The sequence below is a fragment of the Piliocolobus tephrosceles genome, chromosome 10 (genome assembly GCF_002776525.5).
Source record: "Piliocolobus tephrosceles isolate RC106 chromosome 10, ASM277652v3, whole genome shotgun sequence".
Taxonomy (NCBI): domain Eukaryota; kingdom Metazoa; phylum Chordata; class Mammalia; order Primates; family Cercopithecidae; genus Piliocolobus; species Piliocolobus tephrosceles.
The window spans coordinates 103909815-103971043 of NC_045443.1; the positions used below are offsets into that span (position 1 = coordinate 103909815).

Consider the following 61229-nt stretch of genomic DNA (forward strand, 5'->3'; position numbering starts at 1 on the left):
AGCCACCTTGGCATGCCTTCCTTAAGAGCAGTCTTTGTCATCCAGTCGTCCCATCTGTTCCCTTGGCAAGGAAAAATAATTACAAGGAGATGCCAGAGTCTTCGTTTTCATTTGAGGGTTTTCCTGAGAGCCTCTGATGACACTATATTCTTTGTCACATACCAGTCAATTATTTCCACTCCAGCTAATCTCCTTCTCATTGTCAAGCATGAGAGTCAGAAAGCTGCACCTCAAAGTGTACCCCCAGGATGGGATTCAAGAGGATCAACATGCAACTGCTGTTCAAGGGCATGCTCTGTCCACAGGGACAAGGCCACCTGCACAACCCCAGCTCAACCACCCTCATCTCCAGCCTGAATCGCTGCCACATCTTTCCAACTGGTCTCCTCACAGCAGCCAAGGTGATTCTTTTAAAAGAGTTATCACATTCTGTCATTTCCCTCCAATAATTTCCCGTCACTTACAGACACCGCATGATCTGACCCTGGGTTAGCTCCAGCTTCTCCTGCCAAACTTCTTCCTTACTCGCCATGCTTCAGTGACACTTGCCCGTGCTGGTTCCTTTAGGATGCCAGCTTCTTCCATTCCAGCCTTTGCCCCTGCCATTCCTGCTACCTAGAACATTCTTTCACCAGACATCTGCAGGCTAACGCCCTCGCTTTGTTTAGATTTCTGCCCAAATGTAACTTCAGCGTTGCAGCCTTACCTGACCAAGCTACCTAAAATAGGCCCCCAAGCCCCTCTCTGTTGTCATAGCATTTGTCATATATGAAATTATCACGTGGATCAATTTCTTGGTTTCTCTGCCGCCTGCCTCCCCTACTAAAATGTGAGCTCCCTGAGGACAAGGACTTTTCCTGTGTTGATCACTCTTGGGTTCTCCAGATTTAAGCACTGCTTGGCACCTAATAGGTGCTCAATAAATATTTTCTGAATGAATTGATGATAACCTGACAGACTCCACCTCACTCCATGGCCTAGCGAGGACATTCACACACAGACACACACCCTTTTAAAGCCTCTTCTTCCTTTTCTCCGCTCCTCTAATTCTCATATCTTTGGGAAAGCCTTGCTTCCATCTAACCTTTTCAGTCCCCTGATTTAAATATGTGTGTGTGTGTATATATATGTTTATATATTTTTTATATTTTTTTATTTTATTTTATATATTATATATATATATATTTTTTGGAGACGGAGTCTCGCTCTGTCGCCCAGGCTGGAGTGCAGTGGCACAATCTCAGCTCACTGCAAGCTCCGCCTCCTGGGTTCACGCCATTCTCCTGCCTCAGTCTCCCGAGTAGCTGGGAGTACAGGTGCCCGCCAACACACCCGGCTAATTTTTTTTTTTTATATTTTTAGTAGAGACGGGGTTTCACTGTATTAGCCAGGATGGTCTCAATCTCCTGACCTCGTGATCCTCCCGCCTCGGCCTCCCAAAGTGCTGGGATTACAGGCGTGAGCCACCGTGCCCGGCCTATAATATATATTTTATAGTATATTTTTATATATAATATATATACACACAATATATACACACACACATATATATATAATTTTTCACAAAGCCATATCTGATTAATAATCTGATAACTGCCACAGTTCTTGGGCTAGGCACTAACAGTGCTGTCTCCAGGAGGCTAAACTATGTTAGAACTGATTAAGGAAGACATCACGACGCTCCAAGCATAAGCAAATAGGAGTGCATACAGGGTCAGGGGGAGGACTGGCTTCCCACTTCTGCACTGAGCCCAGCACAAGTTTTGGAAGCTATGGAAGTATCCAGAGATTGTCTGCCATAAGTCTTGGCTGTCCTGTTGCTCATAGCGGCAGAGGTGTCTAAGCATCTCTATGCACAGCAAACCTGTACATGTGAGAATCCAAGTAAGAGAGGACAAACAAGGTTAATGGCATGCAGTGTTTGTAAACTCAGAGGCATGCATGAGTGCTCAGAACTAACTGCGGGATGCTTTAAAGAAGACTAATTTCCAGCAATACAGCTAGTACGCACTCATGCCATCATAATTTGAATACAAAAAGGCAGTATGACCTCATTTTATACTCACAAGGTTGTGTGGACTGAGACCAGGAGTAAAACATGAGTTGAAAATCTGAGTTAGATGTAAAAATGAACCAGGTAAATTAACTATCAAAATCATGGATGGGATCAAAGAGTCTTTAGTAAATGTACCTCCAAATTCTCCAACTATGTTCTTATTTTTCTTTTCTTCAGTTTGCTTTCCCCCCAAACATCAACATGCTGAAGTTCTTTCAAAAAACTATACTCACTGTTTTTCAGGTTTGTTTAATTACTGGCATTGCATCATTTTTTTTTTCATTGAAACTATTTGGTATTTCTTTTTTTGTTTTGTTTTGAGATGGAGTCTCACTCTGTCGCTCAGGTTGAAGTGCAGTGGTGCTATCTCAGCTCACTGCAACCTCCACCTCCCAGGTTCAAGCAATTCTCTTGCCTCAGCCTCCTGAGCAGCTGGGATTATAGGCACACACCACCATGCCCGGATAATTTTTGTATTTTTCGTAGAGATGGGGTTTCACTATGTTTGGCAGGCTGGTCTTGAACTCCTGACCTCATGATTCACCTGCCTCAGCCTCCAAAGTGCTGGGATTACAGGTGTGAGCCACCACGCCCAGCTTAACTATTTGGTATTTCAAAGACATTGTTGCTTGAATCGTGTTTTATGAGCCACCTAAGGAACTAAGTTTCCTATGTGTAACCAGGTATTCTTGCCAAGAATCCCTGAAAATGACTGGGATATCGTTTGTTTACAAATCATAAATTGGGCCGGGCATGATGGCTCATGCCTGTGATCTCAACATTTTGGGAGGTTGAGGTGGGCGGATCACTTGAGGCCAGGAGTTCAAAACCAGCCCAGCCAACATGGTAAAACCCTGTCTCTACTAAAAATACAAAAATTAGCCAGGCATGGTGGCAGGCACCTGTAATTCCAGCTACTCAGGAGGCTGAGGCAGGAGCATCACTTGAACCCGGGGGGCAGAGGTTGTAGTAAGCCAAGATGGTGCCACTATACTCCAACCTGGGCAACAAAGGGAGATGCCATCTAAAAAAAAAAAATAAATTTCTCAACAGTGGGTTGCTTTATTTAGTGCTGATATTGACTATACACAAAATGATCTTGATTCATCTGCTTGCTGTGGCCCCGAAATTTCTGCTTTTGCAGAAGAGAAAATAAGATGGATAGGGGCTAGGAAGGGTGGCTGAGAATGAGGCTACAACCTGTAATCCTTCACGGGTCTGTTTAGAACAATAGCATCAATCTTCTCCAGAAAAGTGGCTGTTGGTGGGAAGGCAGCCACGATAAAGACTATTAATTCTGACCTGTGGCTTCTTGTGGTTTAAGAGCATTTGGAGATCATCTCTTCGAACTGTTCCAACCTGCCTTGAACCAAATATTACCTGGTTAATAAAGAAATAGCAAATTAGTCAAATGTGCATTGCGGGGCGTGTATGTTGGGAGGTAGGTTTCTTCCTTTAACTGACTTTCTTTGAAGACCTACAAGGCCAAATCACTGCTGGAAGAACTAAAGGTTGAGCTGAGGGGTGATTACAGAGGTGAGTGAAATTTGGTCCCTGCCTTCCAGACACTAAAAATCTAAAGGAGGAACAGACATGAATAGAAATAAAAAAACTCAAAAAGGATGTTCTCGGTAGCGCTTAAGGTCACTTTCACACCTGAGATTTTATTATCCTATTCTATTTATCCATTCAACAAACATGTATTCAGGTCACCCAGAGGAAATTGAAACGGAGGTCTGTGGGGAATACAGAGAGGGGCATAATTACTTCCAAAGGTGGAGCTGTGGAATGTTATGATGCAGGTAGCGTGGTAGCATCTGAGCTGAATCTTAAATGGCAAGTAGAAATTTGGGAGATAGATGGATTTATGGGGTGAAAGATACTGCAAGAAAAGGGTAGTGTGTAAGTAAAACCAGGACCCCAAATTTAGGAATCCATGAGTGTTTTAGCATTCCTAAAGTATGCCAAATATGGTGGGGTTTTGTGGTACATAGTCCTTCCTAATCTGTGGTGGATACATTCCAAGATCCCTAATGGATGCCTGAAACCGTGGATAGCACCAAACCCTGTACAGACTATGTTTTTTCCTGTACATACATACCTATGATAAAGTTTAATTTATAAATTAGGCACAGTAAAAGATTGACAATAATAACTAGTAATCAAATAGAATAATTATAACAATATGTGAGGATCACTACTCTTGTGCTTTGGGGCCATTACTAAATAAAAGAAAGGTCACTTGAACACAAGCACTGCAATACTGTCACAGTCAATCTAATGGGTTACTGAGTGACTCACGGGTTGTATATACAGTATGGATATGCTAGACAAAGGGATGATTCATGTTCTGGTCAGGTCGGAGCAAGATGCGGCAAGATTTCATCATGCTTCTCAGAACGGCACACAATTTAAAACTTATGAATTGCTTATTTCTGGAATTTTCCATGTAAATAGTTTCAGACTGCAGTTGGCAGTAAGTAACTGAAACCTTGTAAAGCGAAACCACACATAAGGGGGAACTGCTGTATTTAAAGCATGTCTGCAAATTCTTTGACACTTCCTACAAAAGGTAGAGAGTCTAATGCCCCTCCCTTCGAATATGAGCCGACTCTAATGACGGGCTTCTAACTAAGAGAATGTAATGGAAATGCCACTTCACGGCTTCTGAAGCCAGGCTAGGAAAGGTGATAGAACTTCTACCTGGCATGCTCTCTCATGACATGTGCTTTGGGAACCCATGTGTGAGAATTCCCGCTACCCTGAAGCTACCTGGCTGGAGAGACCATGTGGAAAGGCCACATAGCAAGATGCAGAGAGGCCCCAGAGGCCCAGCTACTGGAGTCTTCCCAGCATCAACCACCACACACAAGTGTGGAGATTTTCCAGTGACTCTTACTCTCCACTTTCAAGTCTTCTAGTTTAGGTGCCAGACATTGTGGAGCAGAGATAAGCCTTCCCTGCCGAATCCTGTTCAAATTCCTGATACACAAGAATCCGTGAGCATAATGAAAGGTTGTTTTGTGCCACTAAGTTTTGGGACTAATTTGTTACACAATCATAATAACTAGAGAAAGCTTGCTGGGAGATAAGGTAGAAAGAATTGGTTGCTTCCCCATCAATGAAGGCCTTGAAGTTTAGGTTTTACTTGGGAGTAATGGGGAGCCACTGATGATTTTTGAGTAGGTGTGTGACATGACGACACACGATGAGAGGAGGAAGAGAGCAAGATATGGAGTCCATGATCCAGGGAAGTGGTATGGACGCAGAAGCATTGGTCTCTGTGGCTTTCTCTCATCTCCTTGGGAAATCCTGGGAAATATGAAAACAGAAGCATGGTGGGCAGGAATATCTAAGATCTACCAAGGTATAAGACCACTGCTTCAGGACCTGAATATTAGACCAAAAGCTAGTTTTCTCTTTTCTTCCTCTCTTTTTTTTCTTTTTTGAAATAGAGTCTTGCTCTATCACGCAGGCTGAAGTGCAGTGGCATGATCTTGGCTCACTGCAGCCTCCACCTCCTGGATGCAAGTGATTCTCCTGCCTCAGCTTCCCGAGTATCTGGGGTTACAGGCATGAGCCACCATGCCCAGCTAATTTTTTTTGTAGTTTTATTAGTGACAGGGTTTCACTATGTGAAGTCTCAAACTCACATTTTGGCCAGGCTGGTCTCAAACTCCTGACCTCAAGTGATCTGCCTGCCTCGGTCTCCCAAAGTGTTGGGATTACAGGCGTGAGCCACTGCACCTGGCCTTTTTTCCCCTCGTTTTCAATGGGATTAAGAAAAAAAATTGATTGGTGAGACTTATACAAAAAGAAATCAACTAAATAATGTGAAATGTATTATCACTCTTGCTCTTTAAGTCTGGCTTTTCCCTGCTAGGTACACACTGCCATTTCTCACCTCTTTGAGTTTTGTCATTCTGTCCCCTTACCTAGAACACTCTGACTCCCTTTCTTCTTCTAGCTAACTCACCCCTCAAGACTCAGCTTTGGGGTAGCTCATTCGTTTGTTTATTTACAAAATATTTATGAAGAACCAAATTTTGTACCAGACACCACACTGGGCACTAGAAAGGCAGTCATGAAGAAGATTCCCTATCTGCACAGGGTCCAGTGGGATGAACAGATGTAACCAGATATATAAAGGAAACAGTGATGGTATCGATTTTATTGGTACAATTTTATCCAGGGCGCCCAGGTACAGTGGCTCACCTCTGTAATCCCAGCACTTTGAAAGGCTTGAGGCAGAAGAATCACTTGAGCTCAGTAGTTCGAGACCAGCCTGGGCAACAAAGCAAGACCCGGTCTCTACAAAACTAAACTAAACAAAAATAAAATAAATTAGCTGGACACACTGGCATGTACCTGTAGTCCCGGCTTCTCAAGAGGCCAAGGCAGGAGGATATCTTGAGCCCAGGAGTTCAAGATTGCAGTGAGCTATGATCGTGCCACTGCACTGCAGCCTGGGTGACAGAACGAGACCCTGTCACACACAAAACAATGAATCTGGAGTCCCAAGAAAGTGAGTGAAAATCCATCCATCACTTCCCTCCTATTTCACTGGCCAGAATCCAGTCAATCCGGTAGTATGTCAATATCTAACCATAAGGGAGGCTATGTGACCAGCAGGTAAAGGAAGTAGATAAGTCACTCTCTGGCTTATAGCCTATATATGTTCGTTTCATTTTACTTTCACAGGATTCCCAATTACTTAGGCCTGATCATTCTCATTTTATAGATGAGATAATTCAGACTTTGAAAGGTTAAGCAGCTTGCCTAAAATCCTTCAGTATTTAGGAAGGTTGATTTTTTTAAAATAAATCTACCCTCTTTCCACTGCCTGTATGCTATTTTTCCCAACCCTGCTACTATTCCCCAAAAGAAATGTTTATATTGTTATGAGTCTTTGTAAATAATTATACAGTCATGCACCTCATAACTATTTCAGTCAATGGTGGACTGTATATAGGATGGTGGCCCCATGAGATTACAGTGCAGCTGCCCTAAATACATGTACCATAATTTATCTTTTACACCATATTTTTTCTGTACTTTTTCCATGTTTAGATACATTTAGACACAGAAATACTTGCCATAGTGTTACTACGATTCCCTGCAATATTCAGCATGGTAACACGCTGTACAGGTTTGTAACCTAGAAGCAATAGATTAGACCATCCTGCCTAGGTGTGCAGGCTATGCCACCTGAGTTTGTGTAAGTACACTCTATGATGTTTGCACAAGGACCTAACGATGCCTTTCTCGGAGTGTATCCTGATCATGAAGCAACCGTTACTGTAATTGTTTGAAACACTGCTTAATCACCGTACTTTGCAAAATTCTGGGTAGTCCTAAATGATTCTTCATCTTTCTTGGTTTGCCGGGGTTTGTTTCAGCTTATCGCGTCTCCAGAAAAACTATCTAGATTTTCCTCAAGAGCCTCTGCGGTCATATAACTTTTGATTTTCTTTAAAGGGACAGAAAGATCCCTTTGTAATTTAAGCAGAGATAAGGGAATATATTTGCTTCTTAATTTTCACGATTAGCTCTCTGACTGCTCTACCTTGTCTATTTCCTGGTTTTCAGGAGAAGCAGAAAGAAAGAAAAAAGGAAAAAGAAAGTTATAGTCAAAGTTCGTCAGAGTTAATTTCCCTCCTAATCAGTGATTGTCCCTGCCGACTAACTTCCTGCACTCCCAGCCAGTATTTAGAAGTGTGCCTTTAATGTCCTCTTACCAACCAGTATATACAGCACTGAGAAACTACTATATCACAGGCACTGTGCAAAAGAACATAGATTAATTTAAAGATGGATATAGGCCTGGCACCGTGGCTCCCACCTGTAATCCCAGCACTTTGGGAGGCCACGGTGGGCGGATCACCTGAGGTTGGGAGTTCGAGACCAACCTGGCCAATATGGTGAAACCCCATCTGTACTAAAAATACAAAACATTAGGCAGGTGTGGTTGTGGGTGCCTGTAATCACAGCTACTCTGGAGGCTGAGGCAGGAGAATCGCTTGAACCTGGGAGGTAGAGGTTGCAGTGAGCCAAGATCATGCCATTGCACTCCAGCCTGGGCACAACAGAGTGAGACTCTGTCTCAAATTTTAAAAAAATAATAAATGAATAAATAAAAAATAAAGAAACAAAGATGGATATAAAGAGTTATCGTCTGAAAAAGGGTTTGGGGCAAACACAAGCAAGCGTTGCTCACTGTAGGATCCAATGCACAGGCAGAAGTATCTCCTATTCTCATCACCCACGATCAAGAGGTGCATTTGGGTTAGGGCATAGCTGCACGTGCCTCAGAGCTGTGCTCCCATGCCTGTATTTTCCCCTTTTATGGAGCAAGTATGAGAATGACCTTGCCCAAAAGAGACATCGTGGTCTCAGCCATCAGGTAGCCTGAGAATAAGAGGCAGCTATTGAGGGGAGTGTTGGTAAACACTACCTGCCCAGCATCTGGAGACTTTAGGTGCTCAGGAGAAGTTTAATTTTTCACAACCCCTCCTGCTAAAAGGAAAAAACAAAAAAAACAAAAAAACCTGAAACCCTTGTTAGTCCAAAGTCAGGCAATTTGAGCCTCTGAGTTCAGCCTTTAAACAGTTAAGTTGCTTGTGTTCATGAGTAGAAGACATTCCTTGTACCCAAGGAACTATCTAGATTTTCCTCACAGTCTAAAGTGAGTGACTTTCATGTCCTCCAATAATCGCAGGACATGTGTGACACACGCTGCACATTTAAAAGCTTTCCTGAGGTCTGTTTTTTTGTATCTAGTCATGCATAGCAGATTTCATGGGTGAAAACAGTGCTAAGGGCCCTACTTTTCTTCATGGAGATGGCAAAGATGCTTAAAGAACTAGGTGATTCATGTATGAAGTAGGCTACATATAAGAGAGATGGGCTTGTGGCATTCAAATTCCAAGTCCACCTGTGGGCTGAAGGCCACTCATTGCAATGCCCTCTACACCAAGCTTATGGTTGAGCTCTGGGCTCCTGAAGAAATTGCACAGAACCGTCTATGTAGATTTACAAAGTGAATTGAGTTCCTCACCTCATTTGGCAAGAATGGTGAATTTCTCACAGTTAGCATGTACCTGTCGTTCCAAAGTGAACTATCTGCTGCCATTTTTGAAAATTATAAAAGCAACACTGAAGCAGTTTAAATCAATCCAGATTTTTAGCTAAGCAGTTCCAATTTTCTTCCTTATCAGTTAAGCTCATATCAGCCTTATTTTTCAACCATGAATTTTACCTAAATACTGATTTAGGGGCCTGAGTCTGCTTTATTGAGATCACTTGAGAACTTCTTGTACATGTCTCTGCTTGGCTACTCCTTTCTCTAAGAAGCCTACCTGGGGGTTGTCAGTTCTGGATTACATGCTCCTTCTACGTGGCCCCCTGGATTGACTTCTATTTGTCAAAATATAATTTTCAACAAGTTAAAAACATGACTTATATGAAATAGATCAAACACAGGCTTAAAAAATATTTATTTCATCAATTAAAGAATTAGCCAGTAAAATGGTAAAGTTGACTTAAGGAGCATTTGAGAAATAGGGGTTTATACATCCCATCAAGAAATGCATTTTTAAAAATCTTACAATAAGATTTGTATGTTACTAGGTTAGATACAAAATTGGTTAATTTCTTACAAGGTAATAAATAGTAAGATTTTATCTTTTCTATAGAACGGAAATGATTTTACTTGTATTAGAAATGGACAAGAATAATTGGCACTGCTATCAATTTTTTGGTGTTTTGTTTTGTTTTGGGTTTTGGGTTTTGGTTTTTTGACCCACCGTCTCTGTCACCCAGGCTAAAGTGAGGTGCCATGATGATAGCTCACCGTAGCCTCGAACTCCTGGGCTCAAGGGACCCTCCCGCTCTAGCCTCCTAATTAGCTGGGACTACAGCCACATGCCACCATGCCCAGCTAATTTTGTATTTTTTTTGTAGATACAGGATCTCTCTATGTTACCCAGGCTGGTTGCCAACTCCTAGCCTCAAGCAATCTGCCCATCTTGGCATCTCAAACTGCTGGGATGACAGGCATGAGCCACTACACGGGGCCTTTGTTATCAGTTTTTAATAAAGTAACATTTGCCTTTACAAAGTTCTGAAATATCCGAACCAATAATGAGTAGTAAGTCCAACAAAGGTACACAGTTCTAGATAATGCATGAATCCTTGCACGAGTCTGCTACTACACAGCACTACACAGCACCCTACTAAAAGGACATCCATCTGTCCCTTTTGCCTATTTCCAAGCCTTCGGATAACGTTTGGATAATTATCCAAGTTTTTGGATCATTGTTCTTAACACTATATAATGTTATATTATTTTCCTGAATGGATCCTGACTTACTGGCCTAATGAGTGGAGAATAGTAATCCTCATATTGATATATAAATACTGGGTGATGTGTTAGGCTCACTTGTTAGCTAAATAAATGACTCTCGTACCACTAACTTATTGGATTCAAATTTGCTCCTTGGCAGAATTTTAAATTATCACGTCACAGACCTTTAAGTTGCCTAGAACCTGTCGAAGCTGTAAATATTAAATCATTAAAATAACTAGTATAATAACAGTAGTTACAGTTTACTGATCCATACAATGTCCCTGGCACTCTGCTCAACTCTTCATATACATTATTCCTTTTAATTCTCCCACGGGTTATGGGGTATTCGTTCTAGGCAAGGTTCTTAGTGGCAAATAATACACCCTAGTCTGACTAGACCAGAAGGGTCTTCATAGCTCATGGAACTGAGACCAGAGGGTCTTGGTAGCTCATGGAAGTAGCTAGTGAGTGACTCTAACATATTTTAGACTGAAGAACCAAGCTTGGGAAAGAACTAAAGGAAGCCAAGTATACCTAAGACCATGCTAAGGATGCCATAGCTGGTGTCATCAGCATTGGGCACCACCACTGTAGCTCTGTGAATCACTCTTACCTACCTGTGGTGGTCAGCATCTGATAGAACATGCGTAGGTCCCATGCCCATGCTACAGCTGTCGGGGTCTGGGAAGACAGAACGCCTTTCCAGCTCCAGCAGTAAAGTATGAATGAGATTAGCATATCATCCCCTCTCTGGCTTCTATAATAAATAACAATTTACCATTTGGGAAGCTGGATCACCAAAATGACAAATGGCCCCCACAACATTATTATCCCCGTTTTATACCTGTAGGGATGAGGACATATGTATAATGAGTAGTGAAACTCGGTTGTCAACCCTCTGGTCTGTCTGAACCCAAAGCCCACCCTCTTTCCACCATACCACATGTCCTCATTATATACAATTATTTTGTACCTCAGTTGATTCTTTGAAAATTTTGATCTATGTAATGCTTGTAACTTTTAAAAAGCCATTTTTTTAAATGTCCATGTATAATTACAGAAGTTTTCCTTTAAATAAAGAATTCAGCTTGAGCATTCAAATTTATTTGTATAATTATACCGAGCTTTTTTTTTTTTTTTTTTTTTTTGAGACTGAGTTTCACTCTGTCGCCCAGGCCAAAGTGTAGTGGTGCAATCTTGGCTCACTGCAGCCTCTGCCTCTCGGGTTCAACTGATTCTCCTGCCTCAACCTCCCGAGTAGCTGGGACTACAGGAGTGTGCCACCATGCCTGGCTAATTTTTTGTATTTTTAATAGAGATGGGGTTTCACCATGTTGACCAGGCTGGTCTTAAACTCCTGACCTCAGGTGATCCGCCCACCTTGGCCTCCCAAAACGCTGGGAGTGTAGGAATGAGCCACTGCTCCTGGCCTATACTGAGCTTTTCAGGAACTTACTGATAATGTACATGCAGATGTACATGTACCATAAATAATGGCATGGCCTGGGATCCCTCTGAGGGAATTGGCCAGAAACGTTTCGTGTGTGTGTGTATGTGTGTGTGAGTGTGTGTGGTGAATATATATCTATGTAAACAGCTTCATACTTTTGTATAAAGCAGCATTCCATTCTTGCTTTCTGGAAGGCACAGCCACCCCAGTATCTGATCCAGGCACCCTTCAAGAGTAATGGAATGTGATTATAAATACTTTGGGCACTTAGTTGGTACAGAGCTGGTATGCTTGTTGACATGTTGTTATGGAAATTAGATAATTATACCAATGGGTAATACTTTGCATGTGACACTGCACGTGTGTATGTGTGTATTTGCGGAGAGAATCCATGAAGTGAGTTCTTCTGGTTTCTATTCTTGACCTGCCAACTGAGTGAGTCACTGCTGAGTGTCTCTTTAGTCAACATAAACCCTTAGTGCCCCAGTATACGACCTTCCTGTAGAATGCCCAGGAACTCAGGTAAAAGCTACTGTACAGGCATCTGAATGTTCAGAGCTCTCAATTTTTTATCTTCAAAAGGTATGGCTGGATGTGGTGGCTCATGCCTGTAATCCCAGCACTTTGGGAGGCCAAGGGGCAGATCACTTGAGGTCAGGAGTTCGAGACCAGCCTGGCCAACATGGTGAAACCCCATCTCTACTAAAAATACAAAATGTTAGCCAGGTGTGATGGCACACATCTGTGATTCCAGCCACTCAGGAGGCTGAGGCAAGAGAATCACTTGAGCTCGGGAGGCAGAGATTGCAGTGAGCTGAGATCATGCCACTGAACTCCAACCTGGCTGACCGAGTGAGATTCTGCCAAAAAAAAAAAGAAAAGAAAAGAAAAGAAAAGGTAGTGTAATTATTTAAGTCCCATATCACTTTGAGAAAGGACATTTGTCCAGTTTATCATCAAAGAAAGGGAAGGTTTTATAAGTCAGAGTTTGGGGCAAAAACATGTTTAAAATGAAAGCAAACTGCATACACTTTGGCTATTGAAGAATAGGGCTTGAGGAAAAGAACTTAAAAAGTAAGGATCAATATTCCCCCACCCAGCATTAATAATTTTGATATATCATAGTGAGGGACTTTTTGCAAATCTGTTCTTTTATACACTTTATATGAAAAGCTTCATTCGTTGTCATGGCTTTCTTAAATATGAATAAAAAAGAGATGGGAAATTTGCTTATTGTGCAGTATCATAGCCTATCTTCACTAAGGTATATTTAGGAGGACATACAATGATAAGAGTAGTTGCATTGTATGGCAGTGTGAAATAGACCAGTAATATATGAATGACATTCTCATTGCAAAAGAAATAAGCTGTTTGAATGAATATGGAATAAACGAGGAACTAACTTGTCTAAGTAGCCTCCTAAACAGTTCAGTTTCTTTTTAGTCCATTTCTATGTATTTCATATATGCAGAATGCATATGTGCTGTCTCCAGTGTAAGCTCTCGCTAGCATAAATCGTGTCACTCCATAATCAGTGTTCTGCAACTCATATTTTCATGTTGAATCATGTATCTAAAGAGTCACATTTCTTAATCCTTCCTTTATGTCTTCTGGAGATTGCATCTTATTTTAGTAGCTCTTTCTCATGCCCATTTGGCTATTTCATTTTATTTTAAAACTGAGGGCCTAAGTGTTCATTCATGAACACTTTAGCAAAGCAATCATTTAGAAAATGGTTGATTGCCTGCTGGCCTGGAGGTGGGCTAAAGAGAGTGACTGGCTTGGTCAGAGGTCTGAGCCATCACCTGTTTGGCCTCCCACAGGTGCTCCTTTGAGCTTCAACTCTCTTTGGCCCCTCCCACTTCCTGCCCCAGAGTTGTCTTCACTGCTTGTTCTCATTCTCTTTCTGCTTCCCAGGGGACAACAGTGGTGCCCAGGTAAGAGGAAGGGGCCCAGGGAGGGGTGTAGGGATTACTAAGAATATTTGTCTTTTTAGTATGTGACAGCGTCAGGGACTGGGCAGTGCCTAAATGTGAAGGTACAGGCAATTGAAATGAGAAATAACTGCTAATTTTTTACTAATTCGGTTCAGTGGAGTCAAAAGAAAACTGGTTTTGGTGCTTTGGAAAATTGTTCAAGCATCAGTTAATAGTCAAAACTGGTCGATTGCCTAGATCTACCTTATCTTCCAAATAAAAGTATATAGAACAAAAAAATTTGCCTAAAAGGTGTGGTTATTTTTTTTTAATAGACCTTATTTTTAGAGCTCACAGTAGAACTGAACTGAGTAGGAGGTATGCAGTTAATTTTTGAACATTCAGGGCCTAATTCTCTAGTATGTGTATTAGCTGAATTCATTTTCTTCTTTTTGCTTTTTATTGTATTTTCCTCCTCACTGATTTTTGGCCTTTCTGTAGCACCTGAAGATGGACAGGGGAGAGAAAAAAGTGGGACTCCTTTTAAACAAAATTATTTTAATTTTTAGTTTTTAATTTTTTTTTGAGACAAAATCTCGCTCTGTTGCCCAGGCTGGAGTGCAATGGTGCAATCTCAGCTCACTGCAAGTTCAAGCAATTCTCCTGCCCCAGCCTCTCAAGTAGCTGGGATTACAGGTGTGTGCCACCATGCCCAACTAACTTTTTGTATTTTTAGTAGAGACAAGGCTTCGCCATGTTGGTCAGGCTGGTCTCAAACTCCTGACCTCAAGTGATCCTCCTGCCTCGGCCTCCCAAACTGCTGAGATTACAGGTGTGAACCACCATGCCCAGCCATTATTTTTGAGACTGAGTTTCACTCTTGTTGCCCAGGCTGGAGTGCAATGGCACAATCTCGGCTCACTGCAACTTCTGCCTCCGGGGTTCTAGTGATTCTTCTGCCTCAGCCTCCCAAGTAGTTGGGATTACAGGTAAGCACCACCATGCCTGGCTAATTTTTTGTATTTAGTAGAGACAGGGTTTCACCATGTTGGTCAGACTGGTCTCGAACTCATGACTTCAGGTGATCCACCCACCTCAGCCTCCCAAAGTGCTGAGATTACAGGCATGAGCCACCATGCCTGGCCCATTTTTTTGTTTTGTTTTATTTTTTCAATTACAATGGACTCACATCTTACATGAGGGATTAGGCTCTTAAGGAAGACCATGAGGTCAAAGTGCAGTGAAAATTACTCTTGAAAATTTTTTAATGAGCCGTAGGACCTAGGATACACCAAGTTTTTGTTGTTTTTGTTTGTTTGGGGCTATTTCTTTTCTTCCAGCATTGAAACAGACATAAGTTTCTTCGACTGAGCACTGGTTGAAATAATTGATCGGCACTTAGGGGCAGGAAAATAAGTGTCTTTAACCACTAGACTCATATTCTATGTGGGGAGATCAGGACCAGTTATACAATTTGCCAGGTCCAGTGCAAAATGAAAATGCAAGGCCCCTCTTTCAAAAAGCACAATATTAAGAATCTCAACATAACAGCAGCAAAGTGTTAAACCAAGCACAGGGCTCTTCCAAGGGTGGGACCTTGTGCAACTGCCCAGACTGCACGCCCATGAAGCCAGTCATGGGAAAGAAGTTTGGAACATAATAAGAAGCTCAGAAACGGCCGGGTGCGGTGGCCCAAGCCTATAATCCCAGCACTTTGGGAGGCCGAAACGGGTGGATCATGAGGTCAGGAGATTGAGAACATCCTGGCTAACACGGTGAAACCCCGTCTCTACTAAAAAAATACAAAAAACTAGCTGGGCGAGGTGGCGGGCGCCTGTAGTCCCAACTACTCGGGAGGCTGAGGCAGGAGAATGGCGTGAACCTGGGAGGCGGAGCTTGCAGTGAGCTGAGATCCGGCCATTGCACTCCAGCCTGGGCGACAGAGCGAGACTCCGTCTCAAAAAAAAAAAAAAAAAAAAAAACAAAACAAAACAAAACAAAAAAAAAACAAAAGAAGCAGCTCAGAAACTCAGATCAACACAGGAAGAGAAACCTCAAATTCCCATGGAGAGAAATAGGGGACAAGATCACTGGAAGTATTTGTTATTCTCTTGTGTTCCTCATATTCTGTCCTAGATGAGTCCCATATAGCTAAATTTGCATTACATTAAATCAGTACAAGATGCAACTCCACTAGAAAAGTTATAAGGCTGAGAGGTTGCAAATCCAACTGTAAGTACATTTTTGGATTTTTGGCCATGATTTATTATAATTTAAAACTCAGATTTCAGATGTGTAAAAAGAAAATGAGTATTTCTGTTTCTTTATCCAACAAAAATTTTGATCTGCCCTTAGTCTTTTGCCAAGAGTGATAGACCACATTTGGTCTACCGTGTAATTTATAGGGAGAAAACAAACTGTATTACTGTCAGTTCTCCAAGTGGTTCAAAAAAGGTAAGTTAGAAAAACTACGTGTAATAATATGTCTTCTTCAAATAAAATGCTAATTGTTTTACTTGCTAAAGAGGTTGCCTTTTCAGACTTTGGTTTTTGTTTGTTTGTTTGTCTGTTTTTTCTCAGAAAGTCATGAACATAACCTGAGCAGGGAAGATTTTATGTTATGACTGTCTGAGCCCTCTGAGCAACAATGTGATACAAGGCTCATTTTTGAGGGAACTGCTTTATATTTTACAGCACTCCATTTTTTCAAAGTGTTGTTTTTGTTTTGAAATAGAGTCTTCCTCTGTCGCCCAGGCTGGGGTGCAGTGGCGTGATCTTGGCTCACTGCAACCTCCACCTCCCAGGTTCAAACGATTCTCCTGCCTCAGCCTCCATAGTAGCTGGGATTACAGGCGCATGCCACCACACCCAGCTAATTTTTTGTATTTTTAGTAGAGACGGGATTTCACCATGTTAGCCAGGATGGTTCATCTCCTGACCTTGTGATCCACCCGCCTCGGCCTCCCAAAGTGCTTGGATTACGGGCCTGAGCCACCGCACCTGGCTCAAAGTGCTTTTATACACAAGTCAGGCCAAGGGCAGTTGGTCAGGTAATTCACCAAAGGGTTTTCAGATAGCAAGTTATTGAACATTAAAGTAACAGAAGATAGTATTTCCAGCATCATTTCTTATCTCAGCTTGGGTTTCTGATGTTACCCCCACCACTTCCACATCAAGGCTTGTACCCCAGCACATGTTGAAATTTGTTTTGACAAAAGCTGCTTCCTGGTGGCTTTGAGAGCTACGTATCTGAACTTTAAAAGAAGTGTCATGCCTAGGGTCAGGCAGCTGGTCACTCAGGTATAAGGGACAACTACCCTGACTCATGGTCACCTGCTCCAACTTATGTCATAGCACAAAACAATACTTAAATCCTTACAAAGCTAACAAAGGAAGTAATGTTGCCATGTGTCATTGTCACAGAGTTACCGGAAGTTTGGGGGATTTGGGTGTTCATCTTTCTATTGTGGAGTTTTTAAGGTGGTGATGGCAGTTGTGTGGTGGTTGTCATTTGGCAAGAATTGAAATTGGAGGCTTCTGTCATCCTGATCATCCAACAAATGACATAAACAAGGGCATGTTTGTAGGGAAGAACTCCGGTGGGGACAGCACCTTCTATTTAATCTCTGAACCTGTATTATTAGGTTGTATATTTTAGGAGAAGAGAGGAAAGTGGCAAAAGGAGGCACAGATACAAATTTATACAGATCACCAGCTAAGTTTGGCCACAGTGGTTTGCCAAATAGTTTCAATACCTAATACTTACTGAGTGCTTATTGTGTACCCAGCTAAGCACTTCACAAGCTTTATTTCACTTTATCCTCACAATAACCCAATGAAATAGCTATCATTGTTATCCCCAGAGACCACGATCTCATGATAGTGAATGTCAGAGCCAGGATTGGAACCACAGAGAAGTCTGTGTTGTAACCACTAAACAACTGACTTTCTACCCTGCTTTAAAATCTTGCCTGTTGTTGATTGTTGTTGTTGCTGCTGTTGTTGTTTTTGAACGGTGGTGGCCAATTTGCCTCCATAATCCAGACATAATTTCGGCACTAAACAGAAATACTTTAGTCTATACAAACTTCATGTAAGTAGTTCCTGCATGAAACTATTTCCCAAGTAATACAGCACCGATTTACACCTGGCAGAGGGCATGGTTTTGATGTGAGCAGTTGGGGGAAGCTTGTTTCTCTACACCCTCAAGCACGCCCACAGCGGGAGCTGAGCAGCAGGCCAGACGGCACAGAGCCCTCCTGGGACTGGTTATTTACATTAACCAAGGTCGAAATTTCTCCAGGAGATAGGTGCTGCCAAGAACCCCAGAGGAAGTAAGACGCTTTATCTTTTGCACGCACACCAAGTCTTCAGAGGGCCTGGATGGGTGTGACTCCCAGGAGCTAATAGTCCCGTGCAGGTGCAAATCTGAACCCGTGTTTAAAGCGTTGTTAGTTGGGTTGTCTCTGTAAGTGTGGACAGTGTTGTCGTGGGCACCCAGTTTGGATCGCCCCGTCTAGACAGGGGTGTACGGGCACTCAATGTTCCACGCGCGGCTGGGAGCTCGCGGTGCAGTCCACGCCGGTGCCCCTGGAAGCCCACGGGATCCGTTCAGCGCTCCGCTGGAGGTTCGGCCGTCGGCTTCGCCCCGCCCCCAGAGCCCCTGCTCGGCCCCCCTACCCCAGCACCCCCGCACGGCCCCGCCCCCAGTGCGCCGTCAAGCCCCGCCCCCAAAGCCCGGCGCTCCCGTCGGTGCGGCGGCCTCAGTTCCGTAAACACTCCTCTCCCCGCCCCCGGCAGCCCGGACCGCACCACTTGCCGCGCGGGGAGACCGTGCCGTCTCGCATCCGAAACACCCTCCCATCCGAGCTGTCCTCGGCCTCTCTGGTTTAAACATGACGCAGACTGTTTCTCTAATACGTTCAGTCTGTGAGAGCTCGGCTATCGGAGCCTGAAGGGCCCTGGATCCCCTTGTCCCGTCGCGCCGTCGTCCCCTCGCTATCCGGTTTTGTGATGGCCGCGCCGTGGCTGCCTCCCTAGAGTCCCTCAGGGCCCTTTAAATACCGCGTTGCGGCGGGGACGCTGGGGTTGGGGGGGTTGTTGGACTAGGTGAGTTTTCGAGGTGATAGTGCTGTGCTCGGTGAGGGGACGCCCAGAGAGCCCTCACGCGGGATCACTCCGTCGCCGTTCTCCTCTTGTCTACGTGCTGGACCCGGTGCGTATCCTTCACGGGGAAGGCGTTGCCGGCTCGGAGGTGACCGGCCGGGGCCAACGGAGGGGACACTGCTGCAGCCCGAAGGCTCCTCCGCCCTATCTCGGAACTCCATGCTGGGACGGCGGGGCAGGGGCCATCAAGCTCGTCTCCTAGTTCTTGTCTCACCACTCCACGTCCCCTTGTTTGACCTCGAACTGCCGTTCCGCGTGGGAGCGGGGAGCGGGGCACCGAGTGGCCGCCCCGGCGTGTCGGGGTGAACAGACTTCGGGTCCTGGAGGCCGCTTCGCCGCTGTTTAAATCCTGCTGGACAGGTACCAGCGGCATCCCGCCATCAGGCACCCCCTTCCCCCGCACCCCTCGGCCGGGCTGGAGTGGGGAACTGAGCCAGGGTAGAGGCCGGGCGGGCCCGGCAGCGTGTGTTTGGAGCTTGTTGCCGTGGTTTCCCCGGCACTCGGCTCTGCCTCCGCCGTCCCCTCCCCCAAGGGTTTGTTTTGACAGGAAACGTGGTGCTGCTGGAGGGGAGGGGCGGCCAGAGGACGTGGGCGAGGTCGTGCAGACTGCTGCTGCGTCCCCTTGCCGGGACCTTTGGTTAAGGGGAAGAGGTGGAGAAATGCCGATGGGGCCTGGGCTGGAACGCTGAACCCTCAGGGGTTGCTTGTGCTTCCCGAAGCTGCTACTGTAGGTGGCACCAGTGGGGGTAATAGCAATGATTTAAGGTGGCACATGGATGAACATAGTTACTTGTTTTCGTTACTATTAAGAAAATCTGTTCCATTAAGTAAGCAGTTTCACAATGACAGAGTTTCCTTTTAAAATAAATACATTTAAATGCAAAAATCTAGCTAAGATAAAGAGACACGGTTAGTAAATTATAGTATAGGTAAGGAGGGAGATGTAGAAATAGTCATAAAGAGTGGTTGGTACTCAAATGACTGCAGTTTGGGAAAATCTTACATGGTTGTCCTGCTACCTTAACTGTGAAGAAACTGAACAAGTTGTCCTTGTCCCCAGTGGGCGTCTCAGCACCCATGGTCACCAGCCCAATCAGGGACCTTGCTCTTCTTACCTGCCAACGGATAATGAGTTTATCTCAGTGGTTCCCACTTGAGGAGGCTCCCTTCTGTGGTCCTTTTCCTCTCTTCTCTAGGGATTTCATGCATCACCCTGACAGCCAGTGGAAGTTGCCTGATTTGAAGAGGCCCAGGGCCGAAGATACCCAGTCATGTGTGGAAGCAGTTTCAATGCCATTTTGTGAGAGGTTGAGGGCCCCAGAGGGGGAAGCGCAGGTATTAACAGAAAACAGACCAGCAAGTGTGGGAGGAGTGCTTTCAAATATGAAAAGTGCCTAGGAATCCTTCTCCCTGATGCTGTAATGCCGTGTGTAACGTGAACATCTGCTTTGTAGACAGTGACTGGCTTGTTGACTTTTATCTAGCTCTTTGTTGGTTCTAACTTGATGAAGACCAGTATTGTCTAGATGAATGGTGTAGGCCCCTATCCCTCTGTTCCATGGTTTTTGCTTTGCTGTGGATGAATAACTTTATTCTGCTCTATGGTTTTTGCTTTGCTGTGGATGAATAACTTTAGCACTGCTATTTGAGACTGATTCTAAAGCAGCATTTTGCAGAAGATGGAAATTTTTCACATCATCTGCAACTTTTTTCTTCAGAGCCCAGACTTAGTCCTCTGACTCCCTTCCCTTTACTACACATATGCGAAGGCTTGTCCTTGCATCTGACCTTGTTCTGGTCTTAAAGGATGGTACCCACTAGATGTTTCTTGAAGTTTCTTTTTTTGCGTGAGCTAACCTTAACTGGATGGGTTCCATTCCTCAAGGCCCTGCTGGGTAATCTGAATATTTCACTCCAAAATGTTTATGACTGTAAGCAGTTAACCTTTTTGCTAACATGTGGGGTTTAACTAGGGATTTTGTGGTACATAAAGAATGGCTCCCTCCTAGAGGATTTTCTATCACTGTAGCGGGGTGGTGGAGAATTGTTTTGGGTGACGAACTCCTTCAGTGATGCCCTTCACAGAATGGCACTTGAGCAGCCATACCAGGATAAGATCAGCTTGCTACCACGTGTGCAAGGGTCCACATGGTGATGGGTAGATCGATTTGGCAGTGGGAGTGGAAAGAATGAGCAGCACAGCAAATTTTCTCCAGCCATCCTGGAGTGGTAGAGAGCACGGGTTTCAGGGATCTGCTTCCTGGATTTGAGTTGTGCCTCTACACTGCTGTGAACCACTGGGCAAGTAATGCAACCTCTCTGGGCCTCAGGATCTTATGATAAAATTGGGATAATAATGATACCTTAGCTAACAAGGTTATAATGAGGATTCAAGGAGATAAAATATATAAAGAACTTATCATAGAGCAGTTACTGATTGCTTATTTTTGAGGTAGTAATAGGCACTCAGCGACTGTTAGCTGTAATTGTTATTATTTGCTACACACAAGTTTCTTTAAGCTCCTGAAACTGTGGGTCTTTGCTAGTTTGAATTTTCGGTGTCTTGCAAATATATTGAAGTAGGCACTGGGAATTGGAGAGGAGAGTCACAGCTTCCACCAGCAGCTTAAAATCTAGTGGGAGACAGATATGCACACAAGTGTAGTACTGTAAGTGACTGCATGATGGGAATATGAGTAATCTGAGGTAGAAAAGAAGGAAAACTCAAGGTGTCTTATGAATAGGAGTGTGGCATAATTAGTTCGTGCAACTATATTCATTGAGCTCCTGCTCTAGCCCAGGCAGTGTTCTAAGCTCTAGCTGGCTCATTTAGATGCAGTGAGTGTAGCTATCAGGGAAGGTTACTTCGAAGTTGGTGACATTAAATTTCAAATCTGAATGACAATGGGGAGCCAACCACAAGGAGATCAGGGAGAGGAACATTTCAGGGAGAGAGAATAGCAGGTCTGAGTGCCCTGAAATAGGAAGTTTGGCGTGTCTGAGGAACCCAAAGAAGATCATGAGGGGTTAGTGGGAGAGCATTACAGAATGAGGTGGGCAGAGTTAAGATCACAGAGGGTCGTAAACCATGGCCCAGAGACTTAGGAAAAGGGAACCCACCTAGGGATGAACTCTTAAAAAGGATTATCTGTTTTGCCTCTTCTGGAGGGCTCTGGCCTATTTCCTGTTTTATTCTTCAGGCACTGTTCAAGAAGGACATCAGGACAAGTTTGACTGTCTAGAAGAGTTCTTGTAATAGAGGGGTATTTAAGCTATCGCAGCGGTGGAACTGCAAGAGGTTGGACTGTTCTGAATTTGAATCTTGAAGTTTCAGTTCAGCCCATCATCTTCTCTTTTAATCTTTTTTTTGGAAATACTTTCAAACTTACAGATAAAGTTGTGAGAATAATACAAGGAATACCCTGTTGTGTACCTTTTACTCAGATGCACCTATTAACATTTTGTCCTATGTGCTTTATTATTTTTTCTCTTTCTCTTTCATTTGAATGATTTGAGAAAAAGTTGTATTATGTCATGGCCCTTTATTCCTAAATAGAAAAGCACAGTACATTTCAACTTCAGTATATTTAACATTGGACAATAGACAATAGATTCAAATATTGTTAACAGTGTTATTGATTGACCGATACTGTCCTTTACAGCATTTTTGCTTCAGTACTGGATCCTAGGATCACCTATTGCACTCAGTTATCAAGTGTTTTTTTTTGTTTTTTTTTTTTTAATCTGGAACATATTCTCAACCTTTCTTTGTTTTTTATGACATTACATTTTCGGAACTTGTAACTTCTTTTGTAAGAATAAAATAATAGTTGACATCCGTCAGGCACTTACTAGGAGCTTAAGCACTTGACAGATACTATTTCAGTTAATCTTCACAACACTTCTACAAGGTGGATACTATTGTTGTCCCCATTTTACAAATGGTAAGTTCTCTGTTTCTAGTCAGTAAATAATCAAGAGGAGCCAGGATTGAGAACCCAGTCCACCTAGCTGCAGAGGCAATGTTCTTAACGACTTCAGTGATGTGTATTATCATCAGTGTATTTTTGCAATCCTGAACCAGTGCAGAACTATTTGCAGATAGAGTTGCTGCAGAAAGGAAATAAGGAAGTAAAGCTGGGCACAAGCTGAGGAATCACAAGCAAATTAAAAACCAGTCTCCTCTCTATCTATAGTGAGATACAGCACTGGCCCCTTCAAGTCCTTGTACCCATTCACACCTCTTGAATGTCAGTAGTCTTACTACCATTCATTTATTCAACAATAAATATTTGAATGCTTGCTGCATTCCAGTGATTGGTCTCAGAAGAAATGACATAATATTGTATTTATTATCACAAAGTGATGGACTAATACAATAAAAAATGTGAATATGACAGTACTTAATTTTCTTTGAATAGTGACCTGCTATCGTGTTGGAGGCTTTGCTTGGAGTCATCTTCAGTCTTTTCTGTTGACTTTACCTTTGACCACTGATTAAATTCTCCAGGTATGATGAGATGTGATGTTTCTGAAAAGTTGTTTGATTTACTTGTGAGTTGCAGTGGCAAAAGTTAGGTAGATCTAAGTTTGCATAAGGAGTATTACCTTTCTTAAAGAAACAGCCTGGTTTCATAATCATCAGTCTAAGGGAGAATCCAAAATAGTTTTTAAAGTAGTCTAAATATCCTCAGTGCCTTTTGAATCAAGTAGCTTTGTCCCCAGGTGACTGACTTGGAAATTCAAAACGGAGAAAGGTAAGAGCAAGTATGAAGGAACTCGCGGAAGAACATTCACACAGTGATGGGCCATTCACTCTTGGCTTTTGTCTGTCCAACAAGTGCCAAGAGTTCTGTTCCATGTTAACTACCAGCCTTGTTTGTCTGTTGAAGAACATGGTGTTATCCTGACCTAAAACTGTTCTTCCCTCCAGAGTGTTTAAGTCCTGAGGCAATGATATTAACAAGAAAAAGCAAATAATAGAAAACATTTGTATACTGTTTACTGTGTGACTGTTCCAAACACTCTGCATGTATTGAGTACCTGAAATCTCACACCAACCCTATGAATTAGGTATTCTTAGTAAGCCTGTATGAGGAAACAGAAAATTTTTTAATAGAGTAATAATGGACATTTTGGCTTCAAATATAGGCTTCTGCTTGGATACACTAAGGCCCAGTTGTAATGTGGAGGCATGTACCCACTAAACAAGAGTTTCTAAACATTTTGAAGCTTTAAATTTTCCATTGCAGCCCCTGTGTCAGGAACTCTACCTCCAGTGAATTGCTGGAAGAAAGTATAGTTGCAAGTATAGTTACACATTATTAAGCATGCCTGGCATAAGCACATTTAATTTCTCAGAACTTCTAGTGATGCCTCATGGAACTCTGGGTTTGGAGCATCTTACATTCCTAGCTGAGGGAAACCTTATAACTGGCCCAACCTCTCAGAAAAATGTGCATAAAGTCACACGGCACATTAATGATGAACCCAGGTCACAAACCCTGGACTCCTGACTCCCAATTATTTTAATCTTTGCACTTTTCTGCCTTGTTAAATACAATTAAGAAACCAAGTGTGCTATCCAGCTAAAGTAGAAAAATGAAATAGACAGTTAAAACTCTTAAGCTAGTTCATAAATTCTCATGGCTGGAAGCTCTTACTCACTTTCACTTGGAAAAGCAGCCAGAGCTCATTTGAGGCAACTGTAGTAGAGAAAAATTAAGAGCAGAGCATGCATAGCACAGTTGTTATATTACAGGGGAATAACTGGGGGAAAAAGAAATGACTTCAAGTGGAAACAAACTTTAAGATATTCAAATAAGAGCATGACAAGGAACTGGGAATTTTGACGTTTAAATCTAATAAGATAGGCTTAAGCAGTAAATTCTCTGCTCTAGGGCTTGGGCTTTGGCAGTACCAGGCTAGTGAACGTGTCGTGATATCGGCTTGCAAATGTTCTGGTTGAAGCTTACCAAATGAGATTCAGGGATTCTGATTTAGCTGACACTGAATGAACACTTGTCATATACTTGGCACTGGTCGTGGACAAGACACAGTCTCTGCTTTATTAAGGAGATTCAGAAGTAGCCATGGGAAGAAAATAACAAGGGACTAATATACAAGGAACTAAGTACTCACCTGGAGATGCAGGAGATGTGCTGCAGACATCCCAAGAGGAGTGCTATTCACTTTGGCTAAAAGCAAGGCCTCCTGGAGAAGGTAGCATTTACAAGAAATGCCATCAGTGGGACATCAAATGTTGGCAAAGACAGAAAGCAAACTAGAACATTGATGCAGGGTCTCTTTGTTTGTGCAGGTGCTACCTTTTTACCCACACTTCAGTGACACAAAATGCCCTTCAATGGTGAGAAGCAGTGTGTGGGAGAGGACCAGCCAAGCGATTCTGATTCTTCCCGGTTTTCCGAAAGCATGGCTTCGCTCAGTGACTATGAGTGCTCCAGGCAGAGCTTTACAAGTGACTCCTCCAGCAAATCCAGCTCTCCTGCTTGTGAGCCAATGGGGGAGCAGGGATTGAGGGTGGCGGGGCTAATTCTAGATATGTGTTGGATTTGAAAACTCAGAAATGCCTGAGAGCAACAGACTTCCCCTCCTTTCTAGATGCCCCAGAATAGCGCTGCAGAGGTACTGCAGCTTTCCTGGACACATTCTCAGAAATAAATAGCCACTAAAGTTTACAACCTGCTGATTTTTATTTTGATCACTGCCTCCGATCTGCTTCGGTCTGACGATAAAGCAGGACTTCAACCTCATCTGTCTTTTCTCCCAAATGGCAGAAAGCCATTCCTTGAGATTACTTCTTAGATCCCCGCTCAAGGATAAATTCAAATTGGTCTTTTCTGAGTATTCCTGATTTACACTGAATGAAACTGGTCTTCATTGAAAGGTCAGGAAGGAAGTGAAATAATCTAAAGGATTTCATGTTGATTTCAAAAAATATTGTGCAAATCACCCCAGGAAGGTACCCACAAGGAGAATTACTACATTAGGGGTGTGAGAAAGAGTTAAAAGAGAGGTCACAGCAAAAGGAGATATCTTTTTCCCGTTTTTGTGTGTAGAAACTAGAGATGTGTAAAGCAGATGTGTTTGCCCTTTTTTTAAATTGGCGCTTTATTTAGTAAGTATAACACCTTTAACTGGCAAAGCAAATGCAGGAAAAAGCAACTAATGTTTACTATGTTGAACTGTCCACTTCTTACAAATTGCTTCATTTGTATTTTAAATTTTTACATTTTTAGTTTTTAAAACTTAGAAAATACGTAAGAATAGAGAAAAGAAAACATTGCCTGTGATATCACCCAAAGACGACAGCTGGCAGTGCTTTGCCGTATCTTTATCCTTCACATAGACGTATGTGCGTATATGTGTGTGGACTCTTCTTGCTTAGTATTATAACTAAAACGTTTACTCATGATTACATGTTTTTGAAACACTGGTGTTATGAATACCTATTACTTCATCAAGTGAATATACGGTAAACTTAACCATTGATTCGTCATTGGACATTTAGTTAGTTTCCTTTTTTTTTTTTTTTTTGCTGTTACAAATAGTGCTTTATGAACATCTTAGTTCATGAAGCCTTTCTGGAAAGTCTTTTGGATATCACTGGATTATTGGACCAAAGTATATAAACATTTTTAAGGAGAATCTTGAGTCAGACCTGGCAAAAGAAATTAACAGCAGCCACCCCAGGTTTCTGTGCCTTTTCTCACTCTTTATACTATATGTGGGGTTGGTACATCTGACACCAGGGTACCTAGACATCCTGAAGAAGGGTTTTACCAATTCTGTGCATCACCTTTCTTTTCTTGCTCCTCTTTCCCTGATCCTCCTCATCTTTTCCTAAATATTAGGTAGCCAGGCGCAGTGGCTCACATCTGTAATCCCAGCACTTTGAGAGGCTGAGGCAGGCGAATCACCTGAGGTCAGGAGTTCAAGTCCACCTGGCCAACATGGTAAAACCCCATCCCTACTACAAATACAAAAATAAGCTGAGCATAGTGGCATGCACCTCTAGTCCCAGCTACCTGGGAGGCTGAGGCAAAAAAATCACTTGAACCTGGGAGGTGAAGGTTGCAGTGAGTCAAGATTGCACCATTGCACTCCAGCCTGGGTGACAGAGCAAGACTCCATCTTGGGAAAAAATAACAAATTAGGTAGTAAAGTATTACCTGTCACTGCTGTTGTTTGACATTATGATTTTAGTTAAAAGAAGCTAAGATTTCCAACAGTGATTTTAAAAAGACATGATTTATTAGAATAGTTTCTTAGTATAATCTTTAGAAATAACTCAGATTCTTAATTTACTACTTCCTACTGAGAAGTACAATATCCGGCTTCTCAGATTTATTCTGTTTTACTTTTAATTATGTAAATTTATTGAGTTCTTACTATTTTCTTTACTTAAATTATCTCATTCAGTCACCTCAGGCCAACCCTGTGAGGAGGAAGGCTATGCCTCAGTGAAATCCATTGATAAATACCAATTGGCAAAACTTAGAGTGAACCTAAGCATTTATACTATACCGCCTATACATTTAAAAATTACAGTTTTTGGCCGGGCACGGTGGCTCACACCTGTAATCCCAGCACTTTGGCCAAGGCAGGTGAATCATCTGAGGTCAGGAGTTCAAGACCAGCCTGGCCAACATGGCAACACACCATCTCTAATAAAAATACAAAAATTAGCCAGGCGTGGCGACACGTGCCTGTAATCCAGCTACTCGAGAGGCTGAGGCAGGAGAATTGCTTGACCCCAGGAGGTGGAGGTTGCAGTGAGCTGAGATTGCACCACTGCACTCCAGCCTGGCAACAGAGTGAGACTCCATCTCAAATAAATAAATAAATAAATAAATAAATAAATAAATAAATAAATAAATATTATAGTTCTAAAAATCAGTTATTTCATATTGAGTCTACTTAATGAGACTTCTGAATTATAGAATAAACATAATTTTATCAATTTCCTATATAATACATATAAATGCAGGTTTCAATGGGCACTAAAAATGAGGTAATGTTTTTTTCCTTTTTGAGACAGAGTCTCCCTCTGTTGCCTAGGCTGGGGTGCAGTGGCGCAATCTCGGCTTACTGCAAGCTCCGCCTCCTGGGTTCACGCCATTCTCCTGCCTCAGCCTCCCGAGTAGCTGAGACTACAGGCACCCACCACCACACCCAGCTAATTTTTTTCTATTTTCAGTGAAGATGGGGTTTTACCGTGTTAGCCAGGATGGTCTCGATCTCCTGACCTCACGATCCGCCAGCCTCAGCCTCCCAAAGTGCTGTGATTACAGGCGTGAGCCACTGCACCCAGCCTGGTAATTTAATTTTTGAGAGTGATTTATAATGGGCCTATATTAATAAGATGGTCTCAGAAATATTTGAGAGAATGTTATCAAATATGGTAACTGAAGCTATTGAAGGAGTTCTTAAATTTTTGAAGCCTTTATTAAGTGAGGGAATTCACCTATTTTAATATATAGTCTCCTTACTTATAAAACTCTCAAGTCTATACATTCTGATAAATTAAACCTTATCTGCATCAGGAGGCCTCGTTGGATGACAACTTTTCTTCCACAACATTAACTGCCTTTTTTTTTTCTTTCAGCAACAAGCCCTCCAAGAGTTGTAACATTTGACGAAGTGATGGCTGCAACAAGGAACTTATCAAACTTGACTCTTGCTCACGAGATTGCTGTAAATGAGAATTTTCAATTGAAACAAGAGGCCCTCCCAGAAAACAGGTAACCTGGGGACATTTGTTATACGTAAACTGTGCTGAAGATTTTGTGTGTGTGTGTGTGTGTGTGTGTGTGTGTGTGAGAGAGAGAGAGATAGAGAGAGACATACTCACACTGATTCCTGGAAGTTCTTGTATAATATCCTCAGGGGTAAACGTTTAGTTCTAACAAGGTTCTTATACTTGTTTTAAAAAAATTCTGGCTGTGTGTGGTAGCTCACACCTGTAAACCCAGCACTTTGGGAGGTGGAGGCAGGAGGATTCCTTGAAGCCAGGAGTTTGAGACTGGCCTGGGCACCAAAGCAAGACCGCATCTCTACAAAAAATAAAAATAAAAATATTATCCGGCATGGTGGCATGAGCCTGTAATTACAGCTACCCAAGAGAATGAGTCAAGAAGATCATTTGAGCCCAGGAGTTTAGGGACTGCAGTGAGCTCTCATCATGCCACTACACTCCAGCCTGGGTGACACAGCAAGACCCTGTCAAAAAAAAAAAAAAAAAAAAAATCCTGTTTGTGACCAGCCTGGCCAACATGGTGAAACCTCATCTCTACTAAAAATACAAAAATTAGCCGGGCATGGTGGTGGGGCATCTGTAATCCCAGCTACTTGGGAGGCTGAGGCAGGAGAATTGCATGAACCCAGGAGTTGGAGGTTTCAGTGAGCGGAGATCGCACCACTGCACCACAGCCTGGGCGACGGAGTAAGACTCCATCTCAAAAAAAAAAATTCCCCTAGGATACATATTACCTATAATCTTTAGAACTCAGTTTATATGTCACTTCCTGAGGGAAGCTTTTTCTGACATTCCTGAACCCCCTAGACTACAATTAATCCCTTTGCTAGAGACACCTGTAGCCCTTGCTGCCTCCCTTTTGTTAAGAGGTCTTATAATTTTGTTTGATGTCCATTTTCCCCACTTGATTGAAATGCATCATTTATGGAGGAGCTATGTCTGTATTGTTTGTTGCTGTATCCTTATTGTCTAGCATAGTGCCGGACATACAGTATAGGCTCAAGAAATATTTGCAGATTGATTTATTGAAAACTGATATTCAGGTTCTGAAGAATAAATAAATGCACCTGAACGGTCAAAGTGTTAAAAGTAGGCAATCCAGAAATGTCTGGAGATGGGAGTCACAGCTGCAAGAGGCACTTCCTGGTTAACCTTGCCTTCGGACCTCTAGTTGGAGCCACCCCTTTGGATCCTACTTCAGCCTTTTTGGAGTCAGTGGCTCACAGGTTTCCTGGGACAAAGAGAAGAAGAGGCTTGAGACTATTATTACAGATCAATCATCTTTAGAAGCAAAGTTGGTTCATGGATTGAATTTTCAGCCTCGCAGTACCAATGATAAATCCTGAGGCATTCGATCAATTAAGACAACTGAGAATATTTGATCCCGTTCAGAACTTTTTCATTTGTTTTAAAGCAGGAAAAGTAAAGGAAGTCAATGTAATAATTTTTCCTCTTTAAAAAGTGGATCATAGTCCACCTGGGGATGTTGTTCATATAATATGAACATTTTTTAAGCTTGCCATCTATCATGGGTATATCTGTTTGATTTCCTTTGGTACCTGCATTTCTCCATGACCCTTGATACCAGCTCTACTGCTGCAACCCTAGGCTAGGGCACCATCATCTCTGGCCTGGACCCTTTCAGTCCTAACTGGTTGCCCTGTCTCCGTTCTTAGCCCCCCACAGTTCATCTTCCATATCCACACAGTAGCCTTAATGATCTTTTTAAAGAATAAGCTATATTAGATTATTTCTTTGCCAGAAACCCTTCAATGGTTTTCAATTACTCAGAGACTAAAAATCTAAGTGTTTCCGTATGGCCTGGATGGCCCCACTCCCCTGACCCTGTCTCAGTGCTGTCCCTCCTGCTTGCTGTGCTTCAGCCACACTGGCTTCCTTTCTAACCTCAGGGTTCACCAACCTGGATCTTGTCTCAGAAACTCTGTTCCTCTGACTTCTCCTTTTTGAATGTTCTTTTCCCAGATGTTAGATGTTCAGTAAACTTTTATTGACTAATACAAATGAATTTTTTTTTGAGACAGAGTCTCATTTTAAAGTTAAAATTTGTATTTTGTATGAAGTAAAGCAAAAGACAGGGCGTATCTGTACTTTAAATTCAAAAGTGGTGAGTATAGGCCATAGTGAAGGCACTTTAGGCTCAGACAGACCCTGGGGTTTGAATCCTGGCTTTGCTGAGAGTACCTGAACCTCATGCTTCCCAAGAATAAGGTGGGGGCTACACTACTCACTTCAGATGTATGCTCACTAGCATAAAAGTACCTTGCACATAAATACTTTGATACTATGGAAAATATTAGTCTCTCTTACCTTCGGTTTCTGCCATGGCTAGAAAATGTGAGCAAGGGAAACAAAGTACAGAGTTAGCACACATTGCCTTTGTTTATTAAAGTCTTAGCCAGGTGTGGTGGCTCATACCCGTAATCCCAGCACTTTGGGAGGCTGAGGCGGGCAGATCACCTGAGATCAGGAGTTGAAGACCAGCCTGCCCAATGTGGTGAAACCATGTCTCTACTAAAAATACAAAAATTAGCTGGGTGTGGTGGTGCACGCCTGTAATCCCAGCTACTTGGGAGGCTAAGGCATGAGAATCACTTGGACCTGGGAGGCGGAGGCCACAGTAAGCTGAGATTGCACCACTGCACTCCAGCCTGGGCGACAGAGTGAGACCCGTCTCAAAAAAAAAAAAGAGATACAATTATCAAATTATAAATTCATTCACCATGCATTTGTCAAGCACTCACTATATATCAGGCACTGTGCTAGGCACAGTGGTAAGTACCTACATGAAGGTCTTACAGCCTCTGCTTGGGAAAGGTATATAGGTCTGTGGGAAAACAGCCTCGTCAGTAATTACAGTGGAGGGACGTGGTTTTCTAAAAGCTGTTGCTAAATGGTATAGGAGTGAGGTAGGAATGTGTATTTTAATGTGCACCTATTTTAAGGGATTGACATAAGGGGTGAAGCAAGGTGGCCACTTATTCTATTGTGAGCTCTTCCTCGGAAGGCTTCTATTTTGGCAGTTTGGTCTGGCTAACTTTAAATGGGACACCTAAGCTGAAGTTGGCAGGCATTCAAATGCATGTGCCCTTGGGGCCAATCTGTTCTATTCCATGCCATGAAATTTCAGCTGGTGAGGAAGAGGAACTTTGCCATCTCATCCCAAAATTTCATAAATTATGAAATCTCTTTAGGACAGAATTTTATGAAGTTATTGAAAGCATTTTCAAGGTCTAGGGGAAATAGGACAGAATGTTAAGTGAAAAGTACACATTTTGCATATATGTGCTTAGCTATGTTAAAATAATGCATTCAACAAGAAAAATATTAAAAGATTAATAATGGGATTAAGGACAATTCTGGTTTTGTTTTTTTGTTTACATTTTATAAGATTTCTACAATGAGGATATTTCTTTTGTAATCAGGAAAAAATGATGCTTATTTTAAAAAACAATTCATTTTATTGCCATAGTTTGGCTGGTCGAGTGAAGCACATTGTTCATCAGGCCTTCTGGGACGTCTTGGATTCAGAACTAAATGCTGACCCTCCTGAGTTTGAACATGCCATCAAACTGTTTGAAGAAATCAGAGAGGCAAGTTGCTGTGTTGTCTGTGTCAGTTAGCATCTTACTCCGGGTGGGCTGCTATAACAGACTGGCATAGCCTGGGTGGCTTATAAACAGTAGAAATTTACTTCTCACAGTACTGGAGGTTGGGAAGTCCAAGATCAAAGCACCAGCAGATTTGGCATCTGGTGAGGGCTCACCCCCTGATTCATAGATGGTGCCTTCTTGCTGTGTCCTCACATGGCAGAAAGTGTAGAGAAGCTCTTTAGGGTCTTTTTGTTGTTGTTTTGTTTTGAGACGGAGTCTCACTCTGTTGCCCAGGCTGGGGTGCAGTGGCACAATCTCGGCTAATTTTTTTATATTTTTAGTAGAGATGGGGTTTCACTATGTTAGCCAGGATGGTCTTGATCTCCTGACCTCATGATTTGCCCGCCTTGGCCTCCCAAAGTGCTGGGATTACAGGCGTGAGCCACCGCCCCCAGCCTAGGGTCTCTTTTATAAGGGTACAGTTCCATTCATATGGACCTTACCCTTATGACTTAATCACCTCCCAAAGGCCCCACCTTCTAATACCATTCCATTCGGGATTGGGTTTCAACATACGAATTTGGGGACAGAGGAAAACACAAATATTGAAAGTATAGCAGTTTTTTTTCCCCCAAAGATTGTTGTATGTCCTTTAGTACTGGCCACTCTTTTTCAAAAAAAGATCAAATTCACTGACAGGGTTTCCCCCTGCGCCTCCTGGAGTAGAGTGAAGGCTGGGAAAATAGTGCTGTGGACACAGCTTAGGGTGATGCTAAAGTGTAGAGACTCTAGAGTTAGATTGTTGTCCTGGTTTAGTGATGGGTTCTCTCTTTAAGTCTCTCTTTCCTGAGTACTTCTAGGGTAGTCATAAGAACTAAATGAGGTAACAGTTGTAATGTTAGCTAACATTTACAAGGCACTTGTACTACATTGTTCATTTCTTATCAGAATGCTGTGCAGTAGTTGCTCCTGTTATTCTTACTTATTAAAAAACCAAGTTTTCTGATTCATGTAGGGTCACACAGCTTTGAGGGGTAGAGAGGGACTTGAACTGAGCCACACTGGCTCAGAGTGCAGGCTCCTAAGTATGTGCTGTGTGGATAAGCACAGTGTCCTCTGTTAACTGAATAATCAGTAAATAGGCTGCTCATATATAGTAAATATTCTATGTGTAAAGTATACTTAATGGACCCCATGGGATATTTTCATCTATCCTTTTTTAAAGAGTTTTTTTGGAGCCATGATCTGCAACTTGTTCTTTCTTTCCTGAACTTTTACCTGTAGACGTTTTGAAATGTAGCAGATCCTCACATCCTACTGATTTGTTCAATGTTTTTTCTTTATAATGTTGATAAGCAAAAAGATAGATTCCGGCCAGGCGGTGGCTCACGCCTGTAATCCCAGCACTTTTGGAGGCCCAGGTGGGCAGATCACAAGGTCAGGGGATCGAGACCATCCTGGCCAACATGTTGACCCTACCTGTAACTAAAAATACAAAAATTAGCTGGGTGTGGTGGTACCTACTTGTAATCCCAGCTACTCAGGAGGCTGAGGCAGGAGAATTGCTTGAACCTGGGAGTCGGAGATTGCAGTGAGCCGAGGTCGCGCCACTGCACTCCAGCCTGATGACAGAGCGAGACTCCATCTCAAAAAAAAAAGAAAGAAAAAGTAAAAAGGTAGATTCCTAGCTGGGGCTGCCGTCTGTGTGAAGGTTGTATGATCTCCCCGTGTCTGCGTAGCTTTTCTTTGGGTACTCTGGTTTCCTCCCTCATCCCAGAGATATGCATGTTCAGTTCACTGACAAGTCTAAATGGTCTCAGTCTGAGTGAGCGTGGGTGTGTGAGTGAGTGCATCCTGCAGTGGGATGGCATCCTGTCCCGGGCTGGTTCCTTCCTTATGCTCTGAGCTGCCATGGTAGGCTCTGGCCACTTGCATCCCTGAACTGGAGTAAGCAGGATGGAAAACGAATGAATACAAGTTATTGTAACATAAAAATTCATAAAGTATTCGATAATCATACAGATGCACAACAATAAACAATGTGCTATGAAAATGCTCAGTGAGCCCGTCATAATTATTATTTATTTTTGAACTGTGTGGTGGTAGGTGGTGTTCCTTAACAATTTTTGTTTGCAAACATTTCTTCCCCAATTTAACATACCACCATGGCAGCTGTCACTCACTGATTCACCAAAAATTGGGTAAATCATTGTCTTGTTTTTATTAATTTTTCTTGTATGTATAGCTCACATTTATCTCAGTGTTTAATATTAGAAGTGTTTGGGGTCTTTATTTAGAAGTTTGGTGATTTTTTTGTGACCAGAAATATGCCATAGAAACTTAACCGTTGTTTATATCAATTAGCCTATGGTAAAACTGGTTTCATTATATATCATTTCACTTAAAGTTGCGATTTCCAGGAACCTGTCAGCAATGTTAAGTAAGGACTTACTGTGCTTTCAGTAATCTTGCTTCCTTGCTAGCTGTTTTTATTCTGACAGCAGCAGGAATTTCCCGTGGCGGGGGCACTTTAATTCCGAAGATAGACCTTTCTTTTTAGGGTTGAGACAGTGGAATGCTCCTCTGATCCACCATGCAGTCAGTGTCAACTTCTGTGGCATCTGAGGCACTAAAATGTGGGCAAAGGGCTTGGTCATCTAGACACTGAGGTGAAAAGTGACAGCTTTTATTCACATCATGACGCTGTTAATTTTTATCTTTCCCTGTAGATTCTTCTCTCTTTTCTGACTCCTGGTGGCAACCGGCTTCGCAACCAGATCTGTGAAGTTTTGGACACAGACCTCATTAGGCAGCAGGCTGAGCACAGTGCTGTTGACATCCAAGGCCTGGCCAACTATGTCATCAGTACAATGGGAAAGCTGTGTGCTCCCGTGCGAGATAACGATATCAGAGAGTTAAAGGCTACTGGCAACATCGTGGAGGTGCTGAGGTTAGCACTTTTGCTGTTTGCATTTCCTAGAATATCTTTTCGTTCCTTCAGAAGGGAAGTTGGGCATTGGTGAACACAGAATAACAACTAGTACCCCAAATAAATTACTGACCCTAGAAGAAAACCATATAAGCAGAGACCATGTCAATTATTTACTGTATGCAGCGAGTTTTCACATAGAATGATCTGACAAGGTTGTTAGTTGGCACGTAGTGGGCCCTGGAGATGCAGTGATGAAAAAGACAGATATAATCCCTGACTCCAGGAGTCTAATGGGGAGAGAGACCTTGAACAATTAATTACAGTTGTGATAAGTGGAAGGGGAAGTAGAGGGTCTTAACAGAGTCTCCGACAAGGGACCTAATCTGGTCGAGGCTTCTTTATTAGTTATGGTCACTAGCTGCTATAACATGTAAACCCTAAATTCTCAGTGGTTTATCCAATAAAAGTTTGTTTCTCCCTGATGTCGCAGTCCAATTCAGGGGTCCTTGATCAGACAACTCTCCACATCTCATCCAAGTACCCAACCTCCTTCTTTGCTTGGCTCTACCCTTGCTCAGGTCCTTAGAGTCCTCTCCTTTCAGCTGGCAAATGGGAAAGAGACCATAGGGGAGACATAGGTAATGTATAGCCACCTCAGCCCCGAAGTGACACATTCCCTTTGCCCATGACTAGTCACATGATCCCACCTAGATTGAAAGGGGAGTTGAGAAAAGTAGTTACAGCCTGGAAAGACTTTTCACAGCCACAAATCTGCACTGCGGCGAGGGAGCATGGGCCTTTAGTGGTCAGCCAGCCGCGTCTGCTGGAGCTTCTCTGAGGAAGTGGGGTGCATATTATGTCACGAGGATTTCATCTGGCCACATAGATGACAACTTCTTTGTGATCCAAGAGGAAAGAAGATTCTGCAACACTTTTTGCCATTGAAGCGGACTTTTCTTCTTTTTTGTGTGTGGTGGCCACTTTGAGAATTGAGTTTGATATAAATGTTTTGGAAAGGCAGGAGAAAGACCAGTCTGCATGTAGTGAGTAATTTACTTTGCGATCTTGGGCAGGTTGATCGACTCTCAAAGTGACAGTCTCTGTCAAACGGGTGTTAATCCTTAGAGTCGTGCTTGGCTCTGGCAGATTGTAATTCCTCAGTTATGGGATCCTTGCTTCTAGTTGTCTTATTACCCGAGTACGATCTCAAATCTGTGATGTTCATCATGGTCATTTGTTGAGCACCTACTGGATGCCACTGCCGCCTGCACTTTACGATCGTTATCTCATTGACTGTTCACAACATCCCTCCAAGGTTGAGGTTGTCCTCTTTCACGGATGAGGAAACTGAGGCTCAGAGAGACTGATTTACTTGTGTATATGCCCACAAATCTGGCCAGTTGCAAAGCTGGGTTTGAGCACAGGGCTGCCTAACTCTAACAGGAAGTATTTTTCCTCAGTGCCTCACTGCCTTGTCCTTTCTTTTTTTAATTTTTCTTGTTCCCTAAGGAATAGAAGCCATATGCCCCGTGTCCAGGCTCTTTAAAATTTCAGGGGCTTTCAAATGAAAATTCCTTCTTGAATTTTTCTTACATCATTAAGATTGTTTATGCTTCAAATAATTACTCTTGAGATCTGTGGAAGAACACATTTGCAGTACACACATATGACCTTCTATGAAACATGACCCTACCAAATGGCAGTTGAAACTTTAAAACCATTTCGGGGATGTTTATTGTTTTTGGCCTGGAACATAGATCATTGTTAGTGAATTTCAGCTTCACTTCCTAATCATCTCTCCATTTTAATTCTAAAATTTTTAGACAAATATTCCATGTCCTGGACCTCATGAAAATGGACATGGCCAATTTTACAATTATGAGTCTCAGACCACACCTTCAACGCCAGTTAGTGGAATACGAGAGAACCAAGTTCCAGGAAATTTTGGAAGAAACTCCAAGTGAGTATAATATAATGTGTATTAATATTGAAATTAGGTTAAAATGTGATGTTTTCATTTTTGACATCATATATAGTATCACTAAAGAATTTTGGCCTTTCTATTAAACATTTTTTACGTTCCAAAATTGACATCACAAACTTGCAGTTGTTTATTCTGTCCAGGAGCTGTGCTAAGCACTATTTGTTTCTTCATTCATTCAAGATATATTTATTGAGTGCCTCCTGTGTTTCAGACACTGCCTAGGTGCAGTGGATACTGCAGAGAACAGAATGGAATACAGTTGCCGTCCCCAAGGAGCTGACATTCTAGTAGGCATGACAAACAAACAAACGTATTTATTTATGTATAACTGGGCAAATAAATAAACATATATGGACAATATATGTTTATTATTTGTGTATTAAGTGCTATGAAAAAAATAGAATAAAGGGACAGTAATGGGTCAGAAGTGAGGACAGGCTGTTTTTTAGATGTGATGGACTGGGAAGGTCTCTGTAAGTAACATTTGAGTAAAGTTTGCAAAGAAATGAGGAAGGGGTATGTAAAGATGGGGAAAAGAATGTTCTAGCCTGAGGGACTGCAAGTACAAAGGCCCTGAAGCAGAAACTTGCTTATGAGTTTGACAAACACAGGGCAGACATTGTGACTGGAGTAGAGTAGGTAAGGGGAGAGTGGTAAGAGATGAGGCTGAAAAGGAGATAAAGGCAGGTCACTTAGAACATTGTTAGTAAATGAGAGGAGTTTGGATTTCATTCCACCTGTGGTGGAAACTCATCAGAGAGTTTTAATCAGGGGAGCGACATCTGATTTTCATTTTTGAAGAATATTCTTGTTCCTGGCTACAGAATAAATCATGTAGGAACAAAGAGGGAAACAGAGGTACCAATTAGATGGCATTGCAGTTGCTCAAGCAAGAAATGATGGTGGCTTTTTCCAGATGGTAGTGGTGGAAGGAGTGAGGGGAGACCAGATTCTGGATACATTTTGAAGGTGGAGTAATCAGATTTGCTGAAGGTTGGATAAGGGAGAAAAGAGTTGAGGATGACTCTAAGGTTTTTGGCCCGTACAACTGGGTGAATGGTGATACAGTTTGAGTGAAACTGGGGAGACTAGGGGAAAGAAGGTTGGGAGATGACATGGAATCAAGAGTTCAGTTTTGGTGATATGAACTTTTGAGATTTCATTTGACATCAATGTGGAGATATCAGGTAGGCATTTAGATATGAATGACGAGTTCAGAGGAATAATGGAAACTGTGTATATACATTTGGGAATAATCGGTATATGTGATACAGAAAGCCATGGAACTGAGTACTAGTTAACACCTAGAAAATCCTTATCACATTCTAAGTACTTTACCTGTATGAACTAATTTAATCCTTGCAACAACTGTATGAAGTTACCCCCCATTCTATGGGTGCGGAAACTGAGGTACCTTGAGGTTAAGTCACTGGCCTATATAACACAACTTGAAAGTATAGGGGTCCACCTAGGAAGGCAGCTTGGCTCCACAGTCCATGTTCCTATCCATTATATTACACTTGGTGAGACTACCTCGGGGGAGTGAGTATGGACTCTGAAAGAAACTGACATGGGGCAGTCAAGCAGCTAGAAGCTGAAGTTGATATGAGGAGGAGGATCTAGCAATGGAGACTATGAGGAAGTAGCCAGAGAGGTAGTGTGACAGTCAGGAGAGGGGGGTGTCCTGTAAGAGATACGTGAAGAAGGTATTTGGAGAAGGAAGGCATGATTGGATATGACAAGCGTTGCTAGGTGGTCAAGAAAGACACAGGCCAACTTGACCATTGGATTTGACTGTATGATGTTGGTCGGTAACCTTGATAAGAGTGGTTTCAGTGGATTTGTGTGCATTAAAACCAGACTGGGCAGGGCACGGTGGCTCATGCCTGTAATCCTAGCACTTTGGGAGCTGAGGTGGGCGGATCACCTGAGGTCGGGAGTTCAAGACCAGCCTGGCCAACATGGTGAAACCCCTTCTCTACTAAAATATAAAAATTAGCCGGGCATGATGGCGGGTGCCTGTAATCCCAGCTACTCAGGAGGCTGAGACGGGAGAATCGCTTGAACCTGGGAGATGGTGGTTGCAGTGAGCCAAGGTCACGTCACTGCACTTCAGTCTGGGCAGCTGAGTGAGACTCCGTCTCAAAAAACAGACAAACAAACAAACAAAAAACTAGACTGGAGGGGGGGATCAAGGAAGAAATAGGAGTAGAAGAAATCTTAGCTCATCGAGTCTTCACAATTACTAGTTACCCAGTGAAGTAGGTACTGTTATTCCCTTTATCTTACAGGCAAGGAAACTGAGATGCCAGAGGTTACACAGCTGGCAAGAGGCTGGCTAACTGCTTATTGGCAAACTTTTGACACAAGCCTCTGGGGTTTAATTAATCACTATTTAAGGCTGAGTTAGGTGGTTTCTGCCCAAATAATCAACACAATGGCCTTATATAAAAAAGACAAAACAGGCGTCACATTTAAAGGGGCCCTGGCAGGCAGGAGCACGTCCAGGGGAGAACACGTTGATCATGGAGGCCACATGAGGAACCGCCGAGGAAGCTGGGCATGTTCTGCTTGGTAACAAGGAGACTCAGGTGGGCCATGTCCCCACCCACCCTCCCTGTTGACAGCGACTCAGAGACTGGGGAAATTCTGTAGGGCAGACTAGGATTCATGAGGGGAAGGAAGCAGACAGCTGGTTTTGACCTTCCTGATAGTTGGAGCTGTTTTAACTTTGGAATGGGCCTATTTTAGCAGTAGTCAGTGCTAGCTAACATTTTGTATGAGCACTTACTACATGCTAAGTCCTTACCGTACCACTTAAGTAGTCTATTCAAGCATCACACTAGCCCTATGAGGTTGGAACCCCTAATTACAACAGAGAGAAGTGAGGTTAAGGTACTTAGCCTAGATGACTACTAGTAAGGGGTAGAGCCTGGGTAACCCAGATGTGTCTCTGACTCAAAGTGTGTGCATTTAGATACCGTGAAACCCTGTCTCTTCAAAGAAGTTATCAGCTATGGGGGATATTACAGAGGGATCTCTCACATCATCTGGCAGATGATTTAGTCATCTGGATAGCCAGTTATCTAGTCAGATAACTTCTAAGTTTTGTTCTACAACCAAAACTCTATGACTCCAAGGGCTGTGTTGTTTTAGCTTCAAAGGGGAGGGAGTAAAGTGAAGTAGAATGCTATGTCGAACTTGGATCTGAAACCTGAACTGTGGCAACTGTCCACAGCAGCATTTTCCTGAGACTTAGTGGTTGGTTTCATTTGTGTACCTGTGTATGTAAACACATGTGCAAATGCACGCCTATCTTTAATCAAGATAGCTTGGAATCTTGAGCAAATTCCCTAATAGGGTGAATTATGATTTTGTTCATCTCAAATTATTTGCCTCTTTTTTTTCTGTTGTTTGTTTGTTTGTCTGTCTTTAAGAGACAGAGTCTCACTCTATTGCCCGGGCTGGGGTGCACTGGCATGATCATAACTTACTGTAGCCTCTAATTCTTGGACTCAAGGGATTCTCCTGTCTCAGCTTCCCAAGTAGCTAGGACTATAGGCATGTGCCACCACACCTGGCTAATTTTTAAAACATTTTTTGTAGAGACGGGGGTCTCACTGTGTTGCTCAGGCTGCTCTCTTAACTATTGGCTTCTTCCTGCCTCTCAAGTTGCTGGGATTACAGGCATGAGCCACTGCACCTGGCTTGCTTCTCTTTTTAAAACCCAGGCTTAGTGACCTGTAATCCATTTGCAACTTTTCTCTTGACTCGGATATTTTCAGAGATTTAAGAATAGAGCAATCCCAGCTTTGCATATAGGTCATTATTGCTTAGCAAGAGAAATCAAGAGTCCCAGAAGCAGAGTGTAGGTCAGCTGTTAATTATGTCCCCAAGTCACTCTGCCAAAAGTTGGCCCCTGTGCCCTAATATCAAAATAAGAGCCTCATAGTATCATACAGAAGGACAAAAGTGTTGGATTTTTGTGTACACATGATTATATAAGAATTATTAAAAATTAATACAGAGAAGTACTCTAGATTTCTGAATTGGCTGCAGGAAAATATTTTATTTTGCCTAAGAGGAGATTTTATGTAATTGCCTATTTTAAATATAGGCAGGAAAACCTTAGGAATGATTATTTGTACTAAGTAAGTAGCAACAAGATAACATTAGATCCAACATGTAAATTATCTGTGAAAAGAGCAAGAGATTATCCCTGTGTGGGGGCCATAAGTAATTTTTAAGATACCCAGAAAGAAAGGCTTTTTTAAGACAATATCTTATGTCTGATCAAATGTTTTCATGAACTTTATTTCATATTATTCTTTAAAAAAATTCTGTGGGACATAAATATCTCTTTCAGAATATATGAAACTCTTGTGATTCCCTTCATCTGTCACATGAGGCATTCAAGAAAAATTTATGGAACATTTTAAAGAAGAGCAAACATGCTCAGTGACAACCTCCTTAGACTCAGTCATTCAGCTAAGTAAACAGTGGAGGCTGGGTGCAGTGGCTCACACCTGTAATCCCAGCACTTTGAGAGCCAAGGCGGGCAGATCATGAGTTCAGGTGATCGAGACTATCCTGGCCAACATGGTGAAACCCCGTCTCTACTAAAAATACAAAAATTAGCCAGGTGTGGTGGCGTGTGCCTGTGATCCCAGCTACTGAGAGACTGAGGCAGGAGAATCACTTGAACCCGGGAGGCAGAGGCTAGAGTGAGCCGAGATTGCGCCACTGCACTCCAGCCTGGGCAACAGAGTGAGTCTCTGTCTCAAAAAAAAAAAATCAAAAACAAAAACAGTGGAGTTAGGACTGGAAACCAGGTCTCCCAAATCCAAGTCCAGATTAAACCAAGCTGCTACTTTTTCAGCCTTCTTTGAATTTTTCAGTTTTGTGTTATATTGCACTACAACTGAGTTGTATTGCAAGCAACAGAAACCAACTGTAGCTGACTTAGCCAAAGGGAAGTGAATGGAAGGATGAAGTTCATAGAATCAAAGGAAAAGCCAAAATGTCAGAAATCAGAAGAATGTCACAAATCTGGATAAGAATAACCAAGGGATAGCAAGTCTCCACTGTCACGATGGTTGATGTGGGCTGTAAACATGGGCCATCCTCGAACACTCTCACCACTCAGATCCTGGGAAGGAGTCCGCTCTGCTCGGCGCGTGACTCTGCTCAGCCAGCCCCTGGTCAGGAAGATAGGGCCTCTGAATTGAGACTCACAAAAGAAAACAGAACCAGAGGAAATGGTTTCTCAGAGAAAACCAGCACCAAAAGAAGGGAAAGTGAGATGTTGCCAGGCAAAAAAGAGATGTCGTGGATAAGGAAACTACATTTTTCCAACTGAAAATTGGGGTAGAAGCACCTGTAATTCCATTGCTTATTCGGGTGTCTGTCTCTCCCTCTTACCAGACTAGGAACTTCCTGAGTGCAGGGACTGTGCGTGTTTACCTTTAAATCCCCAGTACTTGGTACAATACCTGGGACTAAGTAGGTACCCAGTAGTTTTCATCAAATAAACGAATGAGTGGAAAAACTCTTACTCCTGTCCCCAGGAAAAGCCGAGGTTGCAGGTGCCTCATGAGGCTGACCTTGCTTTGGAGCCACAGAGAACAGTCACTGTGCCAGCCTGTGAGAGTGAAGTCTGCAGATCCCTGAGAGAAGAGCCAGCGTTTCACTCTAGACGCATGCTCCTTCTGCTTTACCAGTCGTTCTCAAGTCGGACTACAAATTAGAATCATCTGGGGCGTTTAAACACAGAGGCCTGAGCCCTGCCTCAGACAGAATAAATCAAAGTCTCCAGGAGCTGTGCCCATGAACATTTTTTTCGTTTTAAAGCTCCCCAGGTGATTCTAAAGTCAGCCAGGATTGAGAACCACTATGCCACACTGTTGGCTTTTGTTCAAGATAACTAAATGGGCTCTTAAATGTGTCAGCTGTAAATGATTAAACTTGCAGTATAAATGCTTATTACTGCCACATTGTAATTATATTCACGATGATGATTTCCACTCGTGCTTTCTCAGTTGGATGTCTTACGTGAAAGACTGCAAGTCTTTTCCATCTTTATAAAACAGAACTAGCAAACCAAAAACAACATTTGCCAACTGAGGAGAAACAAGAGTTGCGAAATTCTGAGGGTGGTGTTGCTTTAGTGTGCCAAACAGAACTACTCATAAATTATCCCTACGCAAGTGCTGGGTCCGAGGAAGAATTTCAGTCTATTTCTTTCGCGCTCGCTCTCTCTCACTCTCACGCTCCCTCTCTAATCTGCACCTGTATTCAGGCTGTATTTCTTGGCAATTGTCACCTTATAAATTCTACCAAATATATAATTTTAAAAGAACTGTGGTATAAAAAGCAATTTGTTTTTAGTGGGAAACCTTAGAACTGGGTCTAAAGCAAAATAAAGTGAATTTTGCCCTAAGGCAGACAGGCCCAGTAGAGAATTCCTGCCTCCAAACTTTCAGCCTCCTGGAATAGCCTTGGCATGTCAGATTTCATTTAGTTCATGATGTAAGAGACATTTTATTCAAAGTTAGAAGAACTACTTATGAGCAAAAGTAAATAAATACTATTTGTCATCTAAGTCCGTGGTTCTCAACGTGGTTCTCTTAGGGGTGATTTTGCCACTGCCCCCGCCCGACAATATTTAGCCATGTCTGGAGACACTTGGCTGTCCCATCCTGACAGGGCAAGGTGGGAGGCTGAGGAAGGGCATCTAGTAGGTAGAGCTTAGGGATGCTGCTAAACATTGTATAGTGAACAGGACAGCACCCAACAATGGAGAATTACCCAGTTCAAAATGTCAATAGTGCCGAGGTTGAGACACCCTAAATAAAGAATCAGAATGAATCCATTTCATGATGACCCAAGGAACCATCTCATGCTCCAGGAAAATACGGGCTTCAATAAGCAAGGAAGTCCAGTGGCTGTTGAGCACTTGGGGGTTGTTTTGTATTTGGAATCAGTCTCATTTCAGCTAGTCATGGCTGATGGTGGGTGCTTTCTTCTTCTTGCCTTCTTTCCATTGTGTAGAGGGAGCCATTTCCACTTGCAGAAGCAAGCCCTTGCAGAGGCACCTTTTGGAGCAACTCTGTTTGAGTTGTTTGTCATAGAAACTGTTAATATCAAGGGAACTCTGCTAATAATAACTATTAGGCACCTGATAACCTATATTATAGTAATATTTAAGTGCCATATGCTTAAAAATGAAATGAATTCAAGTAAAAAACCTCATTTCCAGTGATACATATTTTTTATCCAGAAGAACTAAACTTGTCTAAAGTGGAAGGGCAGTTGAACTGGACATTGTCTTTAAGGTCATAGTCTTTAAGGTCAAATTAAGTATGACACTAAAGTTCAGTGATTTCTTCCTTCCTCACTGCTTCCTTCTCCCTCTCCCATCTTGCCTTCTGGAATAACCCTTGCCAAATACCAGGGATCATACTGCATAAACTAGATTTTCAGTGTCTGCATGTTTTCTAGATAACATCTCCTTTAAAGCATTGGCTTTTCTTTCAGGGGACCTGCCTAGATTCTGCTCCCTCATGCTAACACACTAACTGGTATTTACACACACAGAAAAAGTCAAGTTCCCAAAAAAGCTCATTTTAACCAACCCACTGCTTAGCCTACTCACTCTTCTTATTCCATGGGTGATCACTGTGTCTGAGGCAACTGCATTAATAAGGCAGCTGTTGTGTATCAGGCAGAGAACCTGACGAGCCCTCTAGAGACAATAATCCCCCTCCTTAAAGGTTTTTTACAGAGTTAACTGAGCTAATGTAACAATTGCTAACACTTAGGGGCATTTCCTTTGTGCCAGAAAGGGTTCCAAGTGTTTTGTATGTGCTAGTTTGTTGAATCTTCCATAGCTTCAGGAGGAATACTATTATCCCCAGTTCACAGACAGAGGAAACTGAGGAGACATTAGGTAACCTGTCCAAGGCATACACCGAAGTTGAGACTGCCTGCCTCAGTCCCACGCTTCCAGCTACTGCACCGGCCACTTACTCTGCATGGGGGAGCCTAGCACAAGTTCTTAGTCACATGTTGATTGCTTTGATATTAGGTTGCACTAAGTTGAGATTCATTCATCTGCAGTGCAAACTTCACTCCCCAGTCAAGCTGCTTCTTCATTCTCTGTCTTGCTTTCTAAATCCTGTTGCAGAACAGACTGTTGCTGATCAGTCTCTGCACTACAACTTTTGTTTGTATTCTTGTCAAATCTGTTTCAAGGAATAAATGTAAAAGACTGGTCTGCCCAATTATACTGGGCTCTGTTTGACAGATAATTGATTTTAGAAATGGACACTGTCAGTGGTAGGCTGGAAGTGGTTGGTACAGACTTGGGAGCCATTTGCTATATTTGAAGGAATTTTGTGAGCTAGTAAACATACCCATTACTAAAAATTAAATAATATAAATTTACAATTAAGTACATTATATTAAAAACAAAGGTAAAACTCTGGGAAATCATTAGGCAATTTCTTATTAAACACACTTACAACCTGGTAATTGCAATACTGAGTCTTTATCCCCAAGAATTGTAAACTGACATTCACACAGAAACCTGTACATAAATATTCATATCAGCCTTATTTGTAAAACCCCAAACTGAAAGAACCAAAATGACTTTCCACTGGTAAATGGATAAACAGACTGTGGTATATCCATACAATAGAATACGACTCAATAATAAAAAGGAATGAACTATGGATACATACAACTTGAATGGATGCTTAGAAAACAAAGCCAATCTCAAAGGGTCATTTTACTGGTCTGCTCAGGCTGCCATAACAAAGTACCACAGACTGGGTAGCTTCAACAATATTAGTTTATTTTTCATAGTTCTCAAGGCTGAAAGTCCAAAATGAAAGTGCCAGCTGATTTGGTTCCTAATGAGGGCTTTCTTCCTGGCACGTACAGACATACCTATTTCTCAGTGTGTGCAGATGGAAGGAGAGTCTCTCTTTTAAGGGTATCAACCCTCATGACCTCATCTAACCCTAATTACCTCCCAAATTCTCCATCTCCAAATGTCATCACAGTGGAAGTTAGGGCTTCATGATAGGAATTTGGGTGGCAGGTGGACACAAACAGTCCATAACAGCTACATATTGTATGATTCTATTTACATAACATTCTTGAAGTGACATAGTTATGGTGATGATTGGTTACCAGAAGTTAGGGTTGAGGTGAGAGTGTGACTACTGGGAGGTAACATGAGGAGATATTTTACGGTGATGAAATAGTTGAGTATCCTGATGGTTACAGGAATCCACATATGTAATAAAATTTCTTAGAACTACACACATAAAGAATGCATGTAAAAACTGGTAAAATCAGTATAAGTTAATGGTATTGTACCCATGTCAGTTTCCTGATTTTGACAATATACTGTAGTTATTTAAGATGCTGTCCTTGGGGGCAGCTGGGTGAAGGGTATACAGGAACTGTCTGTACTATTTTCACAACTTTTTAAGTCTTTTATTTTGAAATAGTTTAAGCTATTTCAAAATTTAAAAATTATTTTTAAAGCCCTAAAAAAGAATGAACTGTGATACATAAGACAATGTGGATAAATGTCAGAAACACTATGCTAGGTACTTTATGATTCCATTTATATGAATTTCTAGAAGGCAAACTAATTCATGCAGTTAGGAGTTAAAAGTAGTTGAGTGAGATGCACATTGACTGGAAAGGGAGACGAGAGAACTTTCGGGGGTAATGGATATAGTCTATATCTTGTTTTAGGTGGTAGTTGCATAGGTACAGAGTAGTCACAACTCATCGAACTGAACACTTAAGAGCTGAACATTTTAGTGTACAAATTTATTATGTCTGTAAATATAAACATATTTATATGTGTGAAAAAACAAAGTAATAATAATTATAAAAAGTAAAGGAAAACAAATACTAAAAACTTCACTTCCAAATTGTCTTACTATTGTCTATAGTCTTGACATTAAAGAATCTCAAGATGGTACATATAACAGGTATAAAGTACCTGTTATATCTGGATGATGGAAACACTACGTAGCAGTGTACTATACTGGGCATCTCTGCTTAACTTCATATTTAGTGACTCTCCTCCCACTTGCTCATTCTACAAATGAGGAAATCAAAAGCTCAGGAGAGAAGTGAGGGCTGGAGATACAGATTTGGGAGCCTTATGGGGTATGGGTGGAAATAGAAACCGCAGAAATGAGTAAGATGGTCTAGTGAGATTGAAGAGTACCAAATCAATGGGGATTGGGTAGAGTGCTTGGAAGCATCAACATTTAAGGAACAGGCAGAGGAACATTTTCCTGTAATTGAAGGGAGATGCACCTATCTTCTCATCCTGTCTTCTCAACCCAGGTATGAAATGCAGAAGCACAGCTAGGGGAAACTAAGGAAGAGTGGTGTCAGAAAAGCCAGGAAAAGAGTTTCTGGAGGGCTGTACTAAGAGATGTCTGTATTACAGAGGTGTTTAAAAAAAATAGGAAGGACATGTTTATTGGATTTGACAACCAGGAGATTGGTGGTGGCCTTAGAAAGGTTATGGGAAGGATTTATTTCAGAACCTCTTTGGCCTATATTCTGTATCTTGGTAGATGGCACAGGCATTCATTCAGATGTCCAAGGTACAAATCTGGGAGTCATCCTAGAATACTTCTTTCCTACTCTCTACATGTAAGTGGTCACCAGGACCTATAGGTGCTCCCCCTAAATATTTGTCAATTTTCCCCTCCTTACCCCTCACTTCCACTGCCTTATCCATTCACTCTCTTGTCTGAACCACTGCAACAATTTACTCTCCCTCCACTAATTCAGTCTTTCTTTCCAAGCAATTTTTCTAACATACATATCTGATCATATGGGTTCTATGTTGAAAATAATAATCATCATCTGGGTGCAGTGGCTCACACCTGTAATCCCAGCACTTTGGGAGGTCGAGGTGGGTGAATCATGAGGTCAGGAGATCAAGACCATCCTGGCCAGCATGGTGAAACCCCATCTCTACTAAAAATACAAAAATTATCTGGGTGTGGTAGCGCACGCCTATAGTTCCAGCTACTCAGGAGGCTGAGGCAGGAGAATCGCTTGAACCTGGGAGGTGGAGGTTGCAGTGAGCTGAGATCACGCCACTGCACTCCAGCCTGAGTGACAGAGCAAGACCCTGTCTGGAAAAAAAAAAAAAAGAAAGAAAATAATATTATCCAAAACTCCCCATTCCGGTCGCTGGTGTTTGTAACCTGGGGACTATGAATCTGGTAAGAGAGAATGACAGTTGTTTGTGGACATGTGCACGTGAATGTGCACGTTCACCTTGGGAAAGGCGTATCTCTAATTAGATATTAAAGGCGGTCTAAGACCCAAAAATGTGTAATAATTATACTCTGTTTTCTCTTCAGATTATATAAATCTTTCACCTTTTACCAAAAATGTGTGAAAATTAATGACTTTACTCTAAATACCTTCTCTGCACAAACTCAAGGCTGGCTTCTAACCACCCATCCAATGCCATCTGCTACAACCCTCTTACCGCTAATTCTTCATGGACCAGCAATACAGATTTGTTTGTGGCATCCAGAATGTGGCATCTAGAATGTGCCATATGCTATCTTTTCCAGAGCACTTACAGAGCTCTTCCTCTTAGATTATTTCCTGGACAGCCTCTTCTCCCACAATTACCAGCATTCATTGTACTGTGTTACAGTTGTTAGTTTACAGACCTGTCTTTCCATCTGGGTTATAAACTCCTTGAAGGGCATGGCTGTGTCTTTTCATTTATGCCCAGCACCCAACACAGCATCTGTCAAGTGGAATACACCAGTGAAGGGATCAATCAGCTATAGAACAAATATGTGGCCTCTTCACTCTTAGGTGCTCTTGATCAGACTACAGAATGGATAAAAGAATCTGTAAATGAAGAATTATTTTCTCTTTCTGAGAGTGCTTTAACTCCTGGGGCCGAAAATACCTCCAAGCCAAGCCTGAGCCCTACTTTGGTGCTAAATAATAGCTACTTGAAACTGTTACAGTGGGATTATCAGAAAAAAGAATTACCAGAGGTGAGTGATTTTGTTCTTCCCCCACATTTCCCAGTATTTTAATTCTTAAGTTCTAACTTTGAATCATCTGGTCTGTGTTTCGTGTGGTTTACTGATTTTACAAATATCAGATAAAAATGGGAATTTGGAAATGACATTGCCTATTTTGTATTTTCATGCTATTGAGCTACCCTTTTTATTTTTATATTTTAAATAAATATGTTAGACACTTACGACAGATGGAACACGTCTTCAGGAACTGACAGAAAAGCTGAATCAATTGAAAATTATTGCCTGCCTGTCCCTAATTACCAACAACATGGTGGGTGCTATTACAGGAGGCCTGCCTGAGCTTGCAAACAGGTTAAAAAGGATTTCAGCTGTTCTACTTGAAGGCATGAACAAAGAGTAAGTTCCAAATTTTTGCATCTGCTCCCTCTTGTATTAAGGCTCTGCATGCGTCTCAGAGAACAAGAATGACCTTGGACATCTGGGTATGAGATTCAGGACTGTGCTTTAGAGAAGCTTATCTTACACTTTCTTTTTCTAGAATTTCCTTTAATATCTCTGAAGGCTTAGATGTCCTCTCATAGGAAGGGAGAGGTGTTTTCCATGACAAGTGCCAGGGTGAGTGTAGTATTTCCACTTAAAATGAATTTGTACAACAGCTTTTCTTTGACAGTGCTTTGGAAGAAAAACAAACGAAACACAGAAATCTGCCAAGCTCAGTGTTTAGAACTGTGCAAATTGTTTTTGAAAAAAAAAAAAGAATCTCGCTTTGTCAACAGGCTGGAGTACATACAGTGGTGCAACCTGGGCTCACTGCAACCTCCGTGTCCGGGGTTTGAGCGATTCTCCTGCCTCAGCCCCCCGAGTAGCTGGGACTACAGACATGCACTACCACGCCCGGCGAATTTTTGTATTTTTAGTAGAGACAGGGTTTCACCATGTTGGCCAGGATGGGCTCGATCTCTTGACCTCATGATCCACCCACCTCGGCCTCCCTAGAATTGTGCTATTGCTTGTTCTGACTTCATCATTTTTCTGCAATGAATTGTTTACTGACTTCACAAATCCACCTTGCTACGAAGTCTTCAGAAGTGCTGACAATTCTGCCCTTCAGAGATGTGATACAAGTCCAGTGAAGATTTTGATTTTTGCTAAATTTATCTCCAGTATTACACCTTCATGAATGCTGGAATCCCATTTAGATTTTGCATTTACATCATCTAGTAGGAATTCCTATCCAAGTCAGAAAATTCTTAGTCTTGGTGAATGGCCAGATGGTTCTATGAGTCTCTTATGAGTCAGCTTCTCCTGCTGGTTCCCTTTCAGGTGTCTTCAGAGGCATGTCCTCTTTATTCCTGTAATTGAAGGGAGATGCACCTGTCTTCTCATCCTCCCACCTAGTATTCAGAGAGCATGTAAATTACTTGATGAAATCCTAGACTATTAAGAGCCAAAAGGAGAACAAGTAGTTACAGAATCCAACTTCTCATTTTGAACTGAAGCTTAGAGATAGAGTAGAATTTGCCTTGGGCTGCACAGCTAGAAAAGGGCAGACCAAGGACTGAGCCCTGATCTGACCTGTCTCCTGATTCTGATGCTCATTAATATTCTAGGACCCGAGACCTATAATGAAAGGAAACCTCTGATTTTGCAGTTGGTCTTATCTTACCATTTCCCTGCATGGGTAATCATTACTTTCCAGAAACTTTGATTTATTAAGCCTTTAGAGAACACCCGGTGCTGCTGAAATGTTAATATAAAGTATACAGAAGGCGGTTACTAAGAAGACAGGCTTTCGGGTCAGACATACCAGGGTTTAAATCCCAGCTCTGCTATTGACTTATTATGAACACTTGAATAAGTTCTCAAATTACTATGAGCCTGACTTCCTCACTTGTAAGAAGGGAATAATAATTGTATTAATATCTACCTTGGAGTCGTGAGAACTTAAGATGATTCATGTACAGGTGTGTGGCACATAATACGTACTCAATGAATGCTAGCTATTAATAACTAGCCATTAAATCATCCTCTTTATAATTGTATCTGGTTGTTTTATTGTGTAATTTTTTCCCCGGTGTTAGGAAATGAATACAATCAATTCTCAATTATCCTCATTATGGACAGGGCAATAGCATTCATAGTGTAAAAAAAGGGAGAGTACTAAATAGTAGACCAACATGTCGTTTATATTTGGTTTGATGATGCATCTTGAAAACTAGAAACAGTTTTCTCTCCTCATTGTGAGTAGAAGGCATGGCTTATGCTGAGACAACTTTTTTTGAAGAGCTGAAAGAGGATTTATTGATTGGTTGATTTTTAATTTTTTTCCCTTTTTCAACTTTTAGGTTTAGGGACACATGTACAGGTTTTTACATGGGTAAGTTGAGGGTCACTGGGGTTTGGTGTACCAGTGATTTCATCACCCAGGTAGTGAGCATAGTTTTTCAACCTTCACCCTCCTCCAGACCTCCATCTTTTAGGTATAGGACCTGGTATCTGTTGTTACTCTTTGTGTCCATGTTTACTCAGTATTTAGCTCCCACTTATAAGCGAGAACATGTGCTATTTGGTTTTGTTTCTGATAATTCACTTAGGATGATGGTTTCCAGTTTTACCCATGTTGCTGCAAAGAATGTAATCTTACTCTTTTTACAGCTGTATAGTATTCCATGGTGTATATACCATGTTTTCTTTATCCAGTCCACCACTGATGGGCATCTAGGTTGGTTCCATGTCTTTGCTGTTGTGAATAGTGCTGCAGTGAACATATGAGTTCATGTGTCTTTTTGATAGAGTGATTTCTATTCCTTTGGGAATAAACCCAGTAATGGGATTGCTGAATTGAATGGTAGTTCTGTTTTAAGTTATTTTAGAAATCTCCAAACTGCTTTCCACAGTGGCTGAACTAATTTACATTCCCACCAGAAGTGTATAAGTGCTCTCTTTTCTCTACAACCTTGCCAGAATCTGTTATTTTCTGACTTTTTAGTAATAGCCATTCAGGCTGGGCATGTTGGCTCACTGTTATCCCAGCATTCTAGGAGGCCAAGGCAGGCGGATCACTTGAGGTCAGGAGTTGAAGACTAGCCTGCCGAAGATGGCAAAACCCTGTCTCTACAAAAAATAATTAGCCAAGCATGGTGGTGCATGCCTGTAGTTCCAGCTACTCAGGAAGCTGAAGCAGGAGAATCACTTGAACCTGGGAGGCGGAGGTTGCAGTGAGCCGAGATTGCACCACTACACTCCAGCCTAGGCAATGGAGTGAGACTCCATCTCAAAAAAGAAGAAAAAACAGCCATTCAGACTGGTATGAGATGGTATCTCACTGTGGTTTTGATTTGCATTTCTCTAATGATTAGTGATGTTGAGCATTTCTTCAGATGCTTGTTGGCTACATGTGAGTCTTCTTTTGAGAAATATCTGTTCATGTCCTTTGCCCATTTTTTAATGAGGTTGTTTTTTGCTGGTTGTAAGTTCCTTTTAGATTCTAGATATTAGACCTTTGTTAAATGCATAGTTTGCAAATATTTTCTCCCATTCTGTAGGTTGTTTACTCTCTTGATAGTTTTTCTTGCTGTGCATAAGCTCTTTAGTTTAATTAGGTCCTACTTGTTTATTTTTGTTTTGGTTGCATTTGCTTTTGAATAATTCATCATGAAATGTTTGCCAAGGCCTATGTCCATAATGGTATTTCCTGGGTCTTCCTTTAGGGTTTTTAAAGGTCTTATAGTTAAGTCTTTAATCCATCTTGAGTTGATTTTTGTATCTGGTGAAAGGACGGGGTCCAGTATCAATTTTCTGCATATGGCCAGCCAGTTTCCCTTTAGCCTAAAAACTCACTGATTAAAAGCAAGAAAAAACTAGGGCAGTACATTGTAGTGGATAAAAAGTCAGAAGGTAATAATTTTATTACAATCAGTCTATCCTTGGGTTACAGAATTCCAACATCAGGTCCAGTGTGGGCTTATAACAAATTCCAGTCAAGGCAGAACACCAAGAACTCATTTCTTATTGCTGTTAATGATGATCAACACGATAACCTATTTTTCTCTTTTCCTTCTTCCATGTGCCTGATAATCTGCTGAGAGCTAAATATTAGACACATAGAAGTTCAGTGGTAGAGCCAGGATTTGAACCCAGCTCCACATGACACCATAGCTTATGTTCCAACTCATTCCATTATACTGCGTCCTATCATTGAGCCCTTCTCTCATCCTTTAATTGCCATTTTGCAGAGTTATCCTAAGGACCCTTTCTGGATCGTGAGATAGAATTTTCAGTCATCTTTCCCTAATAGTGCGGACCCAACAAATGCCTTTTCTAATTACCTATTTTTCCTTACCTACTAAATAACTCACTCTTTAATTATCTTTACAACTTTCTGGACTCTATATATTGGAGATTATTTATCAGTTACTTGAATAATGGGAAGGAGCTTATTATCTTTCGTCATGATCAGCCAAGAGTTTTAGGTATTTGACAACTGAATATCTTTATTTGTTGTTTTTGATTGGTGTTACAGATTTACTGCTTAGGCATAGATAAATGAATTCAGTCTACTTCATTTATCAAGTGCATTTTAAAAATGTGTGAATGAATCCACTCAGACCAACAAGTTTATTTTAAGAAGCAAATTGGTGTTTTCTGTCCCTTTCTGATAGTCCTGTAATATAAATGGAGTTGCAGGTGCATTTTTGGGGACCATATTTTTCTGCTTATGCTTTTCTACTTAAATACTGCTACACAATTTAATGATTTTAAGCATTTAAAAATCTGCTACATAAGAAGGTTGGTGGTTGGGAGGAGTTACTATTTTATAAGTTCATTCTAATAGAGGTTATTATTGTCTGTATAAGAGAAGATTGGTAGACATCTAAAACAAGTCTGTATATTCAAAATAATAACTTGATGAACAAAAACTTTCTCTGGTGGAATTTCATTTTATGTTTCACAGGACCTTTAACTTGAAGGAAGTCCTGAATTCTATTGGTGTTCAGACTTGTGCTGAGATTAACAAGACCCTGATGGAGAGAGGTTTACCCACTTTCAGTGCTGAGATTCAAGCTAATCTTATAGGTCAATTTTCAAGCATTGAAGAGGAGGACAATCCTATCTGGTCCTTGATTGGTGAGTCCTTTTATTGATTTCTGCTTCAATTCCAATTTGCTTTAACTTGCTGATTTTGACTCATTATTAAGTCAGTCAAATTTTTGTCTTAAACACATTACCCGCTTTCAGAGGATAAGTATTGAAAATGTCAAGGAATAATAATGTTTTCAAGGGCCTGGGACTCATTGCTGCTTCTGTGTGTCGTGGAGTGGGGGGATGTTTCAGGGCCTATTATCCATTTAGCCAATAGATTTTATGACGAGAATAACAGAGTGCTGGAGTAATGTTAAAATACTAGATCAATGCAGTAATTCAAACCAGCTGGCAGTATGCTCACAGATAGTAGATATCAGTTCTGCTGTGAGCAGCTCTGAAGGAACTTGGTCAGGCTTAAAGAGACAAAGACTGAAAACGCGTGGATCCAGGAGACATAGTGTGCAGGCTTTTTGTAATGGTCGGCCAGGAAATTGACTGTCTCAAAGTCAGGCTGTGTTGGTGAGTTGGGAAAATGGATAATGTATCAGTTAGGACTTTTCTGTTACCTGTGACAAGAATCTAAACTTCTCAACTAGCTTAAACAAAATGAGCATTTATTTTCTCATCTAACTGAAAAGACCAGGGGTAGGGCTGGCTTCTGGTACAGCCTAATGAGAGTTCCAGCTGTCACTGGCACTAGTTTTCCTGCCTCCAGCTCTCAACACTACCTTCTCCTGGGCCGGCTGCCTTCACAGGCAGACTTTTCTCATGACAGCAAGATGGTTTTAGCTCCAGCCTACAACCTTCCATATTTAAGTCAAGTGAAAAACAAGGAATCTGCCTCCCTGTTAGCTCAAACAGTGAACCCATCTTTGAGTCTCAGTGGCTCCAGTTAGCCCGACTGTAGTTCATGTCCCATTCTTGAATTGGTCATGGTGGCCTGAGGGGAAGAAAGTTAAGCCTGAAACACGTATTCACCTCCTGGAGCCAAGGAGGAGTCAGTTTTCTCTGTAACACCTGATGAGAGTAGGGAGGAGATGGTTACACCGAAACAAAATCAGAGTATTGTGGCCATAAAGAAGGGGAGAAGCTGCTGTGTGGTACAAAGCAGTTGTTTACTACAGAGGTTCAAGGATGAAAACCAAAAGTAGAAGAGTGTAGAATTCGAATGTACTAACCTGCTAGGATTAATCTGCAAATTTTCAAAGTACAACATTGACTGCCCTAAGATACTATTAATTTGAGACTTTCAAATAGTGTTGTTCATCCTTATCCCTGGGGACACGGAATGCTGGGATCCAGGCCACACAGGCTACTTCAGTGGTTCAAAGCTTCAACTTTGCCCCCAGAAAGGAACAGTGTCGGTATATACAACACTGTGGGCTGCTGGGGAGGCTGCTCCTGAGAGGGGACAGTTGATGACAATAACAAACAGAGCATGACCATGATCACCTGTGACCAAGCTCTTATCTATATACCTTCGCGTGCTGACACGTGTCTGTCCTCAGAGCATGCCGTCCCAGCTGAACAGGTAAAACCTGAGAGATGGTGTTCTAGGAGGAAGAGGGATAGAGTGGGGATTGAGACACCGTCCAGCAGTCTCCGCAGCAAACTGCCAAATCCCCAGTAGTGTGCAGTCCTCATGAGGACGGTGTGCAGGTTTGTTCACTGCTATATTCTTGTGCAATGCTGCACGCACACATATATTTAATAAATGTTTGTGAAATGGGTGAATGCATAGGAGACTTGGAGAGGTTAAGGAACTTTCACTCAAAGTCCCATAACAAGCTGGGGGCGGAGTAGGGATCCTTCCCCAGCCTGTCTGACTCCAGAGCTCATGTTCCTCACTGGCACTTCAGTCGGAGCTGGAGGCTGCTGCTTGCTGGCAGAGTGGCCAGAGTGTCCGAGTGTACTCTGTGCCTTTTCTTTGGATAAGGGAAATGCTTGCAGTATCAGAAGGAAGAGGGAAGCTGAGGGCCAGGAGATGCCTCTTAAAATCTGGTAAAGCAACTTTTCTCCACCCAGCTCTCCCCAGTCCAACTTGCCTGTCCTTTTGCAAATTGAAAGCATTTGAAATCTCAAAGTACTGTTGCCCTAGCAACTTAAGTTGGGCGTCTCTCCTTCGACCCTGGAAGCCAAGGACACACCTTTGGCAGGGACTCCGTGTGGCTGCTCCTAACTGGACAAACACTCCTGTCACTTCAGCCTTTGCCTAAAAATGGACTCATCTGCAAATGAGGCAGGAGAGACAGAACCACTTGCTGACATAAGAACGATTTTGAAGGGGTTTCATTCTTTAAACCTTCTTAAGGGAAAGTGTTTGGATCATATCTGTGATGATACAGACCTGGGCCTCTGAGGGTCAGGCAACTAGTCTAAAGGGAAAGTAGTATACAGTGAACTCTAAATGTATGCCTGCAGAGGAGTTAGAATAAATTAAACAGAGAGATTCCTGGAACATGAGAAGGGCTTCATCAGTGTTGGCCATGGTTTTCCTCTGCTCAGGGTACCCATAGTGTGCTTTCTTTTGTTCTCATTGATGCGCTATTTATTTACTGAAGGGATTACAATCCCCAATTCCCATTACAATTCTTAACCTTTTGAAGATATTAGAAAGGGATTTTTCTTTCAAATACATACTAAGTAAAAATTATGGATTACCTGCTGTGTAAATTATTTGCATGCCTACATCTATTTCTTTTTCTGAGATGGAGTCTTGCTCTGTCACCCAGGCTGGAGTGCAATGGCGTGATCTTGGCTCACTGCAACCTCTGCCTTCTGGGTTCAAGCTATTCTTCTGCCCCAGCCTCCCGAGTAGCTGGGACTACAGGTGCATGCCACCACGCCCAGCTATTTTTTTTTTTTTTTGAGACGGAGTCTTGCTCTGTGGCCCAGGCTGGAGTGCAGTGGCCGGATCTCAGCTCACTGCAAGCTCCGCCTCCCGGGTTTACGCCATTCTCCTGCCTCAGCCTCCCGAGTAGCTGGGACTACAGGCGCCCGCCACCTCGCCCGGCTAATTTTTTGTATTTCATCATACTGGCCAGGCTGGCCTCAAACTCTTGACCTCATGATCTGCCCACCATAGCCTCCCAAAGTGCTGGGATTATAGGCATGAGCCACTGCACCCTGCCTGCCATCTACATTTTTAACAAGTAATTTCAGTTGTACAGGTGATACAGAATAATTTCTCCCTGTAGAAAAATTACAGACAAAGGCCAGGCACAGTGGCTCATGCCTGTCATCCCAGCACTTTGGGAAGCCGAAGCAGGAGGATGACTTGAGGCCAGGAGTTTGAGACTATCCTGGGCAACAGATGGAGACCCTGTCTATATAAAAAAGAGAACAAAGTCACAGATAAGGCTTAAGTCACCTTTGTTTGCCTTCTTCAGTCCCCGTTTTCCCCTGGCTGCCATGGTTTTCAGTTTGTTATTTATCTTTATAGACCCTTTTCAGTCCATTCTCATTTAAGTTCAGTCAGCATTTACAATGTGTCTGTCACATGCCAGATCAAGAATATAAAGATAAAAAAGATATAACCCTCATGCTCAAGAGTCCACTGTCCAAGAAGGGAGAGAGACACCTTCTCAACTGGCAATCATATGTCATGATAGTCTGAAAACAGATGCTAAGGAAAGTCACAGAAAGGAGGTAACTTTTGGCACGACATTGAAGGATGCCTTTGATTCTGGGCAGAGATGAGATGGGATGGCATGGCGTGGCATGACATGGCATTCTAGTAAAAGGAAAGAATTCTAAGACATGGACATTTGAAACTAAGTTCTAGGTCACACCTAGCTGGAATATATGATCTTTGTGAGCATTCTTGGGTGATAGGAATTTCAGTAGTATCATAGTTGTCCATATTCAATGTGGCATATTTTCCTTAGTAAACCTTCATATTGGTGAGGTTTCTGTTCCCAAAGCCAGAGAAAGCCCTTGGAGCAGCCTGAGCTATAGAAGGTCTTTTCTGTCCAGTATTACTAATAGTTGTCCCATGCTATTGCAGCCTGATTTCCATATGCATTTCTGTGCTTTTGTGTAGTCGTGTCAAACTCAGATACATCGAGGCAGTGATGCAGGAAGGGCGGGGAAGGTGGCACAATGGTGTGGTGGTTGGAGTGGCCCTTCCTCAGTGTCTCCTGATTCTTGGCCATGTGTGAAGTGCCCTGTAACTTATTTAGTATTAATTAATTATGTTTGAGATAGAGTCTCCCTCTGTTGCCCAGGCTGGAGTGCAGTGGCATGATCACAGTTCACTACAGCCTCGTGAACTCAGACAGTCCTCTCAACTCAGCCTCCTAAGTAGCTGGGACTACAGGCACGCACCATCATGCCTGGTTAATCTTTAATTTTTTTTGTAGAGACGAAGTTTCACTATATTGCCCAGGCTGGTCTCGAACTCCTGGGCTCAATAGATCCTCCCACTTCAGCCTCCCAAAGTGCTGGGATTGCAGGTGTGAGCCACTGCGCCTGGCTCTATGTAATTTATTGTTCAACCAGGATACTTTTGAGAGTCTCTTTTTAAAATTATGCCGGGACAACAGGTGTAAATTTTGACTGTCCTGGGGAAACCTAGATGTGTGGTCCCCCTTGCCGTGTGGTAATTTGGGCCCCCAAGTTTGCCAGATCTCTAGATTTTTCAAGAGAAAGCAGAAATATGGATTTCTATGTGAAATCTTCTGATTTTAAATGGCTTCTGTTTTTAAAAAAGACACTGCATGAGCCAGACTGTTAATGCCAGTTTACAAACTCAGCTTTAGTGTCTGTAATTACAATCATGAACATTTAGGATTAACTTTTGTAAAAGATTCCCCCCAAATAGGGCTCTGCATTTTCTATCAGTCAGCTATTGCTGCAAAACAAAATACCACAAAACTCCTGAGCTTAAAAAAAATAAGCATTTATTATTACTCACCAGTCTGTGAGGCGACCGGGTGACTCTTTTGGTCTTGCTGAATTCACTAATGTGTTTGTGGGTCAGCTGTGGCTCAGGATGGAAGCTTTGCTGATCCTGGTGGACTTTCTCAGGTGTTTGGATGCTGGTCGGCTATGCACCGGTCTAGGATGCCCTCAGATGGAACAGCTGGGTTTCCCTCTCCTTGATCTCTCATCCTCCAGCAAGCCCAGGCTTATTCTCATGGCGGTAGTAGATAGAGAGTGGACATGAACAAGAGTGTCCTCTTGAGGCCAAGGCATGAAACTGGTACTCTGGCATTTCCACCGCATTCTGTATTGGCCAAAGTAAGTCACGGAGCCAACCAGATAAAAAGGATGGGGAAAACCCTCCAGCCTTTGATAGGAGGAGCTGCAAAGCTACCTTGGAAAGGGGATGGGTACAGGGAGGGGTAAAGAATTGGGAACATTATTGCAGTCAACCTACTACAATTACTTGTTCTTGTTTTTAAAAAGTATGTACTTTAATAATGGACAGATAAAGGTATCTTTTTTTTCCCCTTCAGATAAACGAATTAAGCTTTACATGAAAAGCCTACTTTGTCTTCCAAGCCCTCAAAAATGCATGCCTCCTATGCCAGGAGGCCTAGCTGTCATTCAGCAGGAGCTAGAATCCCTAGGCTGTCAATATGCAAACATTGTGAATCTCAACAAACAAGTGTATGGACCATTTTATGCAAATATACTTCGAAAGCTGCTCTTCAATGAGGAAGCCATGGGGAAGGTAGATGCTTCACCTCCTACTAACTAAAGAAGAACTGACATTGGATGAGAGATTGGAAATCCAGCACTTTGGTGTCCAGTCCACTTCCATTGATGGCGTTAGAGATCCAGCACATTCTCAGTACTGTGGTGCAGTATTAGCCCAGATCTGTGTAATGGGTAATATTAGCATTACAGAAGACACACACATCACATAGACCCTCAGAAGACACAAACATCACATAGACCCTAGTTGTGCATCATTTTCAAGTTTAAAACAGACATTTGTAATGAACAGAAAACAATTTGTAATGAACTATATTACCTATATAATACTTGTAAATGTTTTCTTAACCATTTATATTTGGCTTATGACATTCAACCCATAAGGAGCTGTTTTTCTCACTTGTCATTATCAAACCTAATGATTTTTAATTTTGGTACAACTCCTTAAAGGGTTGAAGGTTGTGAGAATAACTGAGGGAATTGATGTTCTGAATAAATGATGTGAAGTAAACATAATCGTATTTGAAATGTACAATTACATTTTATTAATGTGTTAACAGAAACTTACAAAGTAAGTCCTCAGATTACACAAATGTACCAAATCACACTTTATAATACCAATGATCAGTATTTATTTAGAATTTGAATGTATTAAGTACATTTTTATGCTACATACAAACTTTAGATAAAACCTCCCTTGTTTGTTTAGTGAAAATAGAAGCAACTCCCTTCTCAAAGTATTCTAGAAGTTTGTTTCTTCTTACAATTTATCCTGCTCTCCAAGAAAAACAATTTTTGCACAAATTTCTTAGTGAATGTCCTTGCATTTCTCAGGCCATTGGTAAGGTTTATATAAGAATTTAATATTTTTATGTGAGGCAGGGCTCATTTGGTTTACTTTTAAGAAGAAGAAAGGCAGTCAATGATACCCGTTCTCCATGAAGTTCATATCTGAAAAAGAAACAGTTAAACTTTGGATTTCTTACCCATATAACTTAACTAGCAGATGTCTTTTGTGCTGATGAAAGCTTTACTGTGTTATGATCAAAATGCTCTTCTAAGGATCATTATTATTTGCTTTTTTTTTTTCTTGAAACAGAGTCTCACTTTGTCACCCAGGCTGGAGTGCAGTGTGTGATCTCAGCTCACTGCAACCTCTGCCGCCTGGGTTCAAGCAA

The 61229-nt window shown here is 42.0% G+C and overlaps 1 protein-coding gene across 10 annotated transcripts; it reads left to right on the forward strand.

Annotated features, from left to right (window-relative positions):
* Nucleotides 1-18673: 18673 nt before the first annotated feature.
* On the forward strand, nucleotides 18674-60579 carry TCP11L2 (t-complex 11 like 2). Of its 10 annotated transcripts, XM_023193761.3 has the most exons (13): nucleotides 18689-18984; nucleotides 20132-20270; nucleotides 23357-23445; nucleotides 25011-25157; nucleotides 25255-25446; nucleotides 28564-28699; nucleotides 32204-32324; nucleotides 35054-35274; nucleotides 37080-37216; nucleotides 49127-49314; nucleotides 49520-49701; nucleotides 54260-54432; nucleotides 59850-60564. In XM_023193761.3, exons 5-13 carry the CDS (start codon nucleotides 25290-25292, stop codon nucleotides 60092-60094), a joined length of 1560 nt encoding a protein of 519 aa, XP_023049529.1. In that variant the 5' UTR covers nucleotides 18689-18984; nucleotides 20132-20270; nucleotides 23357-23445; nucleotides 25011-25157; nucleotides 25255-25289; the 3' UTR covers nucleotides 60095-60564. The 10 variants fall into 10 exon arrangements, with proteins under 10 accessions (XP_023049759.1, XP_023049690.1, XP_023049529.1 ...); XM_023193493.3 differs by lacking the exon at nucleotides 25011-25157; XM_023193563.3 differs by lacking the exon at nucleotides 20132-20270.
* The last annotated feature ends 650 nt before the right edge of the window (nucleotides 60580-61229 follow it).

Excerpts from the sequence above, each read along its gene's own strand:
- TCP11L2 (XM_023193761.3), top strand. The coding sequence starts at position 25,290 with ATGCCCTTCAATGGTGAGAAGCAGTGTGTGGGAGAGGACCAGCCAAGC. Across the intron at positions 32,325-35,053 it reads TGTTTGAAGAAATCAGAGAG|ATTCTTCTCTCTTTTCTGAC; the intron begins GCAAGTTGCTGT and ends CTTTCCCTGTAG. Across the intron at positions 49,315-49,519 it reads AGAAAAAAGAATTACCAGAG|ACACTTACGACAGATGGAAC; the intron begins GTGAGTGATTTT and ends TAAATATGTTAG.